The sequence below is a fragment of the Cervus canadensis genome, chromosome 2 (genome assembly GCF_019320065.1).
Source record: "Cervus canadensis isolate Bull #8, Minnesota chromosome 2, ASM1932006v1, whole genome shotgun sequence".
Lineage (NCBI taxonomy): Eukaryota > Metazoa > Chordata > Mammalia > Artiodactyla > Cervidae > Cervus > Cervus canadensis.
In genome coordinates this window covers 18,980,811-19,049,722 of record NC_057387.1, presented here as the reverse complement: position 1 = coordinate 19,049,722, position 68,912 = coordinate 18,980,811, and the positions used below count along the sequence as shown (strand labels likewise).

The window sequence follows — 68,912 nt, the reverse complement described above, 5'->3', positions numbered from 1 at the left end:
CCAAGGCCTCCCAACTCCCAGGCAAAAATAAAATTAAGAAAACAACCAACCAAATAACAGCAACAAAGAATTTTAGCTGGTAAATTCAGAAGGAGTGATAGAATCTGGATGTACCAATGTGTAACCTAATGACAACTGGATCCAGGCAATAATCATCAGTGACTGCTAAAACCATTCAATGAAAGACTGAAATGGGGTTTCATAATGGCTAGATCAGATGATGAAACCTGACTACATCATTCAATCTTTATATCACAAAAAGAGTACCTCCTAACCTGATGCAGTAGGGAGTACACAGCACCACGCATAAAGTATTCTTGCCAAAAAGTCAAAATTAAACTAATCAAGACTGAAGAGCTCGTGGTCAGTTTACAGGAAATACAGGAGACAGAGGAACAAGTTTTAAAAGGTTAAAAACAGGACTTCCATGGTGGTCCAGTGGTTAAGAATCCGCTTGCCAATGCAGGGGACATGGGCATGATCCCTGGTCTGGGAAGATCCCGCATTCTGTCAGGCAGTTAAGCCTGCACTCTGGAGTTGGTGAGCCCCAACTACTGAGCCTTCTTGCCTACAGCCCGTGCTCTGCAACAAGAGAGGCCACTGCAATGAGAAGGATTGCCCCTGGAGAAAGCTTGCACAGTAACAATAACTCAGGGCTGCCAAAAGTAAATAAATAAATACAAATAAATAAATAACTTTTAAATAATAAAAGGTTATTGCACAATAAAGGTGCAATTATAAAAATGGGGAATGTGGGAAATTCTATAGAGCAAACAACCAGTTTCCTCAACAAATAAACTAAGAGAATATAGATTAGAAAGATTTAAGAAACATCAACCAAAACCAAATGTAATGCAATGTGTGGACCTTGCTGTTATTGTGTTGAACATATCACAGAAAAATACATTTTCTTTCAGAAAATTGGAAAAATTTGGACACCCAGTGGATATTTGATGATAATAACAGATTATTTTTTAGGCGTGATTATGGCATTAGGACTGTGTTAAACAGAGTCCTTATTTTTAGTCATACTGAAGTATTTACATAAATCCTTAATTATTTGATATATATATAACAGCTATAATGATACAATGAATATCTATATTAAATAATCTAGAGTGAGTGAGTTGTAGAGTGGAGGAGGTCTAGATAAAACAAGATTGGCCAGATGTTGATAATTCTTAAAGCAGGATGATGGGTATGTGTGTATGGGGGTTATAGTTTTCCTTCCTTTTTTCTATATTTGAAATTTTTTTCATAATAAAAACTTTATTTTTTTAAAGAAACCTCTTCACCTGCATCCTAATCCTGGCCTCATCTCACTATTTCTGCCCCTACATCACTGGAACAGACACTCCAAATACAAGAGAGGCCCTCCTGTCACCAGCAATGTGTGACCCAGTCTCCCCTAATCCCTGATATATCCACCATGACAAGACTTCCCTCTGTTGTCTTCATGAGGATTCCACCCCATGGCCCACCACTGGGCTACTGAGCAATAGCAAAGCTGAGCTTGCTACATGAAAACTCTGGTATATCACACTGGGATCTCCTGCCAGCACCATGGTCAGCTCCACAAGTTGGCCTAGGAAACCATCTGGAAGGTTCTGGAGAGTTTGCTAAGCCCAGGGACACCCTTCCGCCCTGAGAAAACCCGTAGCTTCAGTCTACCATGATGAAAGATGTGAGAGTACTGGAAAGTGTCCACCCCACTGCCATTCCATTAAGCATGATCAGCCCTCCCACACACTGTGGTTGGCTCCCTAAAGGCACCTTCAGGCAACTGCACTCATCTCAGAGACTAATGAGGATAATCCTCCTTCTTGCATCTTCCATGTGTTTGATTGCCTGGCTCCATGCTCTAAATATCTGCTCTTGGCCATTCTCCAGCATGCTGTTAGGAGTCCCTTCCCTACCTTACTGGTTTTGATGCTTAGCAGGCTTTCTGCTCTAAACACTACCTGGCAGACGAATATGTACAATATTTTGTAAGGTTTAAAAAGTAAGTTGCAGAGATTTCCTGGTGTTCCAGTGGCTGAGACTCTGCGCTCCCCATGCAGGGGACCCAGGTTCAATTCCTGGTTGGGGAAATAGATCCCACGTATCGCAATTAAGAGTTCACATGCCGAAATGAAGATTGAAGATCCCGCGTGCCACAACTGAGATCTGGCTCAACCAAATAAAAAAAAATAAGTATTATTTTTAAAGTTAAGTTGCAGGTAGGTGTGTGCGTGTGTATATACTTTACATATATATAGTAAAATTCCCACTTTTAAGAAGAAATTCAACAAAAACTTCCATTTAGGTAGACTTGTGTTTGTAAGGACAGGGTAATGGATGTGGGATGATACTTAGCAGAACATGTTACCTCAGAGGAGTGAAGGTTTTGTAATGAAACTTGACAAGATGTTTCTAAAACGAATATAGAAATTTTAGTGCACTGTTCCAGGTATCTATTGCTGTGTAACAAATGACCTCCAAAACTTAGTGGATTAATATTTTTACTCACAAACCTGGAATTTAGAAAGGGCTCTATGGGAACAGCCTGTTTCTGTTCCACTCTGTGTCAATGGGAGCAAATTAAAGGCTAGAGGCTAGAGCCATTTGATGGCTCACTCACTCACATGTCTGATGGCTGATGTTGGGTGTCACCTGGGACCCCAGCTGGGGCTGTGACCTACACAGGGCCTTTCCATGGCTGCGTGGCTTCCTCACAACATGGTGGCTGGTTTCCAAGGGCATGTCCCAAGAGACAGGAAAGAAGAAACTCTATTACCTGTTCTAACCCAGACTTGGAAGTCATACAGTGTCACTTCCACCACATGCATTTATTGAGACACTCACAAAGGCTAAATTAAGGGGACAAGAAACAAATTCCACCTCTTGATGAGAGAGTGGCAAGGTTCTGGAATAGCATGTGGAACCAGAAATGTTATTGTGCCCATACTTGAAAAATATAATCTTCCCTAGGTAGGAATAATTTTTTTCAGTTAACAAAACTAATAATGGAAAACTTTCAGCATTAGACATCAAAACATACTGTTGCTGTTGTTGTTAAGTCACTAAGTCATGTCTGACTCTTTTTCAACCCCATGGATTATATAGCCCGTCAGGTTCCTCTGCCCATGGGGTTTTTCCAGACAAGAATACTAAAGTGGGTTGCCATTTCCTTCTCCAGGGGAGGGGGCTTCCCTGGTGGCTCAGACAGTAAAGAATCTGCCTGCAATGCAGGAGACCCAGGTTAGATCCCTGGGTCAGAAAGATCCCCTGGAGGAGAACCCAGGCTTCTCTTCATTCTTGCATCTCCTCATTCCCACTCCAGCATTCTTGCCTGGAGAATTCCATGGAAAGAGGAGGCTGGCGGGCTACAGTCCATGGAGTCACACAAAGAGTCACACATGACTCAGCAACTAACACTTTCACTTTCTCCAGGTGATCCTCCCAACCCAGGGATGAAACACATGTCTTTTGCATCTCCTGCACTGGCAGGTGAATTCTTTACCACTGAGTTACCAGGGAGGTCCCTAAACATACTATGTAATTACATTAATTAAAATAGAGTGTTATGGGTAGACTAATAGACAAACAGAATCAACAGAAGAGAAAAAGGCCCAGAAATAGGCCCAACTCTAAAAGGGAACTTAGCATAGGATAAAAGTATAAGATAACATTATAAAAGTAAGTAACTATAATAAGAAGGAAATGATAAATATTTTGAAATGACTGGCCATCCATTTGGGAAACAAACACATTAAATTAGATCCTATGGAAGACATTATTGATTGATTGGCTGCTGAACAATTATTCCCAAACCTTTTTTCCCTTGCTTACCAGAGGTAACTTATATCCTTAACTTTATGATAATGATACCGTTACTTTTCATTTTTTTTTTACCAGATATGTAAAAATCCATAAATAATACATTATTCAGTCTTGCCTGCCATTAAACAGCTATTCATTGCATTGTACTGCATATTTTCTTTTGTGTTCTTTCACTGTTTCTAAAATTCATCCGTGTGGATATGTGTAGTCATGGCTCATTCATTTATACTGCTCTCTGACATTCCATCATATGAATGTACAATTTATCATTCCACTGCAGGGGAACATTCCGGTTGTTTCCAGTTTTGCTAATGCAATCAATGGGACTATAAACCTTACTCCTGTCTTTAGGGCACATCTATAGGGATAGGATTGCAGAATTATATTAACACATTCAACATTACCAAGTAATACAAAATAGTTATACCAAAATATACGATTTCCCAAAATAGTTATACCAGGTTATACTTTTCACCAGCAGTGGATGAGAGCCCCTGTTGATCCACAGCCATGTCAAATCTCAATATTGCTAGACTTTTAAATTTTTGCCAGTTTATTGGTGAGTGTAAAATGATATCTTCATGTGGTTTTACTTTATATTTTCTTGATTACTATAGAGAATGAACAACTTTTCATATTTATGAGCCATTTCTGCTTCTTTTATAAAATTCCTGTTCATTTTCTCTGCCCCTTTAGTCTATTTAGTGTTTCATCTTTTTATTTGTAGGAGGTCTTTATAAATTCCAGATAACAATCCTTTTCAGTTATGTCTTGAAAACATCTCCAAGTTTGTAGCTTGACTTTGCATTCTTTTTACAGTAGTTTTTTTTTTTAATTAATTAATTTATTTATTTATTTATTTTTTCAGTGGTTTTGTCATACATTGACATGAATCAGCAATAGATTTATGCGTATTCCCCATCCCGATCCCCCCTCCCACCTCCCTCTCCACCCGATTCCTCTGGGTCTTCCCAGTGCACCAGGCCCGAGCACTTGTCTCATGCATCCCACCTGGGCTGGTGATCTGTTTCACCATAGATAATATACATGTTGTTCTTTCACAACATCCCACCCTCACCTTCTCCCACAGAGTTCAAAAGTCTGTTCTGTATTTCTGTGTCTCTTTTTCTGTTTTGCATATAGGGTTGTCGTTACCATCTTTCTAAATTCCATATATATGTGTTAGTATGCTGTAATGTTCTTTATCTTTCTGGCTTACTTCACTCTGTATAATGGGCTCCAGTTTCATCCATCTCATTAGAACTGGTTCAAATGAATTCTTTTTAACGGCTGAGTAATATTCCATGGTGTATATGTACCACAGCTTCCTTATCCATTCATCTGCTGATGGGCATCTAGGTTGCTTCCATGTCCTGGCTATTATAAACAGTGCTGCGATGAACATTGGGGTGCACGTGTCTCTTTCAGATCTGGTTTCCTCAGTGTGTATGCCCAGAAGTGGTATTGCTGGGTCATATGGCAGTTCTATTTCCAGTTTTTTAAGGAATCTCCACACTGTTCTCCATAGCGGCTGTACTAGTTTTACAGCAGTTTTTAAAACAAATTTATTTTTAATATTAATGTATCTAAATTTATCAGTATTTTCCTTTATGGTGTACATTCTTATGTTTGTTTAAGAAATTCCCTCCTAGGACTTCCCTGGTAATCCAGTGGCTGGGACTCCGAGCTCCCAATGTGGGGGCCCCAGGTTTGATCTCTGGTGGGGGAACTAGAGCCCAGGAGCCATGCAGGGAGCCGGCCTGAACGTACAGGCCCCTTACGGCCCTAAGAGAGAACAAAAGGTCTCTCTTTGTCCTGCCACTCCTTCTTGTTAAAGTATAGACTGGCATTTGTCTCCTTCAGGGAAAAAACACCCCGGTGACCTTTCGCCTGTTTTCCTGGTGCTGATAAACTCATCATGCTTGAAGCCTGTTTTCTATCTAGTTAATATTCTATTGATGAAGTCTGTTTTCTATCTAGTTAATGTTCTATTGATCTTAACCATGTTGGGCGCTAGGGTAATGCTTTACTGATCTTAAGTGTAGGAATTTAAGACATCTGTAGCTCTGCACATATGCAAACCCTCAATCTATTCTTAGTAACTCCTGTTAGCATATATATAGGCGTGGTATTCTTCAATAAAGTTGTCGGAATCAGACGCAAGTTGACTCCGTCCCTCTCAACCCCATCTTTCTGAATCTTATTTCCTAGGTACTCTGGTAATTGCGTTCTCGACCAGTTCATTTGCTGGCAGGCTCCGGCAGAGCCACAACTAGAGATCCTGCATGCCGAAACTAAAAAAAGATCACATGCAAGGAAGATTGAAGACTGTATGTGCCATACCCAAACACATACCTAAAAGTAAATATTAAAGAAGAAATTCCTTCCCAATTTTAGTAGGCAATGTATAATAGTGCCTAAGAGCAAATTCTGAATCCAGCCAGCCCAGTTCAGATCCTAGGTCCATCACTTACTGTGTAACCTTGGGCAAAGTATTAATCTCTCATTACCTCAGTCTCCTCGTCTGTAAAATAGGGATAATCATTGTACCTATCTGATAGAGTTGCTATGAGATTAAAAATGTAACACATATGAGGCCCTAGAACCACCCTCAGCACATATTGTTATGCCCGATGTCCGAATCCCCGAGCGTGAAGAGAGAAGGCTTCCAAGACAATGCAACTCGCAAAAAAGGGAAGTTTATTGCTGACTTGAGTCAGGGCTTACTGCCGCAACCAACGTAGTGGTGCAGGGTCAGAAAGCACTGAGCCCAAGCTGTTACACAAATTTGTAGGGTGAGCATAAGCAGTTGGTGGCTGGCTTAAGGGGATTGGTTACATGTTTGCAAAGTAATCTTATTGGCTCAAACCTTCGTGGGCTTTTCAAACTTGGGCGTTCGCGGGCTTTTCAGCTTTCCCCTGATAGGTTCCCTTTTTCTTACTGGGTGCATATTGATTGGCTGGCTCCACGTGGCCTGATGGGGGTAGGGAATCTTACCATTTCGGGGGAAATCTAAACTTAGGTCCGGGCCGCCTGTCATGGTGTTAGCCCTGGCAGCCTCACATTCCCCGCTGTCTTTGTTTCTATGGAAGGCCCAATCATGGGTCTTCTGTATCATCTGTGGGGACAGTTGAATATTGAGATCTGAGTAACATTAGGTGGACGGACAGGCAGTGTGTTTTCTCTAACAACTCCCCCTTGAGAGACTTCATAGTCAAGATGCTTTTTGGGAATTGGGGCATAGGTCTCTTTCTTCTGTAACTTCTTCCTGCTGTGCCTGGGCATAGGCCTGCCTAGCAGAGCAGAAGTCTCTTTATACCTGACCTAAGTTGGGGTGTTTTATATCTGAAACCAGCTTTTACTCTTGTAATAACAGCAACTTAGTTTGAAACTGTTGGTGCCTCTCAGAGATAAAATAGACAGGGGCCAAACAGGAGACCTAACAAGATGGTCATCACTGGTCCCCAGAAACAGGAGGCAACATTTGGGGTGATTGGCTGGTGGTCAAGCAACAGAGCTGTGTTCTAGGAATCTTGTGTTTAGTCTGAAGTTACCATCTTCCACCTGGGTGGGGGTTCCAGTTCTGTAGAAGAACTCAAAAGACTTTGTTATGCATATTTCTTTGAGTAGGAACCAGGACCCGTCTCAAGGCTGTACCACCATTTGATTGTTTCCCCTCTGTTTTTGTATTTCTTCCCTTCTCTGATTAGCAATTGTTTGAATCCACCCCTTGGAACTCAGGAATACTTCCAATTCAGTGTCTCTTCTCCAAGCTGAGGCAGTCCTATGCCCCATTTTGACAGAAAGTTATCACAGTCATAGTTGCCCTGTTCTCTAAATTAAAACTGAGCAGGACTCTGGGGGGTGGCGACTCTGGAGTACAGATCTGCTGTACTGTAAAATACAGGCTTTATTCAGCCTCTTTGACCTTCCCTGAGTTCCAAGTCCTAGATCTGAGCCTGTATGATTAAAATCTCAATCCCTTGGTCTGCCATTTTGTTGTAACATACCCAGTTAGTAGTAGCTGGAGGAGGGATAACTGGAATTTTAATAGACAAAATAAATCTCTTTCTTTTTAGAAGAATAGGCCTGAAACCCAGTCTGGACCTGGCACTTTGGGGAGACTTTTAGCCAGGTGGCCAGTTACCTAGTTTTATAAAAAGTAAGGTATAAGTTACTAGCTTTTAGCAGACATTGTTTTGAAAATGGTGGCATCTAAGCCTGACACGACTCAGAAAACTCAAGTGTTTAGCAATACAATGTCTAACCTGAAATTACACCCATAGTAACACCTGGTTATTTCCCAGGATGTCTGAACCATACCTGAGTACTCTATTTTGACTTTCAATTGTAAAATTTTTCCTTAATAGCCAAAGCAGATGGCACCATTAATGATGTCAGTGTTTCTCTAGGTATGAGAAGATGCAAGAATTGGGACTCATAAAATCTCCTGAAAAGATCTAACTATCTGAAGGCCTGTTCTGCCAGTTTTTCCCAGAGCACGGAGCTCCTCATTCCTGATCTTCACCCTGAACTCCTTTCAGGGCCGTTGAAAGTCAGCAGTTGCAGTGGCCATGATATAATCTCTGTAGATGTAGATGGCAAGTGTCAATCTTCAGTTGGCAGAGCCCCTTTTTGTTCATAAACTTGACCATGATTTTGAGGGGGGCATTTCATGACCATTTTATCCCACGGTGCTGAGAATGTCCATTCTCAGGTTTGGCAAAGATTTTGTTGACAGACCACTCAATGTGCTGTTACTGGACTAGCCCATAAAACAGTATCCAAAATTCTCTGGACCACCTGTCTTACTAGCCTCTTGGTCCAGGAAAACATTCCCTCTTGTTGCTTTTTCTCATATCTAGAGTTACACTGCCACCATCATCGATCTCATAGGGAACTATATATTATTTTATCAGAGGCCTCAGTCACACATTTGGCACTGTAAGAAATAGTAATTTTGTAAAACAGGTTAAATACAAAGAACATAGACAGCAGTACTAGTAAAGTCACAAGTAAGACTTAAGAGCTTCCATTAGATGTAGCCCAGTATATCCCAGGTCGTCTGACTTAGTCTACTCTGTACGAATCTTTATCTTTCAGGGAAATTATACATTGGCACCACCATCTATAAGGCACATAGCCCAGTTTTCTAGTGTTACTAGACTGATTACCTTTAGTATGATTTAATTGTTTTTAACACAGAGGAGACTTTAAACCTAAATTACCATAGCCTGGTGTTATCTATATAAATCTATCTCATAATTGTGGGAGATTTCTTTTTCTTTTGCTAAAACTTTTCTTTTTGCTCTGATTGAGCTTGAGGAATAGAAAAAGGCTCAAATTTATGGCCAGAGTCAGAGTAGGCATTATTAATTGGCCCAGTGAGGGGATCTCATCTGGTAGTATCACAGTGACCTGAATATGACTATAATTTTTTTTAAGTAAATTTCCTCAGGGCCAACCAGTTAGAGTCTTGTAGTAGAGAAATTTACCAAGGTAACCCAGAACTAGATACAGGTAATTGGCCACAAACCCAACAATTGGATGGATTTCTAAAACTGGCATAGAATCAGGCCTATGATAGAAAAGCATTTGATTTATATGCAAAGGTCTAAGAAGGCAAGAAAACATTATAAATGATCATACGAAGCAGATCCAGCATCTTGGGCAAGCTGTCTACCTCTGATGTTGCTGTCTTCTCATCCTGGTGTAGTGTAGTTTCTCCTGTTTGAGCATCATTTTAAGGTGAGATCAGGTCAGCTGTCTTCTCTATAGACCAATCCAGTGTAGGGGCCTTTGGAAGTGGGAATTAATCTAAAAGTTAATTTCTCTTCAGTTTCATTGTGCATGAACTAGTTAAGAGTACCTGATAAAAAGTCCTTCCATCCAGGTTGGAGACAGTCTCTTAAATTATGTCTTTTTCCAGTCCTGGTTGCAGGTCATGAGGCATCTGATCTTCATCCAAAGATAGATTACTGAGATAAGCTTCAGAAACAAACTTTCACATTAATATCACATAACAGTAAAGAACTATCTGAGAAATGAGTCTTACTACATGCAGACCTCCATTAACAAACCGGGATTTAACATTTTTTTGAAATATCTTTTTCTCCCTAAAGTTACCCTCATTTTTATCAAATACAACCAAATTAAGGCTAGTTTGCTTGCAAAATAGGTCTGTTTTCACTAATTTTGGTCTGATGATTTATATAACCATAATTGATCATAGACTTTTTATTTTGCTGAAACACTTATTGGATCTCAGACTGAACTTTTAATATAAAACAGGGCTGGGAAACTCACACCAAAGGCTTATCACAGATTTTGCCTAACAAATCTAGGTGAACTCTTTTCTTTTTAAGGTCTCAAAAATTCCTTGAGATTTTTGTACCTGTTAGTGAGATAACCTTTTTAGCTCATTTGGTAAGCTTACTGGAAACTTAAGAGTTTCAAATTTCTGGAGGAGTCAGATAGAGAGAAAATATAATTGTTTTGTTTACAACGTATAATTTTACCAAATTATTTTTATAATTAGTTTGAGAGGAAGGTTTTCCCTACTCCCGGAAAACACACGATTTAAACCTGTAATTTCTCAGATAGAAACCATAAAAATTATAAGCATATTCGCTGGTTCATTCAGTCCTTTGTTAACTTTTGTGAAGTCATCAGGTTTTTCATTAGAATCCCAAGACATATCAAAATGTTAAGAACTCCATATAATTTCTAGGATATCTGTATTAGTAATTTTTCATACATTATAACATGAGTGGATTTATTACTCATTTGATAATCTTTTTTATGTAATTTAACCAACCAAATAGTTTAATATCTCTCTTTGGGATGTTTCAGGGGCCCTCTGAAACACCCCAAAGTTAGCTAGATATCAAAGGAACTTCAAAAGAATTTGATTTAGGAAGTTTTATTGAAAAGATCAATTAAAAGCTTTAGAACATTTGGTCAGATTTAGTCAATGTTGATGGGTGTATCATTTAGCTTGTTGATATGTCACAATGGGCGCAAATACCAAGGCTCAAAGTCTAGTCAAAGTCAGTTTTGCCATCTTGGACCTAATTGGCTCTAACCAGTTTTCTTATGACCGTGTCATTTTTAACAAAATCCACTTATCTAACTAATTGTAATCTAATTTTAGAAAATCTTGATCATGCATAACTCTTTTTAGTATTTTTTTTTTTACACTTTTTTTACTGAAAGCACACTTCTTGCTTTCCTTTAGCAACCAAGAGCTAACTTTTATATTAGCATTTTATAGATTGGTGAGCATAAATACCAGTGATAATTTCTAAAACCCTTGCCTTTTTTAAAATATTTTAGGATGGCATCAAACATTATTCATTTATAGTCCCAAATCTCTTTAGTTTTTCTGTAAAAGGAAATCAGTGTTTAGTAGTAAATGTTTCAATATCTTATTTCATTTGGAAATGACCTAATTATTTAATAGGACTTACAATACTTAGTTTAGCACAACCCTTAGAAATTCAAGTTACACCAATCTGGAGAGACTATTTTAAACAGATATTTTTAAAGAACAATTATCTTTAATAGAGTTTATATACAAACTCATACCTCATCTACATTTTTTAGAAGTTTTTTTTTACTTGAGGTAATTTCCTTGTTGACAAACCTGTAACAGGTATAATATTTAACTTATATTAAACCTAGGTACAATGAAAATATTTCACTTGATGTTAATTACTCTAAGACATGTCTATATTAGATAGGTCAACAAACAAACACTAATATCAGGTATTTAATACTGAATATTTCCCAGTTCACCTAAACCTGGAATTTATTGCTTAATTTAGAATTATTTGATTTGTAAGCACTTACCCCTTTTTTTAAGCCAATTAAATAGAGCTCATTTACAAATTAACCTAAAAAATATTTTCCAGAGACAAAAACATACCAAAACATATTTAGACAGACACAGTGCAAGATCTAGCTTCATTTTCTAAGTTTGGTCATGAATTAGTTATTACAATATAAAATTTACTAGTTTATAAAAAAAGTTGAAATAAATAACATTTTTAAAGGCTTTTTTCCTTTTTCTCTCAGTCTCAGGAGTTAGAGATGGTCTAGATAAGTGTTCCTGAGAGCCGTGGTCTCACGGCACAGGAAAAGAAAATCAAGTTCTAACAAAATGGCGGCAAGTCTAAATGGTGGCCAGACAAAGCAAAATGGCCGTCACAAATCACAACACAGAACAGAGTTAAAACACACACATATAAACCTGGCAGTCCTCATCAGACACTCCCTTAAATACAAGAATACAGTCTCTCAGAAAACCTTCTATAGAGACACAAAACTTCAGATGTCTTCAAAGATTTCAAAAGGAGGAAAGGAAGCCACATTGAAAGAAGGAGGAGGAGGCGGGAAAGGGGGGCAAAAGGGGTGGACTTACAGATGTCTCCTGCCACCTACAGACACCCAGGCGTTACAGGACTTTTCCCTGGGCTTCCAGAAAAGGGGACCAGAGACAATGCCGGCACACACACAAACACGGAGAGCCGAAGACAAACACACGGACAAACGTCGGCTGACAACACAGCGCTGGGTTTTCGGGCTCCCTGAATTTTCTTGCCCCCTGGTACAAGGTTTACCTTACCAAATGGCGTCCACTGCTCACCAGACTCGGGATCAGGAGAGGAACTCTCCTTCCCGCAGAGCCAGCTGCCTTCCAGCGCGCTCGCTGGCCTCGGTTCTTGCGCCGGCTGGAACGTCCAATCCGTTCCCCCTTTATAGAAAGCTTTCTCCTGCGCCAGATACCTTCCTGCTTCTCAGCAGGGCCTTGGATTTACACTGGACTTTCCTGTCCTGCCTGAGCACTGGTGCTATTATTTATCCTTCCCCTCTGTCCTGGAAGTGTTCTCTTTCCCCGGTCAAGGGATCCGGGACGAGCCCCCAAATGTTATGCCCGATGTCCGAATCCCCGAGCGGGAAGAGAAGGCTTCCAAGACAATGCAACTCGCAAAAAAGGGAAGTTTATTGCTGACTTGAGTCAGGGCTTACTGCCGCAACCAACGCAATGGTGCAGGGTCAGAAAAAGCCCCGAGCCCCAGCTGTTACACAAATTTATAGGGTGAGCATAAGCAGTTGGTAGCGGGCTTAAGGGGATTGGTTACATGTTTGCAAAGTAATCTTATTGGCTCAAACCTTCGTGGGCTTTTCAAACTTGGGCGTTCGCGGGCTTTTCAGCTTTCCCTGATGGGTTCCCTTTTTCTTACTGGGTGCATATTGATTGGCTGGCTCCATGTGGCCTGATGGGGGTAGGGAATCTTACCATTTCGGGGGAAATCTAAACTTAGGTCCAGGCCGCCTGTCATGGTGTTAGCCCTGGCAGCCTCACAATATTAATGTTAATACATATTTGCGGTTATTATAATGATGCTTATCAGATGATTTTTATTGTTACTTCTCAGGGCAAGGACCATCATACTGTTACCAAGTCCAATCACACTCTGCTCACTGCACAATAGACCAATGAATCCAAGAGAGGTGTTGAGGCAAGGCTAGTGCCTCAAAATAACCATCTTATTGGGCTCTGGATGCCAGGTTGTTTTATAGATTAGAGAGAAAGAAGTAATGAGGAACTAAAGTCAAAAGGCAAAACAGAGAGGGAGATGCAGGGGGGAAATAAAGTGAAAGGGTCTTCAGTCTTGTAAAACATCTCCAAGGGAATGTTCAGCCTTCAGAAGGGGTGTGTTAGTCTCTTCTATTCACAGGTGGGCAAGGACAAACTATCTCTCCATGAGCCAAACAAAGGCACTTTAGTTTACAGTCAAGAAGAGGGGCAGGGTCCTCCAGGCAAGCCATTGAGTATGATTATAATAATAAAAGCAAGTCAAAGAAACAGTTTCCAACATGGCGTCAGAATTGGCTTCCTTCCTGCAACAATACCTTATTACACCTTATTCAGTTTTGTATCCTCAGATCTTAGGCAGAAATTTGGCATAAATATTTAGTTGCCTGTTTTTCCCATCTCTAACTTTCCCCACCTCCCAACTCAACCTGGCCTTTCTACAGTGCTGTCAAAATAATTTCCCTTTCACAGCGATGATACTTTTCCTCCCTTTGCTAAAGCTTCTGATTATTCTCTGCCACCTTCAAATCCCTAAGCCAGGGCTTCCGTGGTGGTTCAGTGATATAGAATCCACCTGCCAATGCAGGAGACACAGGTTCAATCCCTGATCTACATGCCTCAGAGCAACTAAGTCTGTGCACCTGAACGACTGAGCCTGTGCTCTAGAGCCTGGGAACCTCAGCCACTGAGCCCATGTGCCCTAGAGCCCCTGCTCAGCAACAAGAGAAGCCATGGCGATGAGAAGCCCATGCAGCAGCAAAGACCCAGCACGGCCAAAAATAAACAAACAAGATTTTTTTTTTAAAAAAAAGAATGAAATTGGTAAGCCAGCATAATTTACCCCCAATTCTTTTTCCATTTAAAGTGCTTTACATTCCCCTTTATACCAAACAGTGGTGTTTGGGGAATCTTTCCATCAGTCTATACCCATATTTGTACATGAGCACCTGAAAATCTGTATAAATGCAATCTAGGGCAGTATTCAAGAGAATGGGCTCCAAAGGCAGAGGGACTGACTTTGGATCCTGATTCCAGAACTTACTACAATGTAACTCTGGACAAGTCCCTTCACCTCTCAAAGTCTGCTTCTATGTCTGCAAAATGGAGGCAACAATAGTTCCTACTTCAAAATAAGGTATTTAACATTTGGTCTGGTGTCTGGCACGCAATAAACAAATTTTAACTGTTACTAGAAAACCTTCTTGCCAGTATATTTGAATTTCCCCAGCTCCACAATACCCTGGGTTTGTTCCCCCAGAACCTACCAAAGCTGGTAGTAGGGGAATGCAGACTGCAAAGGGTGATGATCATGAAATCAGGCTTCCCAGATGGTTCAGTGATAAAGAATTTGCCTGCCAATGCAGGAGACCCCAGAGACACGGGTTCCATCCCCTGGGTTGGGGAGATCCCAGGGAGAGGGACTGGCAACCAACTCCAGTATTCTTGCCTGGAAATTCCCTGGACAGAGGAGACTGGCGGGCTACCGTCCAGGGGGTCACAAAGAGTCAAAATGACTGAACTGCATGAACACATGAGGAGGCAACACTGCTCTCCTCTTTGCAAAAGCACAATGATGATGAGACTGGAGAACTGCAGGTCAGGACTACAAACATAGTTTTGGGTGTAACATATCTGCTGTGCAAAACAAAAAACTGTGCGTCCATTCAAAGGATGGTTAACCTTAAGTCCGTGACCTCTTAAACTAGATGCACCACTTGGCCTGTACCTGTATTTTCGATGCAGAAGGTTTATTGTTTTCATCAGACTCATGACCTTAAAAAGCCTTAACCAAAATGGAGAGGGACGCTTGACCCTTCAGCACAATGTTCTCTGAGGCGAAAATGTCCAGGTGGGAACTCAGCACCCCATGGGGGAGTCAGTCAAAATTCCATTGTTCACTGACTGCAGAACTTAAGGGGATGCAAAAGAAGCGGCGACTCTTTGGAAGGAAACGAGGTACTTTCGGGAATCCTAGGAAGACTAAAGGCACTTTAGCTTTATGTGATACAGCTGCTGAGGTTAAGAGGCCTCCATCAATTGAGGAATGTGAGCTTGTGCTTGCAGGTTTCTTCTGAGTGTCTGCAAGCACGTGGTGGAGACTACGGGGGAATAGTTCAACTTGTTTTTCATCAAAAGCTAGTAATGTGAGTTTCCAGCAACTTCCATCACTACTACCTATCATTTTCTAGCTATTTTATCGTCCATTGAATCTTTTCTTCCAGTAGCTCTGACGCCCGAAGGCAAAACTGAAACACGGAAGGAGAAAGCAAAGAAAGCTTCAAAAGGAGAGCGTCCGGCCTTTGGTCCTGCGGTCCCTTTAAGAGAAGAACCTCTTGGGACCGGCAGTCCCAACCGACCCCAGTTTTAACCGAAACCTAACCCGTACTTCCCCCTCTTGACTCAAATAAGACCAACTTTGGATTTTCCCTCCCCTATTGACCAATCAGATTCTGTTACCAGGCAGATTTTAGCGGCCGCCGGTGCGAGCCCGGCGCCTTCTGTCTCCGGGTGGCAGCAACGACCAATCATAGAGCAGGCCGTCCGAGTATCTAGGCAGATCGGGGCCGTTCCAGCCATTCAGAAAAAAGGAAATAAAGCAACGCACGAGCCCGCTGGGCCAGGATCGTGGGGCTGGGCTGGAGTGAAGGTGGCTACGAGGTAGTTTCTCTTTCTCCCTTACCTTTATTGTTGCTTGTTTTGGAAGGTGACTGTTCAAAGGTAGGGAGGGGGCAATATGAGTTGGGAGGAGAGCAGACAAGATTTTGGCTGTATTTTCAACTGCTTCTTCACCCATGTGCACGTGCCCCGAATCTAGGACCCCTTTCCCGCAACCGGGTTTCCTACGCCCAGCACAGGAGTTCCGCTACCCTGAACCCCCTACTTCGCAGCAACGCGGGATGGAAAGGAGGGGGAAGGGAGGGAGTGGGGGCGCGCGTCGGGAGGGGAGGTTGAGGGCGATGACGTAGGGGCCGGCGACGTGGGGAGGGGGAGCTGCGGGGGAAGCCGTGGCGAGATTAAGTAATGAGAAGTTGGGCCCAGATTTTTCCAAGCCTGGAAGAGCAGAAAATGTTCGTATCTTTTCTGACCTCCCAGGCAAATTCAGTGGTGAGGAGTATGTTAGAGAATTAAACAACTTTGTCTTGTGGTGGTTGTTGAGGGAAAGGAGGGCAGCGTGGGGTCAGAGGCAGAAATGAAAATTTCTCTCTAACGTGGATTCCCAATCCCCCGTATCTCTTCCTTTACAGTTTTCCACATTTAGGAGACCGCAGAAAGGTGGGGCAGATAGAATGGAGATGGCAAAGATCTCTTTGGGTATATATGGGCCTGGAGAAGTAATGGAATAATTTCTAATTTTTGGAGAAGGCAAGTTATAGAAAAAGACCACTGGGGAAATTCGGAGGCTTTCTTTCTGTCTTTCTGGGTAGAGAGGTGAGGAGTGCCCTGGGACCTCCAGCAGGGAAGGGAAATCTTGTTAAATCTTCTTGTCCTGTCTTCTCTTGACTCTAGCCCTCATGCCAGGATGGCAGAAGATGAACCTGATGCTAAGAGCCCAAAGACTGGGGGAAGGACTACCTCAGGTAGTGCTGAGGCAGGGGAACCCACCACCCTTCTTCAGAGGCTTCGAGGTACCATTTCGTAAGTACTCATCACCATCTCTAAACCTTGTTTCAGGCCTGGGAATAGATCCCTATAGCACTTCTCTTCCTCTGTATTAGATGACCTGCACCTCCCCAAGCGAGTGCATCCGACCAGGGGAGATTTTCATCATGGTAGCAGTTCTTGAGCACCTGCTAGGCTTTTCAGACCTCTTCCTCTCCCTGGCAGTCAGCCACAGGGATGGGGAGAAATCTTTTGTATGACCTCCAGCTTTTTCCTCTTCTCTACAGCAAGGCCGTGCAGAACAAAGTAGAGGGGATCCTGGTGAGTATTCTGGGAAAGAAGGCAAGAGAGATGGCATTGGTGGGGGGTGGGGTGGGGATGAAGATGGTGAGGATATGGGTTAGAAAGGTTTATGCAAGGGAGTCAGTGCTGTCTGCCCTGTCAGAAGATAATTGGCTTTACAACTCGTTATCGCTTGGACCTTGAGCATCTTCATCTCTGTGACCTCTTGTGTAGAAGCCCAGTAGAAATAAAATCAGAGCTGGTCCCCTCCACTCCCCTTCTCACCTTGGTAATCCTTAAGGGCTCCTCAGGGCACATTGAGCACCTAGCCTCAAATCATTTCTAAGGTCCTTTGTCAGCCTGACACTCACTCACTCAGCTAGACAGTTTAGTGAGGATCAGAGGGTCCTACCTTGGGTATTTCTTGGCCTTATAATTTTTCCTGCCTCTCTGGTCCTCCCTACTTCAGCAAGATGTACAGAAATTCTCAGACAATGACAAGCTGTATCTCTATCTTCAGCTCCCCTCGGGGCCCAGTACTGGAGACAAAAGGTAGGTTTGGTGCTGGAATTTTAGATATCAGAGGTGCTTATTTTTAAAGAAAGGCTCGCTAGGGGTGGTCCCTGGTGGTCTAGTGGTTACAACTTCACTTTCCAATGCAGGGGGTGCGGTTTCAATCCCTGGTTGGGGAGCTAAGATCCCACATGACTCCAGAACAAAAAGTAAACAACAGGAGCAGTATTGTAACAAATTCAATAAAAACTTTTAAAAAAAAAAAAAAGAAAGGCTCCCTTAAAAAGGGCTTGGTGAATAAGAATACTCATAACAGCTCTCCTTAGTCGGGAATAAAAGTTGTTGTCCTGCCTTGGTTTACCAGGGTAAGGTGAATTCTGGATGCGCTGATTCAGTCCAGCCCTACTGAGGTGATAATCTGGATGGAACCAGGGCAACTGTTGGGATGTTGGTAATACTTGTCTCTTTTATTTCTCTTGCAGCTCAGAGCCAAGTACACTCAGCAATGAGGAGTACATGTATGCTTACAGGTGGATCCGCAACCACCTAGAAGAGCATACTGACACCTGCCTGCCAAAACAAAGTGTTTATGATGCTTATCGGTGGGTGGATGGGAGTGGGGTGGGTGGTGGGGTGGGAAGGTGGGCCTATAACTACCCCCTCCTCCCTGGAGAGGCCCCTGCCTTGATGGAGCCTGACTTCAAGGGTTTCCCAACCTTAATTCCCAGGGACCCTCTGAACCCACCCACAAACCTCCTTCTCTGAGTATTCTTCCCACTCTGTCCCTGCCTCACTCAGGAAGTACTGCGAGAGCCTCGCGTGTTGCCGCCCGCTCAGCACAGCCAACTTTGGCAAAATCATCAGAGAGATCTTCCCTGATATCAAGGCCCGAAGGCTTGGTGGCCGGGGCCAGTCCAAGTATCCTTGACTGGTTAGGGTGGGCTGGAGGACCTGGGGAAAGAAACTTAGGATGAGGATGTGAAGAGCTGGAAGTGCAAACAGCCCAACCTTCCTACTTGGGGACCTCCAGTGTGTTGGTTACCCCTTAACTTATATCAGATATTGCTACAGTGGCATACGAAGGAAGACCTTGGTATCTATGCCGCCCTTGCCTGGACTTGACCTAAAGGGCTCTGAGAGTGTAAGTAACAACCCTCCGACTGCACTCTTCTCCCCAAGGTAGATGGCAGAGGACTTTGGGAAATGTTCTGAGGCCTAACACAGCCTAGGTCGTTCGGCACAGTTTCTCAGCCTATAGGATATGCCCTTTTGCCTACACTATGGCTGAGGCAGAGGAGGAAGAGAATTTGGGGGTTTCTGGGATGGAATGATAGAAGCTACTGCCATCCCTAGTCTGGCCTTACTTACCGTCAACATTGGTGCCTGAGAGGGGTGGAGGGGCCTTTGTTCACAGTGCAATTGGGCATGTCCTTCCCCTGTTTAGCCAGAAATGGGCCCAGAAGTAACCCCAGCACCTCGGGATGAGCTGGTGGAAGCAGCCTGTGCCTTGACCTGTGACTGGGCTGAGCGAATCCTGAAACGGTCCTTCAGTTCCATCGTTGAGGTTGCCCGCTTCCTGCTACAGCAGCATCTCATCTCTGCCCGATCTGCACACGCCCATGTGCTCAAAGCTATGGGACTCGCTGGTGGGTGGACCCTGTATTATGTTCTGAGAAACCTTCAACCACTTTCAACCTTAAAGGCTCTCCCACATACAAGGAGAGAGACACCTTCTGTTCCTAGAGACCCTTCCCAGACTTGCCTTGGCCCACCTCTTTCCCCTGCCTCTCTACCAGTCAGTCAATAAGAATCACCTCCCTCCTCCATTGTTTCTTCCTCACCTCTTTTCATTTTCTGGCACCTCCGCAGAAGAGGACGAACATGCCCCTCGGGAACGGTCATCTAAATCCAAGAATGGGGTAGAGAACCTGGAGGGCGGTTCTCATAAGAGACCAGAGAGACAGGCCCAGGTGAGGAAGCTGATGCCCTTGACCTTACTCCCCTGGGCTGGGGGTGTAGTATACCCTTCGCCCAGTGTGTTCAGTACTTTTCACGTCCTGTTCCTATATTCCCTCCATTGTCCAGTCTTCCCACTTACTGTGTTCTTCTCTTTACTTTTTAGCCTCCTAAAGAGCTAGACCCCCGGGCTGGGGCTGGCCCCTCTGCACGTGGAGAGCGAAAGAAGAGTGTAGTGGAGAGCCCAGCGCCAGTAGCCAATAACCCGCAGGTTAATGCCCTAGTGGCCCGGCTGCCTCTGCTCCTCCCCCGGGCCCCTCGCTCACTTATTCCGCCAATCCGAGTCTCTCCACCCATCTTGGCCCCCAAGCTTTCTTCAGGCACTCTGAAAATGGCTGCACTGCCTCTGCCCAGTAGGGCTGGGGGACCCCAAGCAGCTGTTCCCATCATTAACATGATCTTACCAACGGTTCCTGCTTTGCCTGGACCTGGACCTGGGCCTGGGCAAGCTCCCCCTGGGGGGCTCGCTCAGCCAAGGGGTGCAGAGAACAGGGAAGTGGGCATAGGTGGTGACCTGGGACCCCATGACAAGGGTGTCAAGAGGACAGCTGAAGTGCCTGTGAGTGAAGCCAGTGGGCAGGACCCACCAGCTAAAGCCACAAAACAGGATCTAGACGATACAGGAAGTGATGCCAAAAGAAAACGGGGGCGCCCTCGAAAAAAATCAGGTGGAAGTAGGGAAAGGAATTCTACCCCCGACAAGTCAGCAGCTGCTGTGGACTCAGCCCAGTCCTCAAGGTTACTACGGGAGACATGGGCCTCTGGAGGGGAGAGCAACTCAGCTGGAGGGTCAGGGGGGCCAGGGCCAGTGGGAGAGGCTGAGAAGGGGGTGCTTGCCCAAGGTCAGGAGGATGGCGCTGTTTCCAAAGGAGGAAGGGGCCCCAGTTCCCGTCATGCCAAAGAAGCAGAAGATAAAATTCCTCCTGTCACCCCCAAAGTGAGCGTCATCAGGGGCAGTAGAAGCCAAAAGGAGGCTCTTCATTTGGTCAGGGGAGAAGTAGACACCTCTGCACAGGGAAATAAAGACTTAAAAGGGCATGTGCTTCCGAGCTCCATGCCCCATGAGCGAAAAGACCCTAAAGCAGCACCCCCGTGATAGGTATGTGGGAAGGAGTGTTTATAGCCCTTTGTTAACTCTACCTGGCTGCCTAGAAGAGGCCCTTCTTTGCACTTGCTTCTCACTTGGCTCTTCATTCTCTTCTGTATAGACAGCTGAGGCACCCTGTCTTACATAGTGCCTGATTTTTGCCTCTCACTTTTCCAGCTCAGTCCCCTTGGCTTTAGAGTCACTAATCTGTAGTGACCCCTCTCCTGGATCCCTGCACTATCTTGTGGGAATATAGGGATGAAATACAATGAATGCCTCGGCTTGGAGTCTTTTAGTTTTAAATCACAGAAAACCTAACTCAGACTGGCTTAAAAACAAAGAGTTATTGGCTCATGTGACTGGCAAGTCCAGAGGTAGGCCCAGCTCCAGATGAAGCTGATCCAGTGACTCCATAAGTCTCTAAATACCTGATTGATTCCCCCCCCCACCATTCTACCTTCTGTAGGATCATCTTAAGCCTGGTCTGCCTCGTGGCTGCTAGCACTCCTAGGATTCCATATTTCCTCTCTCATGTCCAACCAGAAAGAGAGGGCATCTTTGTGCCAGGAATCTTAGCAATAGCCCTAAGATTCACTTTGGTGAGGTCAGCCTGGGTCACACACCCACTCCTAGCCAGTCACTGTGGGCAGGAGATTGGTATAATAAATGCTAATTTGCCTGTTTATGCTACATCATGGCGTGTACCTTTCGGAAAAAAAAAGGCAGGATCAGCCTCCTTAGAATCACATAGATTCCTCAGTGCGGGCTGGGAATGGGGAGTTCCCGGGGAGTCACCTGACACCTGGCCACTGCTATGAAGTAGGTTTGGTTTTAGCTTTTAGGCTGGGGCCAGTTATCTTCCTTCCTTTTTCTCCGAATAGTTTTGAATTTTCCTTACTGCAGCTGTAACCTCTTTCCTCTCATTCTGGTCTCAAGGAATGAGAGGGAAATCTTTCTCATTTGGAGACTATCTCTTTAGTCTCATTTGGATAACAATCCCCCTTTTTTTTCCACCTCCATCTCAGAGATGGCTATCCTTCATTCTCCTCTTTCTGAATTTTAGTTTTCTCCTCATTCCTGTTTCCCAGTGCTCCACTCTACTGCCTCTTTCACCAAGTAAAGTGAGATTTACTCCCTAGTCATTTTATTAAATTCACTCTGTATCCACCAGGTGTCAGTCTCTTATCATGTAAGTGTCAGGACTTAGCTGGACTGGGATTGTGGGTTTAGGCTGTGTGTATAGAAGGAGGTACCTTGCCTATCAGGGAGCACCAGTAGGAAGGGAATTCAGGTATATATTTGGGAAAAGCAGTAAACCAACCAACATTAATTAAGGACCTACTTTGTCTTCAGCATAGGGTAACTTCCATCAGGGATTCTCCATTTTCTTTCAGGGAGCCTTCATTCATTTGTTCATTTATTTCCACCATTGCAGCGTTTCTAAAATATGTAATGTTTGATAACTATAAAGAATATATTTAATGTGAATAAGTTATGAAGCATAATAATTAAATGACCCATCACCCAATTTATACATTAAAACATTAGAAATACTACTGAATTTCTTGTGTTCTTCCCCTAGCCTATCCTCATGGCTCTCCCTAGAGGTCACCACTATCTTTAATTTTGTGTTTATTAACTACCTGCAATATATACATATATATATAGCCTTTCCATTTATGTATATACCCTTTAAAAATGGTTTTGCTTTTTAGCTTTACAAAATTTTATTCTCTTAACATTCCCCTGTGGTTTGCTTTTTTTTCCCATGTAACATTATTTCTAAGATTCATCCATGTTGTAGATAGCTATTATTCGCTCATGTTTATCTATATAATACTTCAAGTGCATAAACCACAATTTATCCATCCATCTGTCAATGGACATTTGGGTTGTTCCCAGTTTTTTGCGGTTATAAATAATGCTGCTACTAACATTCTTGTACAGGTTAGTGCCTTTGTTTTTAGTAAGCTTTCTAAGGCTTCTGAGATGGTTCCTTTGGTCTGTATACCCTTTGAGTTGGAAACTGTTCCCTCTTGTCTCATTCTCTAAAAACGTGTATATTAGATTGAAATGAACCATCCTTTGATCATTTGATAAAACTTACTTGGTAAGCCATCTGAGCCTGGCATTTCTTTGTGGGAAACATCTTAACTATTAATTCAATTTCTTTAATAATTATAGGCTATTTGGGCCTTCTATTTCTTCTTGAGTCAATTTAGGTAAATGTTTTCCTAGAGTTTTGTGCATTTTACGTCATTTTTAAAAAATGAAATTCCTTCCATGTTTTTTTTTGCCGTTGCTCCCTGGGTGGTCGTGTCCTCCTTTTCATTTCTGCTGTTTACTTGTGCCTTCTTTTTTTCCCCTTTGACCAACTACACCAGAAATTTGTTTTACTTGTTTGATTTAGCTGCCTCTCTGGACTTTGTTGATCCTCTCCCTTAAATGTTTGTTTTCTATTTCATTAATTATGGATGTTATCTGGTATTTCCTTGTGCTTTCTTTAGATTTAATTTTATGTTCTTTTACATTGACTTTGCGACCCCATGAACTATACAATCCATGGAATTCTCCAGGCCAGAATACTGGAGTGGGTAGCCTTTCCCTTCTCCAGGGGATCTTCCAAACCCAGGGATCAAACCCAGGTCCCCCGCATTGCAGGTGGATTCTTTACCAGCTGAGCCACCAGGAAAGCCCAAGAATACTGGAGTGGGTAGCCTATCCCTTCTCCAGGGGATCTTCCCGACCCAGGGATTGAACCCAGGAGACCCAGGGGTCTCCTGCATTGCAGTCGGATTCTTGACCAACTGAGCTATAAGGGAAGCCACAAATATTTGTTTTCTACTTCATTAATTATGGATGTTATCTGTGGTATTTCCTTTTCTTTAATTTTATGTTCTTTTACATCTTAATTTTTATCTAATTTTCAAGCTGTCTTTTTTTCTATTATAAGTTTTCAAGGACCCACTTCCCTATATTCTCCACATTTTTCTGTTTAAAAGTATTTATTACTTAATTCTAAGAATATTTAAATTACCTTTATGACTTTTTTGATTCATGATTTAGAAAAGTTTTCTAAATTTCCAAAATCTTAGATATTTAAAATTTTGTCTTTTTGATACTGATTTTCAGTTTGATCATTTGTGCTCAGGAAATGTGGTCTCTGTGATAGCAGTCCTTTGAAGTTTGTCAGGATTGTTATTTCTATATTCTGGGGCTTCCCAGGTGGCTCAGTAGTAAAGAATCTGCCTGCCAGTACAGGAGATGCATGTTAGATCCCTGGGTTAGGAAGATCTCCTGGTGAAGAAAATGGCAACCCACTCCAGTATTCTTGCCTGGAAAATCCCATGGACAGAGGAGTCTGGCAGGCTACAGTCCATGGGTTCACAAAGAGTCAAACTCAACTTAGTAACTGAACAACAATTTTATATTCTGTAACTTACCTTGGATATCTGTTTTGTCATTTTCAGCTGATTTTCCCATAGCAGCTTGTTCCCTGGTATATTTTGTATTTTTGGATTTTGAGCTCCTATTTTGTTAACCTAAGGAAATCCAGTGGACCTAAATTGGGGGTACTTTCCTCCAGAGAGAATTTGCACTTGTTTCTGTCAGGTGACAAAGGGTGCTCCTTACCTGGGACTGTGTTAACCCTTCAGGAGTCCTGATTTAACTCAGGAGTCCCAAGTTTTCTCCCCTGCTTTGGCTGGGCCCAGGGTTTAGCCTCTGTTCATGATACTGATACTGGCATTAGTGCCCAGAGCAAACCTGCTTCTCCTGCTGCATGTTACTCATTCTGCATAAGGGTTCAGCTCAATGTTATTTTTTCCCCTTCCTTTAGTGATCTCTTCTACTTTCTGATGAGCATGACAAACATGTTTACTGTAATTTATCCAGGATCCAGTGGTATTCTAGTGAGAGAGCCCTTTCTCTCCTCCATGCTGCCAGAAATAGAAGTCCATTACTATAGTTTTGGCATTTTCCTTCTTGTTAAGAGCTCAGCACTTGTTGGAAGCTAGCTGACTTAGCACTATCCTTAAGTCAATAATGATCTCAGCACAGTTTGAGTTATGTTAGCAGTAAGCACAGAGAGTGGTGGGAGCCCAGAGAAATAGACAGGGATCAGAAATGACTTCCTAGTAGAAGTGAGTAGGACAAGGCCAACTCATAAAGCAAGGACAGAAAAACAGAAGACATGATACAAAGAATTGAATCATGATACCCATTCTGCTGCCTAAGTGCTGTAAATTCAAAGAGATTAATTTGGGAAGGCTTCATGGAAAAGGTAGCTTTGAGTTAAACCTTTAAGTAGAGCTTAAGCGGATAAAAAAAAAAAAGAGGAAGTCTTTCCAGGAAAAGCAGGAGTTTGGGGATATGGGATGTGAGTAAAGACATGGCAGTCTAACCCAGTAAAAAGACCTGTTTGGCAGAAAGGTTATGTATGAACAAGAGAGAGAAATCAACTGGAAGAAGAACACACAACAGTTGAATGAATGGGTAAAAGTTATCCAGTGATGAAATTGAAAGTAATCCATTGATTGAATGAATGAAAGGTATGAAGTTTGCATTAGAGGATGGAGGAACTGAAGTCAAAAAGAACCCTCCAGACAGCTGTTGCCATTATCCATGTGGGAGGAGATGAGGGACTGGACCAGGTTGCTAACAAGTTGGAGGTGATAGGCATACGGAAAAGTAAACCACTGGTGATAGGATAGAAGCTTCCAAGGGAATAGTGCCCTCACCACGATTGGGTTTGGGGATATATCCATTCACTTTAGGAGACCAGACCCCTGGGTGATTTTAAAATGTACATGAATGTTCTGGGGGTTTTAAGTAGCCTATTTTATATTCTTATCCTAATATTTTAAAAATCTTAACATGAAACAAGTTATTCTTCTCTTGGTTAGGCAGTCTTCAGTTGGTTAGATGAAGGGCTAAACGAAGGTTTTGGGGAGTGTCTACTGCTTGCTCGCTACCATTCCTTATTCTCTCCCCAATACCCTGTTCCCCAGTCCCATTGTTGTCTTTTTGCATTTTAGCCCTAGCATAAAGTAAGTCAGAAATAAAAATTTGTTACTTACTAAAACTTGAAATAATCTTTTGCTATTAAACCAAGGCAAACTCTATATGTCTAGTCTGTGGCCTCAAATAAATGAATGTATTGTTTATTTTTGTAGGCAACAGTCAATTTTCTTTAAAAAAAATCAAAGCAAATACCACATTGACTCACATGCTAAACGGGGGGATTAATATCATTATATATTTGTCTGTGTGTTTTGTCTCATAGTTCATCAGTAGGCCTATTCCTGCTTTGTCTAGGATCATTCTGCTGGTTCCATCTTATGAGGTAAAGCTAATTATATATATATACATATATATATATATATATATATATAATTATTGCATATATATATATATGCAATATTTCTTAAGACATGTTCATGAAGAGGCATTTTACCAGAAAGAGCATGAGTTCAGTTCTAATCTTAGCTTCACCACTTTCTATAGGATTTTGAGCATTATTTAGTCCAGTTTTTTTAAACCAGGTTCAAAAACAGATGGCAACTCTGTATTGGGTTGAGAAACCAATTTAGCAGTATGCAAAGCTAAATGTTTTTAAAAAGTGAAATAGGGACTTCCCTAGTGGTTCAGTAGTTGAAACTCCATGCTGCCAATGCAGGATGGGTGGGTTCAATCCCTGGTCATGGAACTAAGATTCCATATGCCTTGTGCCACAACCGAAAGATAAAATAACTTTTAAAAAGTGAAATAGAGTAGAAAGTATCAATGTGCATTGCATATAGTAGGGTAATTGCATATCACTTCCTGAAACTTATTTCAGTGAAGACCATGTCTATGTGCTCTTCAATGGTCATGATTTAAAAATTGATTTCTTATTGTGGGTTGAAGTAAAACAATTTCAAAAACCAATGACTTAGCCCTTCTGAAGCTCAGTTTCCATAAAATAACATCTGTTTCACACAGATGTACTGAGGAATAAATGAGGTAGCATTAGTATTTATACACAGTAGGAGGCCAACCAATAATTGCTAGTAGCTTCTTTTTCTTTTCTCTGGGGGGGAAAATAACATTATCTATAGCTCAGGAAAAAAAATTACTCTTTATAGTTTATTTAACCATAGGGGTGTTTAATATATAATTGGAGCTGTATTATGACTTGGGTCCTCTAGTTTTACCAACTTTTGATGAATAAGCCAACTTCTTTCCTCAATTTGATGATATTTAAATAAATAAATGAAATCAACAAAGCTAAAAGCTGATGCTTTGAGAAGATAAATAAAATAGACAAACCATAAGCCAGACTCATCGAGAAAAAAGGGAGAAGAATCAAATCAACAAAATTAGAAATGAAAATGGAGAAATCACAATAGACAACACAGAAATACAGAGGCTCATAAGACTACTATCAGCAACTATAGGCCAATAAAATGGACAACTTGGAAGAAATGGACAAATTCTTAGGACAGTATAACTTTCCAAAACTAAACCAGGAAGAAATAGAAAATTTTTACAGACCTATCACAAGCACGGGAATTGAAACTGTGATCAGAAATCTTCCAACAAACAAAAGCCCAGGACCAGACAGCTTCATCGCTCAATTCTACCAAAAATTTAAAGAAGAGCTAACACCTATCCTACTCAAACTCTTCCAGAAAATTGCAGAGGAAGGTAAACTTCCAAACTCATTCTATGAGGCCACCATCACCCTAATACCAAACCAGACAAAGACACCACAAAAAAAGAAAACTACAGGCCAATATCACTGATGAACATAGATGCAAAAATCCTTAACAAAAAAATTCTAGCAAACAGAATCCAACAACATATTAAAAAGATCATACATCATGACCAAGTGGACTTTATCCCAGGGAAGCAAGGATTCTTTAATATCTGCAAATCAATCAATGTGACACACCACATTAACAAATTGAAAGATAAAAACCATATGATTATCTCAATAGATGCAGAGAAAGCCTTTGACAAAATTCAACATCCATTTATGATAAAAACCCTCCAGAAAGCAGGAATAGAAGAAACATACCTCAACATAATAAAAGCCATATATGATAAACCCACAGCAAACATTATCCTCAGTGGTGAAAAATTGAAAGCATTTCCCTAAAGTCAGGAACAAGCCAAGGGTGCCCACTCTCACCACTGCTATTCAGCATAGTTTTTGGAAGTTTTAGTCACAGCAATCAGAGAAGAAAAAGAAAAGGAATCCAGATTCGAAAAGAATAAAACTCTCACTGTTTGCAGATGATATGTCCTCTACATAGAAAACCCTAAAGACTCCATCAGAAAATCACTAGAGCTAATCAATGAACATAGTAAAGTTGCAGACTATAAAATTAACACAGAAATCCCTTGCATTCCTATACACTAACAATGAGAAAACAGAAATTAAGGAAACAATTCCATTCACCATTGTAACAAAAAGAATAAAATACTTAGAAATAAACCTACCTAGAGAAACAAAAGACCTATATATAGAAAACTATAAAACATTGATGAAATACAGATGGCTAACAAACACATGAAAAGATGCTCAACATCACTCATTATCAGAGAAATGCAAATCAAAACCACAATGAGGTACCATTACACGCCAGTCAGGATGGCTGCTATCCAAAAGTCTACAAGCAATAAATGCTGGAGAGGGTGTGGAGAAAAGGGAACCCTCTTACACTGTTGGTGGGAATGCAAACTAGTACAGCCGCTATGGAGAACAGTGTGGAGATTTCTTAAAAAACTGGAAATAGAACTGCCATATGACCCAGCAATACCACTTCTGGGCATACACACCGAGGAAACCAGATCTGAAAGAGAAACGTGCATCCCAATGTTCATCGCAGCACTATTTATAATAGCCAGGACATGGAAGCAACCTAGACGCCCATCAGCAGATGGATGGATAAGGAAGCTGTGGTATATATACACCATGGAATATTACTCAGCCATTAAAAAAATTCATTTGAATCAGTTCTAATGAGATGGATGAAACTGGAGCCCATTATACAGAGTGAAGTAAGCCAGAAAGATAAAGACCAATACAGTATACTAACGCATATATATGAAATTTAGAAAGATGGTAACGATATCCCTATATGCAAAACAGAAAAAGAGACACAGATGTACAGAACAGAATTTTGACTCTGTGGGAGAAGGCGAGGGTGGGATGTTTCAAGAGAACAGCATCGAAACATGTATATTATCTAGGGTGAAACAGATCACCAGCCCAGGCTGGATGCATGAGACAAGTGCTTGGGCCTGGTGCACTGGGAAGACCCATAGGAATCGGGTGGAGAGGGAGGTTGGAGGGGGGATCAGGATGGGGAATACATGTAAATCCATGCTGATTCATGTCAATGTATGACAAAAACCACTACAATATTGTAAAATAATTAGCCTCCAACTAATAAAAATAAATGAAACAAACAAACAAACAAACAAACACTGATGAAAGAAATCAAAGATGACACAAATAGATGGAGAAATATACCGTGTTCATGGATCAGAAGAATCAATATAGTGAAAATGAGTATACTACCCAAAGCAATCTATAGATTCAATGCAATCCCTGTCAAGCTACCAATGGTATTTTTCAAAGAACTAGAACAAATAATTTCACAATTTGTATGGAAATACAAAAAACCTTGAATAGCCAAAGCAATCTTGAGAAAGAAGAATGGAACTGGAGGAATCAACCTGCCTGACTTCAGGCTATACTACAAAGCTACAGTCATCAAGACAGTATGGTACTGGCACAAAGACAGAAGTATAGATCAATGGAACAAAATAGAAAGCCCAGAGATAAATCCACGCACCTATGGACACCTTATCATTGACAAAGGAGGCAAAAATATACAATGGAGAAAAGACAATCTCTTTAACAAGTGGTGCTGGGAAAACTGGTCAACCACTTGTAAAAGAATGAAACTAGAACACTTTCTAACACCATACACAAAAATAAACTCAAAATGGATTAAAGATCTAAACATAAGACCAGAAACTATAAAACTCCTATAGGAAAACATAGGCAAAACACTCTCTGACATAAATCACAGCAGGATCCTCTATGACCCACCTTCCAGAGTAATGGAAATAAAAGCAAAAATAAACAAATGGGACCTAATTAAACTTAAAAGTTTTTGTACAACGAAGGAAACTATAAGCAAGGTGAAAAGACAAGCTGCAGAATGGGAGAAAATAATAGCAAATGAAGCAACTAACAGTTAAACTCAAAAATATACAAGCAGCTCCTGCAGCTCAATTCCAGAAAAATAAATGATCCAATAAAAAAATGGGCCAAAGAACTAAACAGACATTTCTCCAAAGACATACAGATGGCTAACAAATAGGAAGCAGGGGAATAATTTAGTCAAAATATTTATAAATATTTTTATTTTTTCATTTATGAAAAATGACTATTTTACCAAAACAATAAATCTGACAATTGGCACTGTTACATATTTTTGGAAATCTGCTTAATGCTTGACTGGATTCTCATATCTGCTTCTGCATTCAATTTGTTGCTACATAAACAAATATAAACATTTTTTTCCTGTGGTGGAAACTAAGGATACGGCTAGAATACAAAAATAAATCCATTCTTGCCTTGAGGAGCTCAGATTAGAGGGAGCTGGAGATCCAGAAACAGAAGGAACCAAAGAAAACTCCAAAAGAAGGCAGAAAGACAAAGTCATAGAGGCAAAGAAACACACAAAGGCCCTTAGAACTATAAACACAGAAAAGTTGAAATAAACAATAGTGTGTGTGTGTGTGTTTGTGTGTGTGTGTGTGTGTGAGGTTGAGGTGGGTCTCAGTTAATAAAGGACTTACAACTGCTATACCTACAAAAAGTTCCTACTTTAAAGTTTGAACAGAGATGTTACTGGAAAGTAGAAAAACTTCCTCCAATAAAAAGTAAAATGTACCTCTCTTTTTACAATGTTTCAAAAAAGTTAGTCCTTCAGACCTTGGAATCCCTATCCTTTGAGGGGATGGACATGTGACATTTTAAACTCTAGGCAAAGCAGGGTCATCACCTCTCCATTCCTGCTCCATGGCTGACTAGGAGCTGGCCAAGAGCTGCTGGGCCTGACAGGTGGACTGGTGATTCCCCACTCCAGACCAGTGGTGACAAATTTAAACTATCTTTGGCACTCTTGGCCTCTTTCTCTGCTCATCTTTCATTACTGTACTCCTGCTTTAACCTAGCTTATCAGCTTGTCTTCTCATGAGCAAATTCCCTTCAGAATGCTCCCTCTTCTTTCTTGTTCCACTGGATCATTTCCAGTATCCCTTCTATGACCTGACTCACAATACTGAGAAACTTTCATGCATTATTTATCATGTACAGAGCAGCCTTCTGTATTAACCATATGTTCCTTTAGTAATCAGGTACCCTATTGGTTCTTTTATACATACTGCACGTTTTACATAGGTATTTTAACATAGGTATTTTCAAGCTATTAATCTTTATTGTGCCATCCAAACACTGAAGCAATGACCCTCTTTCATTTATATTATTTATTGTCCCTGTGCTGGCATCACCAAGGTGATGGACATGAGTTTGTAGGCTCCGGGAGTTGGTGATGGACAGGAGAGCCTGGCATGCTGCAGTCCATGGGGTCGCAAAGAGTCAGACACGACTGAGCAACTGAACTGAGCTGTGCTAAGTCATTTCAGTCATGTCCAACTCTTTGCGACCCCATGGACTGTATGTAGCCTGCCAGGCTCCTCTGTCCATGGGATACTCCAGGCAAGAAAACTGGGGTTGGTTGCCATTCTCTCCTCATATTATTGTCCAGATAATAGTCGTAATCTGTGCTCTCTTTTAGTCCTCACAAAACTCTGCAGGGTGTTAATATACCTGGATCTACTTTGCAGACATAGAAACAGAGGTTCACAGAGGATAAATCAGTCATTCAAATAAAACAGCCTTCAAGTGGCAGGGAGGGTGGCGTCCAGGATCTGGGCTCAAATAACTAGCCTCAATGTAGACTATTAAGTAAGGTCCTATGAGGGGCAGAGGTTATGTCGGGACAGAGGTTCTGATGGAAAGGGTTCCCAGTCAGAAAGCTAACTGACAAATAGAATTACACAAGACAACAACAGAAGTCCATTTGCAGGCCGAATTTTTATTTGTTTAGATTTTTCATAGTTTGGTTTTGTTCAGAAGGCGTGATTATGCCCTCCAAGCTTTTGTCATTTCACTCACCTTTCCCAACCTGGCCCAGTTCAGCCCCTCCCAGGCTGGATCGAGGTCCGGAGGCTGAAGGCCAAAGGCTGCCCAGGCAGGCGGTGACCTCGGAGGCAGAACCGCGGCCTCGAGTCGCGCCGCTAACGGCGAAAGATTGACGCGGTTGGACCGCGCCATTCCCCAAGCGATAAGGGGCGTAACCTTGGCGTCGTCCTTAAACATGAGTAAGAATAGGATAGTGAAGGTGACTATCTTCCCCGCCTGCCCTTTCTTTCTCTTTCTGCTGTCCAGCTTGGCCCCCAGCGCCCGTCCCCCGACCTGATTTACTAAAGGAGTCGTGTGGAATAGGGGAAAGTCACTAATGGCCATTACGGTAACTCGGTTGCTAACTCGAACGGGCTCATTTACGTATAATTTGCACGTTCCAGTGTTTACTGAAGTACGCAGCAAGCCTGTACTCCTCCTCTAGCAGGGGGCCCACGCCCGCCCGCTACACCGCCGCCGTCTGCTCTAAGCCGAGAGCCCCTGCCCCTTTATCCAGAAAATTTTACTTCCCTTTCAGCTTCCTTAGCTTCGCAAACGCTGCCTCTTAGGTCCGCTTCCCAAGGTTTGGCCCCTCCTCCCACCCGTAAGCTCCTCCCCTGGTCCTCTCCGCCTCCCAGGCTTCCAAATCTCTCTTCCCGCCCCCTTCTCTATTTCTGAACAGGCATGTTTCAGGCAGCTCACCCGACTCCTTAGATTACTATGGGATCCGTAGGGTCCTGAGCGTCGGCGTAGCAAGAAAGCATAGCCCACGAAGGGCTTGAATTCAGAAGAAAACTCGAGATCTGCTGAGGAATTTATTTTATTTTTTTTAATCCTGGTGGTGCGAGGGAGGAAGAGAAGGTTGTGAGGCCCGGTCGAACGCGCGGCAGCGCGAAGGCCCCCTCAGGCGGCGCCGAGGGCAGCCCCGCAGCCGGGGCCTGGTGCAGCCGCCGCGGCCGCTGTCAGGGAAGCGCAGGCGGCCAATGGAACCCGGGAGCGGCCGCTGCTGCTGAGGCGGCGGTGTCGGCAACCCGACCCCGACCGCCCGCACCCCCTCCGCCGGGGTCCCCCGGAGGTAAGCGACTCCTACCCCGTGAGTGCCCCTTGCCCTGTGTGTGAAGGGGTCCCTCTCCCACCCTGTCCAGCACAGCCTCCCCCGCCCCCACACCGGGGTTCGACTACAAAACTGTCCTCCCGGTGGCAGCTGCACCCCGGGTTCCTTCTCCACCCTTTCTTCCCGAGCCTGGGGTCCTCCTCTGCTTTTTGGCTTCCTCTTCTGTTTAGCTCCTCCCTCTGCCGGGGATTCCCCCCTCCCTCACGCTTATCCCTGTTGCCTCCGTCCCGAATTATCTTCTCTTAAGTCGTCAAGCCTTTCCACATCACGATGTCTTTTATAGGGTCCATCCTTGTTTGTCTTTCCTCATTGTCTGTGCCTCAGCCTCTTTTCCCACGGCCTCCGCCTGTATCCCTTTTCCTGTTTTGCCCCTTAACTCCGATGTCTCTGCATCCCCAGCCCTTGGTTCCCGATCCTCTGTGGCCGTCTCTTCCTCTGCTGCTTCTGATTCCATTACCTCACTGCCACCCACCCACCCAGCTCCTGGCTTCCAAGAACTATCTATTCCTTCTCCTTAAGGGATCTCAGGCACTCACCATCATTCCCAAAGTACTGTTTACATTCTGCTTTGACCTTAATCCTTTCTTCTCTAGAGTACTTTAATGATTCCTGTAACTTTCTTTAGCTTTTCTCGACCCTTCCTCAGATCTCCCAACCTCTGGAGGTTTGTTCCTGTAGAAGAGAGATCTGACAGTGCTCCTTCCCATTCAGGATTTCCAGCTTTGACACCTCCCTCGAGTTTCAGGGGTTTTGCTGATCCTTGTGATACTGTTTTCCCTGTGGTCCTTATGTGTTCTCTGTCACTCTACCTTTACATACCACTTATTTCAGGATCAACTAAACCTTGAGCTAAGAAGATGTGTTGGGAGGAGGGGGAGCCTCAGCTGTCACAGGCTTTTCTCTGAACAGAGGGTGTTTCAGAAGGATGGAGCAAGTTTGAAGCAGTTCCTATCAGATTACACTTTGCTGGAGGAATGAACAGGCCTGCGTGGAAACTGAATGAGGTTGTGAGAAATTTTGTTTTGGATAATTTAATTTTAGGCTTGTCTTAGGGGGATCACAGAATATAGTGTCTTCCCACCCCTAAGAGGAATCGGTTTACTCTCTGTGGCTTTACTAGAATGGTTTTGGTTGATTCCGTAAGAGCTTAGGCCTGGAGTGGAATTGGTCAGGGGGTAACTGGGAAAAGGAACATGAGCCAATGGAAAAAGCTTGTATATTGAGAATCGGGACTCCTGGGTTCAGGATGTGACTTCTTCTCTTGACCTTTAGCCTGACTTTTTTTGGGAAAATAGTCCACTCTATAGGCATAGGTACAGTAATAGGCACTATGTGGGGGGAAAAATTTGACCTCATTATTTGTTTACAAAACACTGGGTTCCTCAGACACAAAGTATTTATTAGTAGTGATTCAGTTGTTCTGAGAATTTTCCTTCATTCTGGTCTCTCTGTTGAACTTTCTAGTCTCCAACCATGGGAGTAAGTCAGTTTGAAAGGCAAGCTCCAGGCCTGATTCTTTCATCTGCCTTGATTTGGTTCCCCACTGCTTTAAGTTGCTGACCAGCTTTGCTGTTCCTCTTGTACTTGAGCCATAACTCCAGATTCTATAGGCGTAAAGTACGTTTGTGGAAAATCCTTTGAGGAAACTGGCTAGAAAAGAACACTTGGAGTGAGTTGGGACTTAGGAAGCTAGGAACTTAGCAACTAGGAAGCTAGTTGCTCACCTGTATGCCATGTCTCTCTCTTGGCCTCCAGTAGTGAAAAGGACACGTGAAGTTCCCTTCATCTTCCTACTCTAAACCTGTTTGAAAGTAATCATGCTGCCTTGTCCCGGTTCCCCCTTTGTCTGCCTCCTCATTAGCCAGCCAGTGTCCGATCTCATAATTCCCCTTTTTAGGAGCAGCTTTGCTCCTTGGGAGCACCCCTAAAGAGAAGTCATATTCCTTCTAGTTTCTCTGCTTCCTTCTCAGAGCTGGGTCCACACTACGTGAGAACACATTTGCTGAACACTATCCAAAGCAGCAAATTGAGATTGTCTAATTTGGGGAAGAAGCTTGAGAGGGACCTTTCAGTAAGTGGCATGAGACCGGAGAGAGCCTAGTTCAAGTGCATTTGGAGCTTCTGGTGGGGAGGAACAGTTCAGAGAGAAGTGAGTGTACAGGTTGCTTTCTTTGCCATCTGTTTGTTTCAGCAGGGGCTCCCAGAGCTGGCTTGGGCTGTCTGGCTGGTATCTGCTTATACCAGCTCTAGAGCTCTGAACAGATTTCTGCACCTCAATCAATATTGACTTAACTTCCCTGAGACCACTGCTCTCCCTACCCTATCCCCTGATGCCACTCTGCCTTGGGGCCTTGGGTAAGCATTTACCTAGTTCCTGGTAGGGCTTGAGCCTGTTTGAAGGCTTGGTTCTGTGTTTCTACAAGGGAAAGGTTGTACTCAAACTCCATTTTTACCATTGAGGTTAAGAGGGAAGGATGAGCTAAGACCTCCTTAAAGAAAGGTTTGAGTTAGACTTTGAGACATGAGGAGGGAGTCCTCAGGAGCAGAACAGGCAGCTTAGGATGATTAGGAGTCCCTTTTGAAGAGCAGCTTCTTTTTAAAAAATTATTATTAAAGACATATGTGCATTTGTTAACAAATCCAATGGTACTTAAAGGATTTATGATGAAAATCAATAGTCCCTTTCCCTTCATCCCTACTCCTAGAGATAACCTCTTAGTTATTTTAGTGTTTCCCTCTGATAGTTATTGCCAGAGCTTTAGATAAAATTTTTGTTCCTCTGTTTTTTGGTTTATTAATCATTACAAAAGAAGACTGTTTTAGAAGATTCATACCTCTTCTTGTTTATATGTTGTTTTTGTTTCTACTGGAAGCCTGAGTACCTTTAAATGACATTTGAACCTTCTTTCTGTTAACTTTTTAAAAAATTATTTATTTTTAATTAGAGGATAATTGCTTTACAATGTTGTGTTGGTTTCTGCCATACATCAGTGTGAATCAGCCATAGGTATACATATGTCCTCTCCCTCCCACCTCCCACCCTATCCATTAACTTTTAATAGCCTCTCTTAACTACCTACCTTGTAGGATGAAGATATTGGCTCCACTACTCTTTTTTCCGGTTCACATGATCCATCTCTCCATCTCAAAGGGATCTTTCTTTTTTTTTTTCCAGAGGGATCTTTTAAAAGGCAATGGAAAATTGAGCTCACCTTTCTGTTTGGAGGTAGAGCAATAAATAAGATGGTCTCTTAAGGGTCATTCTATGAAAATACAGGAACATATTAAAAACATGAGGATTGATCTGAAGCAGTCATGTTTATCTAGTTCGTGGAAAAAGATTTCAAGAAGGCGATGGTGATTAACTATGTGAGGAAATTGATTTGGGGCTCTTTACATCTTGTCCTAGCAGAGACCAATCCACCAAGTCGTTTCATGGAGGCCAGTGGAGAGTTGTTTGTCTAGAATCTTTTGAGGTGATGAGAAGCAAGAAGCCAGGTTAAGTGATAGCATTCCCTACCCCCAAAATCTGCAGACTTTGATGCTTAGTCACAGAAGACATGCACATGTCCCTCTCTGGCCTCCTTCACTGCTGTTCTCTGCTCTGCCCAGAAGAACCCTCTGATGCTCACCTGAGGAGTCCCTTCTTTGCCCAGACATAAGGTGTGGAGCCAGTTGGTTGTCAACATTCCCTGTCCCCCTCCCACACACACCCCTTTCCGAGAAACTAGCTGCTAGTCTGGGTCATGGCAACCTCTTCAGTTCCCTTCTAGCCTCACCGGAAGGCACTTTAGGCTCCCAGTGTGAAATGTGGAGCCTCAGTTGTCTGTGTCCTTGAGAGCCATAGGAGTCTTTTGATAGTAAAGGTTTGGATTTTCTTCTCTGGGGTTTTTCTTGTTCTCTGACTTAAAAGGGGAAAGGTGGTGAATACAGAAACTGTTTCTTCCTTTTTTGCTTTCTAGTCCTTTCACTCTCTTTAGAATAGTTACTTATCAAAGCTATATTTTCTTTGTATTTCAGAATGAATTAACTGATGTTAAAGACCATATCTGGAGTTAGGTTTTGAGAAATCCATTTCTTTTTTCTTATTGCCTAAATTGCCAAAACAACCTACATTTCCTTCAGCTGCTGCTTCTCCCCATGACTTGCTTCAGAGGCAGGCAGTTCCTGAGACTCAGGAGGGCCAGGAGGGAGACCAGGCTCCAGTCTGGTGGTTTCCAGTGGCAGAGCTGCCCTTTCCAGGAGAGGAGTTTGCTTTTCCTCCTCCTCTTGACATTATCTGTTCCCTGGGGAGTAAAGGCTGTCAAGTGGGGGACCTGTTCTGTTCAGTGGGCAAGTCCCCTAAATACTGTGATGTGGGATTTCTAGCTCAACCCTGGGATAAAAGAAATGATGGCCTCCTTGGCTTCCTCCCTGGTGCCAGTAGTAATCCCACTTGTGACCGTTTCCAGATCGTCTGCATTTCCTAGTAGAATCTGAAATGCTGTATGTGGGAGAATGTCTGAACTTCTTTTCCCTTGAAAGTTTTGAAAAGTGGTCTTTTAGAAACTTTTGGTGTCTTGAAAATCTCTGGAGTAGAGGAAAAGAGAATCATGTGCCAAGCATAGAGAGATTGAAAAAAAAAGAGTTGGTTATATAGAGTGATTTGAGTCTGTTGTGTGAGTGTCTAAGCAGACCTAAAGGGTAGTAGTGGTCCCAGTTGAATTTGAGGAATTTGAGAACCCTCTGGTGCAGTGTGCTACAGAGTTGCAGTAGGTACTGACTAACACTTCCCTCTTATTATTCCTGTGCAACCCACAGTTGCCAGTAGAGACAGATCCGCATGGGCAGAGGCAGCCATGCTGGTTCTACTGCTCAGAGGTCACTGCCTCATTTGGGAAAGAGCATAGTGAAAGAGTTGCCACTTTCTTGCCAGTTCCAGTCTCAGACTGCATCAGAGAAATTTAATTGGGGGATGAACTTCTTGCTTGACAGAATTAGGAGAAAAATAAACTGAAGTCGCCTTTTTTTTTCTTTTTAATACTCCTTGAGAACTTAAGAGTTCTCCATCCATCTTCCTGCACAATGTTAGTGGTTGACTGCTGGGGGAGAGCAAGCTGGACTATATATGTTGGGCAGATGAAGGTAACCTTGAGTCTTAACATTTCAGAGGTTCAAGAGGCACTGAAAGAATAGCAGTGGAAACTTGGGCTTTGCAGAGTGACTAGAGAATCTGTATCTTGAGCCTCCTTCCACTTACTTGGGTTCACTAGGGTCAAACCCCACTTATCAGGTTCATTGATGTCACTATCAGTTGGAAATTACCTGCCTTCCAGCTCCACAACTGCTTCTGCCTTCCTCTTGCTCATGCTCTTGAGTGTGACGTAGCCTCACGCTATTTGTATTTTTGTGACGAGGCCTCTTGAGTCCTTTGCTACCTACAGCCAGACTCTGGAGCTGCGTCAATCTGACATTAGTATAGTGTGCCTCTCCCAGTCCTTGCTTTGAGATTTCCTCCTGTTCTGCACTGATTCTCCTGATCTGGATTTGGTGAGTCTCTGAAGAATCATTCTAGGAAGGCAGTGGCTTTTATCAACAGTGTCCTCTCACTGACTTTCCTTCTGATCCCTCCAGAGAGGGATCCTTGGTCGTATGTTTTCTTCTCCTTTGGACATTCTGGACACGTGGCCTCCAGCCTGATACCTTTTTGTCTTCTCACAGCCCCTCCAGTTCTTGGAGTGTGTGTATGAGAATGGGGGAAACTAGAGTTGGGATAGGAGAGGACTCACATAAATGTTTTGGAAGAGTCTTGAGTAACAAGTATTAAATAAGTCACTCCCCTTATAAACAACATAGGTATGTGCACGTGAATTGTTTATTAACCTTTTAGGTGATAAGGATTTAACTAGCATTTGTAGCGGAGAAGGCAATGGCACCCCACTCCAGTACTCTTGCCTAGAAAATCCCATGCGTGGAGGAGCCTGGTAGGCTGCAGTCCATGGGGTCGCTAAGAGTCAGACACGACTGAGCAACTTCACTTTCACTTTTCACTTTCATGCATTGGAGAAGGAAATGGCAACCCACTCCAGTGTTCTTGCCTGGAGAATCCCAGGGATGGGGGAGCGTGGTGGGCTGCCATCTATGGGGTCGCACAGAGTCAGATACGACTGAAGTGACTTAGCAGCAGCAGCAGCATTTGTAGAGTACTACTGTGTGCCTATACTAGACTTCCTTGTAGTTCAAACAGTAAAGAATCTGCCTGCAAGGCAGGAGACCAGGGTTTAATCCCTGGGTTGGGAAGTTCCTCTGAGGAAGGGAATGGCAAACCACTCCACTATTCTTGCCTGGAGAATTCCATGGACGGAGAAAGCTGGTGGGCTACAGTCCATAGAGTCGCAAAGAGTCGGACACGAATGAGTCACACACACACACACACACAGACACACACACACACAGACACACACACACACAGACACACACACACACACACACACTGTGTGCCAGGGACAGACACGTTAGTTCCTTTTACACACGTAAAGTTACTCATTCTGTTAATACACAGTAACATTAAGAAATAGACACGTTTCCTCCCATTTTACCGTTGAGGAAACAAACTCAGAAGATAGGTGGTTTGCACAAGTTTACACACGTACTGGCAGAGCCAGGATTGTGAATCTCAGCCTGTTTGACTCCACGTTCAGGAGTTTTTCCACCATCCTTCAGCTGCCACAGCACTGGAGGAAGGGAGCACGATGTCATGTGCTCAGGTAAGCAGAGAGATGGCCCACCTCAGCAGGGTTGACAATGGTTGTTTCTGAGCTATTTTCTTCACGGTAAAGCCTGGTGTGGTGTTTGCTGGCCATTATTTTTTGGGTGCTTTGAGTCTAAAAGGGAAAGTAAGAAAAGTATCTGTAACTGGAAAAACACATAAAGATTTTAGCGCTAAATAAAGGTGAGATGTTCAGGACCTGTGTATGGAGTGTTATATGAGGAAGAAAATAACAGTTTAAAGAGGCAAAAATAAAGGTTACTGGCAAGGCATTTGAGGGAGATATGGGAAGAGCATGGAGGGAGAAAAGCATTTGAAGAGTTGGGGACAAGAGAATTAAGACCAGAACTGCTTCCCAGCCTATCTGAAGAATTTGTAAACCTATATAAACGTAACATACATAAAGCAACATTTTGCAAATACAAGTTAAGAACAGAGGCTAAGCTGAGTAACTGAGCCCAGAAGGAGTGAAGAGTAATGTAGGGGTGGGAGGTGGAAGGAGGGAGTCAGGGTAAGCTTCCTGGGAGGGGGTGACTTTTCATCTGAGTTTGAATGAGTCCCAGAAGACATACAGAGAGGGGATGCCTGGGAAGGTTTCCTGGCGAGGGCCAGACCTGAGGTCGGCACCACTAATGGTGTGTGTATGTGTGTCTCCCTTTCTCTTCCTTTCTCCCTCCTTCCTTCTCCAGCTTGGAAGCTCAGAGTCTGGCTGTGGCCATGGGAGACACGGTAGTGGAGCCTGCCCCCCTGAAGCCAACTTCCGAGCCCACTCCTGGCCCACCAGGGAATAATGGGGGCTCCTTGCTAAGTGTCATCACGGAGGGGGTCGGGGAGCTCTCGGTGATTGACCCTGAGGTGGCCCAGAAGGCCTGCCAAGAGGTGCTGGAGAAAGTCAAGCTCTTGCATGGAGGCGTGGCCATCTCTAGCAGAGGCACCCCACTGGAGCTGGTCAATGGGGATGGTGTGGACAGCGAGATCCGTTGCCTGGACGACCCACCTGCCCAGATAAGGGAGGAGGAAGATGAGATGGGGGCCACAGTGGCCTCAGGCACAGCCAAGGGAGCAAGAAAGCGGCGGCAGAACAACTCGGCCAAACAGTCTTGGCTGCTGAGGCTGTTTGAGTCAAAACTGTTTGACATCTCTATGGCCATTTCATACCTGTATAACTCCAAGGAGCCTGGGGTGCAGGCCTACATCGGCAACCGGCTCTTCTGCTTTCGTAATGAGGATGTGGACTTCTATCTGCCCCAGTTGCTTAACATGTACATTCACATGGATGAGGACGTGGGTGATGCCATCAAGCCCTACATAGTCCACCGCTGCCGCCAGAGCATTAACTTTTCCCTCCAGTGTGCTCTGTTGCTGGGGGCCTACTCTTCAGACATGCACATTTCCACTCAGCGACACTCCCGTGGGACCAAGCTGCGGAAGCTGATCCTTTCAGATGAGCTGAAGCCCGCTCACCGAAAGAGGGAGCTGCCCTCCTTGAGCCCAGCCCCCGATACAGGGCTGTCTCCCTCTAAAAGGACTCACCAGCGCTCTAAGTCAGATGCCACCGCCAGCATAAGTCTCAGCAGCAACCTGAAACGAACAGCCAGCAACCCTAAAGTGGAGAATGAGGATGAGGTAAAATTCCCGGGCGGGACGGAGGGGCAAGCCAGGTGGCTTGGAGACAGGATGTCTGGTTCAGGGTTACTCTGTCCGTTTCACTCCTTCCCTGTGTTTCATTTCACCAGTTAAAGATGGAATGTTAGAATGGAAAAAGACCTTAGGATTCATGTATTCCAGCTGCCTCATTTTACAGAGAACTCAGAGACCCAGGGAGATAAAGTGACTTGCCTCAGGTCGTATAGCTTAATAGCAAGGCTGATACTCCTGACTGTCCTGTGGGTTTTCACTAAATTGCACTGCCATCCTCTTACTTCCTGAGAACTGTGGCAGAGACCCTCACCAGCCTGACTTGAACCCTGGGATATCTACCAGGACCTCTCAGAGCAGCAACCATGGCGGGGAGGAAGAGGGGTTCTGTGTGTGAATTCTGTGTGTTCTGGGGGAGGGGAGATGATAAGTAGAACCTCAGCTTCATTCTCCTGCCCACTGCTCTTCATAATCCCTCTCCCTCACTCCCTGGAGATCCTGCTCCTTGTTGACATAAGGGTAAGGTTCATTCCCTATCACTGAGGCATCTGCAGAATGCCTTCCCACCTCCCTTTCCTTGGGGGAAGGGCTGTCTTGCTTGTCTCTTTCCCATGTCATTTGGGAGAAGCACAGAAAGAAGAGGGAAGCAGTCCTGATACAGAGTAAATCTTGGGCACACCCAGTGTCGAGTCAAGGGCCTGAAGCCTAAGAAGAGAAAGCAGCAGTGGGGTGTCCCATTTAGGATAGGGTGGGGGTGAGATAAGCCATCAGTTGGTCATATTGTTGTTCAGTCTCTTAAGTCGTGTCTGACTCTTGGCGACCCCATGGATGCAGCACTCCAGGCTTCATACACACCAGTTATTCCACATCTGGACAGAGAGCAGGGAAACTTGCCCAGTGAATAGCCAAGTATTAGTGACTTACCTAATGTCCCAGCCAGAAAATGGTCCCCTGGTCCCCACCCCACCCCTGACTCCCCACCAGCCAGGCTCCCATCTGGCTGCCAGCCTAGCCTTAGGGAAGAAGGAAGAAAAGACCAAGGAATTTGCACTTGCTGGAGAATGTGTATAGCCACCGTGCTGGCATCTGCCTCTCTGGGGCCCACAACCCACCCACATTTTTGATACAATGAGACTTCTTTCAAGTAAAGAGGTCAGAGTGACTAGGGCAGGGAAAGGCAGGAGGGAAAGAGAGTACAGAGCCTGGTCTGTCTGCAAATTTGGTATTTTATTATGATAATAGTGAAACTAAAGGAGCTAACATTTATTGAGCACTTAGTACGTGCCAAGCATCAAGTCAAATATTTTACATTTAATCCTCACAACAACCTTAAGAGACAGGTATTATTTTACCACTGAGGAAACAGGTTAGATGATTTGGCTCAAGTTTCTCAACCAGTGTCTGTCACACCCAGCCTCAGCTGTCAGAGTCCATACGGGGAAGAACAGCCTAGGCCTTAGCCATGAAGGTTTCCACGCCCATGCACAGGCAGGGCCCAGCTGTTCTCAGAACCAGAATGGACCATTTTCATTTCTGGTTGAGCTTGGCAGGAAGCCCAGGGTCATGAAGGGAGGCTGTTGCAGAGCAAGAAGAATCATCCAGAGCTGGTGGGACTAAGGTCGTGAAGGGTTTGGGAGCTCCTCTGGGGGTCAAGCCTGTAGTGATAGGAGTGTGAGCAGCTGTAAGTGAATCCCGTGGTGCCTGGTGTCAGGCGCCACTTGGCTTTACTCCACGGGCGTTTTGTAGTACTCATCTTAGGACCGGAAAAACTGAGGCCTCGAGCTTTTTGTACTGTGTTGATCCTTAGTCCCTCTTGCAGCTCACTCCTGCCTAGGATGGGATTTGGGGTGATGCTGAGACACAGGTATTCTGTGAATGCTTAAATCCTCTAGATTGGCTTCTCCAGCTGCCATTCTTCCCAACCTGGCTCCTTTTTCTTGGGTCAGTAGATCCAGGGACGAAAGGAGACACCACTCCCAGGTTATATGGTGCTAGCAGAGAGAGACACCAGAATCCACTGTGGCTCCCCAGGAGATGTGAGAGAGTCACCAGGAGTCTAAGCATTGAAGTCTTCAGCACAGAGGTCTCTCCAAACCCCTGTGACTTTTCGGAGATACATCTTTCAAGGCCTTTGTCTCCCAAGTATTGGCTTGCTTTCTTCTAATCCTCCATCTCCCCTGTCATGCAACATTAATTCACTCAGCCTATAGTTCTTGAGCTTGTTCACTGCAGAGCCCTGTGCTGGAGGCAGTGGGGGATGTAGAATAAAATGCTGTCCTTTCCTCCAGGAACTTACAAGGTAATAGGGAGATCCCATTATCTAGGAAGTTGTTTGGTTTGTAACTCTTCAATTTTATATCCTGAAACTTAACTGAATTTATTAGTTCTAGCAGTTTTCTGGTGGAGTTTGTGACGCTCCTGAAATGTTGATTCCTGCATGTGAGGAGGAAGTATACAGCTCACTAAAACAAAGCACATAATTATCTAAGGTCTGAACAGAGACTCTCAAAGGAGAAACACCTTGCTCGCCCTCTCTGGCTTTCCCCATGGGTTCTGAGTTTAATACTGTGCTTCCACCACCAGCAGGGAACCTCTGGAGGGTGAAGGGAGGCCTCCAAGAAGAATCTCAGGTGCTTGTGCAGTCTCTTCCTGCCTAGGGTCTCCCAGCAGAGTTCTTCTCTGCCCACATCTCACAGAGGGTTCTATTTTTTAATGAGGAATCCTTTACACTCTCCCCTACAATTAAAGGGCTCTAGCACTGATTTCTCCCATCTCCTACTATTCCTCTTCCCACTCCCCCACCCCAGCCCAACCCTTCAGAGCAGTTTTTCTCAACTTAGGGAACTCTTAAGTTGTTCAGGTAGTTTTCCTTTCCAGTTGTAACCACATGGCAATTATTTTGGCCTAGGGTGGGGGCTCAAGGAGCAGTGATTTAGATCGTACCCCCACCCCACATGATTCCCAACTTAATGTAGATCAGCCTTGTCTTCTCAGGGCTATAACCTTTGTACAGAGAAATGTGCATATCACACTGGAAGCCCAGGAAGCCTTCCAGCCCAATAGACTGTGATGTCAGCTTCTTGGCCTCAAGCTTCTCTCCTTAGAGCTGACTCAGTTTGAGTGACTCAAGTCTCCAGAGGAGGAGAGAGGAGCAGTTCATGATGTATCTCCCTGCCCCCAAGGCTGTTAATGAGTCAGACAGGACTGTCCTGTCTGTAGAAGCAGCTGGAGTGGGGCTTGTGGAACCCATATCCTGCCTACTATTCCTTCCCCACCCAGCTCCTGGGTAGAGATTGAGCTAGCAGGTCATCATCAACTTGAGCACCCTTGCTGCCTTGGTGCTCCCTCCCACCACCTCTCCCCCCCAAATAGAAGAGCTGTGGCCTTGGGAGAGTGTTCAGCTTGACTTCTCCCTCAAAGTGCCACTCTCCCCAGATTCTTTAAAGAAAGACCCGACAAGAGGGCCTCCAGCTGGAATAGAACGTAAACCGTGGAATCGAATTAAGTAGATGCTTGAAATTCTGATTGCAGAGTAGCTCAGTGACCACTGCCCTCCTGCGTTGGGAGCTGCTTCGACTTTGTCTCTCGAGTCCAGGACCTCCCTTCCTGTGCACTGTGTACGCATGTTGCCCGTTCTCCCTGTCCTGGGAGACCTTGGACAGAAGCCAGGGTGGGCCGGTGCACGAGTGCCGCAGAGCCGCTCAGTGACGCTCAGCACCAGTCCTTGTCCCTGTTTTGCTCACAGACACTAGTAAGACATAGGAACAGGGTGAGTTTTAGCTAACTCCCCTGAACTGGGTGGGACTAGGAGCCGCTGTGGAGCAGCCAGCCACTCCGCTTTCTCAGATGGATTCAGTTGGGACCTGGCTTCTCAACTTACATCCAAAAATTGTAGTTTATTGAGTGTCACATGAGACACCCTGATCGGAAGCCTACAGAAGTGTGGTAGGTAAGGGAGTTACTCGTCCTTAACTCCCGGTAGCACCTAGCGCAGATGTTTCATGCTCCTGGGTCCCTGCTAGCCCTCATCACACGATTCAGGAGTGGGATTGGGTTTCCCAGGGTGATAATGAGGCTGATTAGAGAGGAGATGTACCTGACACTAAAAGGTTAGCTCTTCTGCTTCCTCCTTGATGTCTCCAAGAAGCTGGAGGAACATGGGATTTCTGGTACGGGGGCCATGCAGCTTGTTAAATTCAGTCTCAATGGTGGTCTCCATGGAGAAGAGGTTGGTTGAGAGCATGTGAATGAATAAAGAGGAATCAGGAAAGCTTTGCAGCACTGAGGTACCTGCCTCCCTCAGGGATCCAGCTGTAGGATTTTTTCCTAGAAGGAAGACTTGTGCAGGCAAGAACAGAAGGGCAGGAAATGAAAAGCAGAGGCCACTACCTCTTCAGCCCTTCTGACCTCAAGGTCTACGCTAGCCTTCTAGCATCTTCCACAATGTCAAGAATCTGGGCAAGTGGCATTTGTGGGCTGACTTTCTTTCATTAAAGCAGAAAGGTAGAGCTACATAAGAGAAACAGTTATGATCCAGGTTGGAGCTAAATTCTTTGCCTTTGTCTCTCTCCCTTCCCTCCCTGCCCCCTTCTTCTCCCCTTGCCCTCCGGCCCTTTCCCAGGAGCTCTCCTCCAGCACCGAGAGTATTGATAATTCATTCAGTTCCGTAAGTGGGGCCAGGCTGGGACTGGGTGGCAGGCTCCCCCATGGCCGCATTTCCTCTCCGTCCCCAGGTCTCCTGAGTCCTCAGGTCAAGGCTGGATTTAAAAGTTGCCATTTCTTCCTGGGACTTCAGCCCCTCACTCCCAGGCCTCCGAGACCTGGAGGAGCCCCTGCTCTTCATTGCCAGTGCTCTGAGCCCAGGCTGAGGAGGCTCTGTTGATCCTTCTCCCAGGACAGCTGGGATGCAGTGCAACTCAGCCCCCAGCTCCTGGTTCTCCAGAGCAAACAGCTGGGAGAGAGGTAGAATTTACCCCTGGATTGAAGCCAAGAACTGCTTGGCAGAAACCCCCAGGATCCTGTTTCTCCCACCCAGCACCCTTTCCCTGTGGCTTCTGCCGTCAGACCATCAAATGCTTGTTCAGTGTCTTCCAAATGCCAGGCCCCATGTTGGGTGAGCTGACTGGAAAAGCAAACAGGATTTGGCCTGAAGGAAAGTTGTATGTCCCCACAGCCAGTGTCCTTTTTAACTTCACATTTCTTCCAGGTCCGAGTTCTTCCCTTTCCCAGCTCCCTGCCCGGTATGTTTCTTAACCCTCATTCTCCTTTCTTGTTCCCCCTGAACTAACCCCTGACCCTCCGGTCCCACAGGGTCTCGGACCTTGTTGCTGGGCAGAGACGTGAGAGGAAATGCTGGACCCTCTGGGAGTTTGGATGATTCTTTTACATTTTACTTTTGATTTGTCTTCCCAATCAGTTTTCTCTGTTCTGTGCTGATCCCCTTTTGAGTCATGACTCCTCTCTCCTCACATGTGGCAGCGCCTCTCTCTATGAGGCCTGGGGTCATATTTCCAACATGCTGACGTAACTTAGGGGCTCCCAGCCCAAAGGCTGAATTGAGGATGGGAAGGAATTGTGTTGTTTCTAATCTGAAATAACTATGAATTGGTTGGGGTGGAGGGTCTTTGGGAACATGACCGTTTGCCACCTGAGTGGATGGATTAGGGGATCAGGATGAATGAAGGAGTGAGTCTCCAGATTTCCTCTTCCTTTCTCTCTCTCTCTCTCTGAAGCCCCTAGGATATTTCCAGGGACCAGAGGTCTAGTTCTGTTGTCTTCCTGTCTTTATCTTGTTTTCAACCCTGCCTCCCAAAGCATTCCTGACTGATTCAGACACCCCGGTCTTCATTACTGTGTGGGGCCCTGGGCCAGCCCCCTGTGGGTAGAGCCTGAGAGCTGAGCTGTCCCTCGGAACCCTGGCTCTGAGCACACGCAGAGGTGGGCCTGGTACTGCCCGGCTTTCCAAAGAAGCTCTTTATGGCAATGTGAGGGAGTGAGGGTAGAAATTCTCACTCGGGAAACTGAGCATGACATACAAAGAGGGAGAGAAGCCTGGTGAGTGGGATATTCCTGTTTCTGTTTGAGGAAGAGGTATTGTTCTTGCCTAGCTGAGGAGAGATGGGCCGGGGAGCTGGGTGGCCATCTTGATAAAATGCCCCTTAAGGTGGAAGGACTTAGGCTGGCAATGGAGCCCTTCTCCATGTCTAGCTGAGCCCATCTCTTTCCCCATCCCTGCCTGACTCCCAACACTGACTTTGCCCTTTCTGAGAATGAAGTACCCAGCGTGAGCAGCCAAGCCCACAGGAGGGAGCGAATGTGGGTAGCCTAGTCCCTGAGAGGTGGGGGAAGAGGATCCAAGGAGGAATCACTGAAAAAGACCGGCCTTCAGGGCCGGCACCAGGGCCCGAAAGGAGCTGTCTTCTCCATCCACCTCCACACACCTCCCAACCTCCATCTGCTTTTTCTCTCCCCGTTGATTGTTCCCTCATTAGTGCAAAGTCTGCTCATCCTGCCTCATACCCTGCATGTGCACTGACCCTCGGTGAGAGATTGTGGGGTGGACAGGTGGAATGCCGTGGAAGCAGCAAAAGTCACTTAAATGGACTGAATCCTCCTTTGAAAGGGGAGGTACTGATTCACAGCTCCCCTCTGGAGCTCTGTGGACCTGGTGGAGACCCAGCCTAGGGATCCTGGTGGGGAGAGGGATGGCCTCGTTCCTGAGATGGGTGAAGCGCTTCGGTGTGAGCAGCATTTCCGCCTGGGCCTCTGGCTGACCTCTCTGGATGTCACCCTCCCATCCGTCTGGGAGCCTTGGGACAGTTCCTCGGGAACTCAAGTCCAGGAGCAGTGGGGTGCACCGAGTGACCCGGAGTCACATACCCCCTTCCCGTCAAGAAGCAGCCTGTGAGGGAGGGCAGTACTGGCTTTTCTGCCTGTTCCCAGTTCAGGTTGATAGCCATGGGTGGGATCTCCTGACAGGGCCGGAAGGTATCCCTTCCCTGGAGTACTGGAGACACTGGGACCCCTGGCCTGCGGGGCTAGTCGTGACTAAGTGGGAGGACCACTTTTTTCTATGGTTTCTTCACCATCTTTTACTTCACCCCACCCCCCTGTAGCCCGTCAGACTGGCTCCTGAGCGAGAATTCATCAAGTCCCTGATGGCGATTGGCAAGCGGCTGGCCACGCTCCCCACCAAGGAGCAGAAGACACAGCGGCTGATCTCAGAGCTCTCCCTGCTCAACCACAAGCTCCCCGCCCGAGTCTGGCTGCCCACTGCCGGCTTTGACCACCACGTGGTCCGCGTGCCCCACACCCAGGCTGTCGTCCTCAACTCTAAGGACAAGGTAGGTGGGCTCTGGCCTCAACCAGACCTCTCATCTGACTCTCCTCCCATGCTTGTGTACGGGCCCAGGGAAGCCGCCCGACACCCTGAACTCCTCCATAGCTCATGTACACCTGTCAGCCTTGACTTCACCTCTGCTCTGCTGTGATTCTGAGGGCCCGCCTGTCCCTGTTCTTGGGCTTTCTTTTTCTGGACCAAAGCAGCCTAACGTGTTCAGCTTGCCTCCTGCTCTTGTCTCAGAGGAGAGCTGCTCTCCTCACCTCCTCTAGTCCTTCTGGGAGCTCTTCTCCAGCCCTTCCATAACTCTTGGGCTTTCCAGGTACAGCAACAATAAAAGTAGAGAAATGTTTGTTTCTAAGACCTTTTCTGATCACAGTGGGCAGGGAGAAGGAGAGAAAGGTGCCCAGGTCACATTGGAGAGAATTAGCTAAAGCAGTATACTGGTTGAAATGAGTATTAATGGTTCAGATGTTTGTTTGTTTGTTTTTTCCAGAAGACGTATTGAAGATTAGAATCCTGTTTGACACAGTGCCCAGCTTTTTCCTAGTCTTTCTGTTTTGAGGACAAGCCCACAGAGGCATTCAGGCCTCTCTGATGGGTGGTAATTGATAGTTTGGGGTGGTTTTGGTCAGGTGCACCCTCTATACATTTTGAAGCTCAGCTGAACATTTGTTAGACCTATATACTCTCAGCTAGATTCTTACATATGTATTCATAGGATCAGTTCCTGCCCTAAGTAGGGCATTCCTGGTGTCTGGGTTCTGATGGAGGCCGGCTGGCGCAGGGGTGGGTAGCAGGACAAACTGTGTTACCAGGGTTGAGTTTTGGGGGGAACAGTGGTGGAGGTATATTACAAATACTGTTTTCACTATCCCCCCAGGCTCCCTACCTGATCTATGTGGAAGTCCTCGAATGTGAAAACTTCGACACCACTAGTGTCCCTGCCCGGATCCCCGAGAACCGAATTCGGAGCACCCGGTCTGTAGAGAACCTGCCCGAATGCGGCATCACCCATGAGCAGCGGGCAGGCAGCTTCAGCACTGTGCCCAACTATGACAATGATGACGAGGCCTGGTCGGTGGATGACATAGGCGAGCTGCAGGTGGAGGTGAGGGAGCTCCAAGGAAGTAGTACTGGGCATAGGACCTGTTCGCCAGGCGCTTTCATTGTATTTGAGACAACACAACACTCTCTGAGGCAGGCTGGAGCAAATGCCCAAATGAGTGGGTTAGTTAGTGACAGGGGTGAGAGGGGAAGCACTGAACAGGTCTAGTCTGGAATAGATTCAGGTGGAGCTTGTTTTCCTGCAAGAAGAATTTAGGCTTAACGTAAGGAAGAACTTCTAAGCCCAGGGGAGAGTGGAAAATTTAATCAAAATGTATATTGAACACCTGCTATATAAAGCAAAGAAGAATAAGTCATGTTTGTTCATTCAAGCAATATTTATGGAGGGCCTTCTTTTTGCCCACTCTGAGTGTTGTGTGCTAGTAAACAAGGCTTGGCCCCTGCCTGCAAGGAGTTTGTGACCTAATAGGAGAGAGAACAAAGCCAGTCAGCAGGGAGATGTAGTGTGGTGTGATCCAGGTTGTGCTGGAGAGAATTCGGTGTCAGGGGAGCATTTGCAGGTGGGCGTGGTGCTTATTCCAGACTTGGGGTTGGACACACCCCAGATGATTTTCTGGAGGAAGTAATATCTCAGCTGAGGCCTGGAGGTAGGTAGGAATTAGCTGGACAGAGTATTCCAGGCAGAGGGGACAGCTCATGCAGAGACCAGAAGACACAAGGGAGCTTGGTCCATTTTAAGAATAGAAAGAAATTTTGTGTGGCTCTGAGGTGTGGTCATGAGATGAAGAGTGGTAAAGAATGAGGCTGGAGAGGCCAAAATGGGCCAGACAGAAGAAGGATCCTGTAAGTGCAGAAAGAAACTGGGACTTCGTTCTGGGGTTGTAGGGATCCAGAACAGGATTCTGTTAGAGCTATGACCCAATCACATTCCACTTTGTGAAAAGGCAGACTTGAGCTGGCAGTCCAACTGGAGAGACCAGATGCAGACATTTAAGAGAAAAAAAACAAAAAATCTATGTATAAGGTAAACAACAAAGCACTGTGCAGTAATGGCGAATGGGGTTAAGGAGAAATGCACTGGTACAAAGGAAGGAGAAAAGACGGGACTTGATATGGGCCTTGGCGTCTGTTATTTTATAGTTAGAGAGAGATGAGGAGATAAGATTGAATGGCTTAGGGCTTCCCTGATGGCTCTGTGCTAAAAAAAATCCACCTGCCAGTGCAGGAGACACAGGTTCAATCCCTGGCCAGGGAAGGTCCCACACGATGCGAAGCAACTAAGCCCATGTTCCACGACCATTGAACCTGTTCTCTAGAGCCCAGGAGCCACAGCAAGAGAAGCCACCGCAGTAAGAAGCCCAAGCACCGCAGCTGGAGAGCAGCCTCTGCTCGCAGCAACAAGAGGAAGCCTGCACAGCAACAGAGACCCAGCACAACCCAAAGAAATAAAAGATCAGATGGCTTAGTTTAAAGAAATACTCAGAGGAACCCAGCCTGGAGAGGGTCTGTTCTGGACCCTAAGATTGCATTCCTGGCCTTGGGGAGCTCTCAGCATAAAGCTGAAAGTTCAGCTTTCTGTGATGGTCCTGGCAGTGGTTTGCAAACTCGAATGCATTGGAAGTCTTCTGGAGGCTTTGTTAGGAATTCATTATTCCAGATCCCATTCCCAGTCATTTAAATTCAGGTTGATGGTGGCCTGGGATCTGTGTTTTAGCAGCATTCCAGGTCATTCTGATGCAGCTATAGTTGACACATTGAAAAACACTGCTAGAGGGTCTGGGGGCGGGGTGGGGAACCTAAATAGTGTGGGGTCCAGAAAATGCATGACCTGGGGAGGCTTCTTGGAGCAGAGTTTGAAAAGGAGGACTGGTCATGCTGTGGAGAGTGCAGCATGAAGGGTGATCTGAAGAGAAGGTGGAAGAGGCGCCCCTGTGCTCAGCGCTTCTGACCGGCAGTGCCCTGCTCTCCCCAGCTCCCTGAAGTGCACACCAACAGCTGTGACAACATCTCCCAGTTCTCCGTGGACAGCATCACCAGCCAGGAAAGCAAGGAGCCTGTGTTCATTGCAGCAGGGGACATCCGGTATGGCCAGACCGTGTGGCCCCTCCTTTTTCACCCCTCTCTTAGGCGCCACCTGTCTCTGTTCCCTTCCTTTTTGTCAGCCTGTAGCTTCCCTCTTCTCCCTCCTTACTCTGTCCTTGTCCTGATGCCACCAAACTAGAGGGAGTGAAGATGTGGGCTGGGAAGTTACTGGGCTACTACAGAAAGTAAATTTTAAAAGGACTCCAAAGGAATGAAAGCACCAGAGGAAGGTCTGAGCGTTTCCCAGAGTGGGTCTAGGAAGACAGAGGACACGCGTGTCAGACACATTGCTCAGAGAAGGAGGAGATGGTGTGGGAAATGCAGATACTGGAGCTGTGTCTGTTCTGATGCAGAATCTTGGTAGGAAAATGGCGAGGGGCTGCTAATCTGCATTAGCATGATTACAAACCACCAGGTGAGCAGAGAGGTATCAGTGGTGTGTTTCCTTCCATGAGTCTCTCTCAGCCCAGGTTTCTATCTCTGTGTGCCCAGAGTCAAGGAAACAGTGCAGGAAATGCCGGCATAGACAGGGAGACAGGAGGATCTGGGGTAACTCCTCCAAGCAAATGATACAGTTTCTTCCTGCTAGACGGCGCCTTTCGGAGCAGCTGGCTCACACCCCCACAGCCTTCAAACGAGACCCAGAAGACCCTTCTGCAGTTGCTCTCAAAGAGCCCTGGCAGGAGAAAGTGCGGTGAGTTGGGTGGGGATTCACCTTCCATATTCTGTCAGTCTCCTCTGAAAAATCCATCAGGCCTTAGGCAGTCTGAGTCCTTACCTTGAGGGGGGTTTGATATGAATTTTTTATAGAAATTGTGTGTCTGTCCTCAACCTGGCATCACCCCCTGCTCTTTTTTTTTTTTTTTAATAGTTTTTATTTTATTTATCTTTGGCTGTGCTGGGTACTCATTGCTGCACACGGGCTTTCTCTGGTTGCAGAGAGCAGGGGCCACTCTAGTTGTGGTGCGCGGGCTTCTCATTGCAGTGCCTTCTCTTGTGGAACACAGGCTTTAGGGTGTGTGGGGTTCAGTAGTTGCTGCACATGGGCTCAGCAGTTGTGACATGGGGCTTAGTTGCAAGATCCCACATGGGATCTTCCTGGACCAGGAACCAAACTGATGTCCAATGCATTGCAAGGCAGATTCTTAACCACTGGACCACCAGGGAAGCCTGGCATCACCCTTGACACTTTTTGCTTCTCTTCACAGGCGCATTAGAGAGGGTTCCCCCTATGGCCATCTCCCCAATTGGCGGCTCCTGTCAGTCATTGTCAAGTGTGGGGATGACCTTCGGCAGGAGCTGTTGGCCTTCCAGGTGTTAAAGCAACTGCAGGTAAGACAAGGGAGGGAGAAAGGAAACTCAGCCCATCTGTAGCCCACCTGAGGTGATCACACAGGTCCTTCTGCAGGGAACTCTGCTGGGGACCAACTTCCTGCCTAGGCCAAAGTTGGATTTTCATTGAACTAAGCCGGTGCTTCTCCCCAGAAGTGAAGTCCCAGGAGCAGCTCCACAGCGATCTCTTGTGGCCCTTTTGTGACTGACACCTGTTCTGATCACAGATCAAAAAACTCCCAACTGATTTGTAGCAAGTGATTTTTGCGGTGGGCTGAGATGTCAATCCCTGACCCCCCAGGGTGGTTGCCTACAAGCAAATTCACCTGTTTAGTCAGTTGTTGATATAAGTATTTTCATTTTCTGGAGGTTTCTCTGAACCTAAATCTCTTGGTCTTTTTCCCAGTTTTTTGAACTTGGATTAATAGCTCCCACTTGCCCTGCCTGGGATGTGACAGTTAGGTCTCCTCTCCTCTCCCTCTTTTGAACTTCTCTCTATAAGATGCCTTTTCCTACATGCCACCCTGTGTCTTGTCAGACCCTGGATTTCCTTTCAAAACTTCCTGGTCCTCAGTGGGATTACAGGGTTTTACTTACTTGATGGCCTAGAATCCAAGGCCACCAAGGATGGGAACTGTCTGAGGTTGGGAACAGAAGGGATTTTAGCCTCCTCCTCTCATTTAGAGTCTTAATGCCACTGTGTGTTTCCTCACAGTCCATTTGGGAACAGGAGCGAGTACCCCTGTGGATCAAGCCATATAAGATTCTTGTGATTTCGGCCGACAGTGGCATGATTGAACCAGTGGTCAACGCTGTATCCATACACCAGGTGAAGAAGCAGTCTCAGCTCTCCCTGCTCGATTACTTCCTACAGGAACATGGCAGTTACACCACTGAGGCATTCCTCAGTGCCCAGCGCAATTTTGTGCAGAGTTGTGCTGGCTACTGCTTGGTCTGCTACCTGCTACAGGTCAAGGACAGGTAGGTGAATTCCTGTCCCTCATCCTTAGCTTTTCTCCAGGGTTGCCTCTGTTTCCTCATTTATTCATCACCACCTTCCACTGCCAAGATGTAAAGATGAAACAAACAACATATTATAGGCGGAGACAGATGTATTCCTGTTCTGTTAAGGCAAGGAGGCAGACTGACAAGTACCAGGGCAAGGGGCAAAGAAGTGAAGTATTTATGGGAGGAGCAAGGGTCTGAGCATGCAGTCTTGAAAGACAAAGGAGAATGAGGACAGAGAAAACTGTGGATGGAAAGGAAGGATGTTCCAGGCAGAGGAAACAATTCGAGGTCATTTAAGCATGGGCCACACTGCATGGCACGTAGTAGCGGTAATGTCAGCTAAGTTGAGGCTGGATTAGTAGGGCCTTCATGAGGCTCAGGGGGTTTATTCTGCAGGCAGAGGAAATACCGTGAGCTGGTCTGTGTTGAGTGAGTGTGCCCTGTGGCACTGTGGGCAAGGGTGGATCAATGGCCCTTCAGCTGTCAAACAAGAGGTGATGAGGCCTGGTGTGAGGGCAGTGGTAGAGACTAAGAGCAGAAAGGAGCAGATGAATGTGAAAGACATGGTGAACACAAAGTTGAAACTCCCAGCTCTGAATTCTCCTCGTTCCAGCATATGATTTCCGAAACTCAAGTATCTGTTGTTTTGCCTAGAGCTGCCATTTCTGCCAGTATCATGTGACCTTTAGGAAGCTCATCTTTGCACATAGGTGAACAACATACCATACAAAGGTTATTACACCCTCGAGGCCCTGTTTTTTAAGACTGTCTCCAGACAGTGACTCGGGCTCAGTGCTCGGAATGCACCTGTGAGTTGTGCCTCTTAGTGGGCTTAGGGCAGCTGCCTGGGAAAGCACTAGGTCAGTGGCCTGTGCTTCCAGGGTCCCCGGTGGTATGGCAGCACATTAAGGTTCACCGACAGAGCCGCTTGTGTGTGTGTGTGTGTTGATTAGTCGTGTCCAACTCTTTGCAACCCCATGGACTGTAGCTCACCAGGCTCCTCTCTATGGAATTCTCCAGGCAAGACTACTAGAGTGAGTTGCCATTCCCTTCTCTAGGGGATCTTCCCAATCCAGGGATTGAACCCAGGTCTCCCACATTGCAGGCAGATTCTTTACCATCCGAGTCACAGGGATATATGTACACAGACACACATATATATTCTTTATCAGACTCTTTTCCATTATAAGTTAATACAAGATATTGAATATACTTCCCTGTGCTATACAATAAATTTTTGTTTATATCAGTAGTGTGTATCTGTTAATCCCATACTCCTAATTTATCCTCCCTCTTCCCCTTTGGTAACTGTAAGTTTATTTTCTGTGTCTGTGAGTCTGTTTCTGTTTTGTAAATAAGTTCACTTATTACTCCACCTAGACGTGATATCGTATAATATTTATCTTTTTGTCTGACTGACTTCACTTAATGTGATGATTTCTAGGTCCATGCATGTTGCTGCTAATGGCATTATTTCATTCCTTTTTTATGGCTGAGTAAAGCTTGGTTGCAAGCTTTAGACTGTCCCTCAAGAGTCAGGATTTGGAATCCAGGGCCCAGAGAGCCTAGAGCCTGAGCCCCTGCGTTGAGTAAGTGGGGGCAGGGAAGCAGGTGATACTCAGGCCTCTGGGCTATTCTTTAGGAAACTAATATATTTGAAAGATGAAAGTCCATCCTTTAAAAGTAGAGGAAGAGACGGGCAGCTGGTAAACCTTTCATAATAACTCAAAAAAGAATAGATGTAGTTAAGTCCTGAATGGACTCATCCACTGGAGAGAAGTGTCAGCAGTGAAGGGGGCCCCGAACTGGAAGCAGCTGAAGGTCCCCTTAAGTGCTTCAGAATGAGGCCCCTGCAGCAGTGCAGCTGGAGTTCGCTCCAGTGGTTAAGGAGAGAAGAGGAACTGCCCTTCATTCACTGGCTTGGGACCTGGGACAAGTCGGTCATTTCTTCTCTCAGCTTGTTTCCTCACCTGTAAAATGAGAGGCTGGACTAGGACACCTGGGGCTTTCTGGTTCTCAAGATTAAGTGTTGCTGAATTTGTTACGCTTCCCCAGAGGGGTAAGGACTCAGGTGGGACTGGGTTCTCCTCTGTCCCTCTTCTTTAGGCCAGTCAAACCAACCCCAGAGAAGGTGGCCTCAGACTGTGAGCTCTTAGCCTAACAAAGCCTCTTTTGACTCTGAGGAGGTCCCTTATGGGCCAGGCCTCACATGCTTAGCATGTTAATTGTTCCCCTCCGACTGGCCATTCCTGTGGGAATCACAAAGACCTGGGATTTCTCTCTCTCTCTTCTTCATGGAGAAGGAAATGGCAACCCACTCCAGTGTTCTTGCCTGGAGAATCCCAGGGAGGAGCCTGATGGGCTGCCGTCTATGGGGTCGCACAGAGTCGGACACGACTGACATGACTTAGCAGCTTCTTCATGCAGCTAGCCTGTAGGAATTGCCTCCTGGGAATTTTTTTACATAAATGGTTTTACCAAACAGTTAAAGCTGACTCTTTGAAGCCCACACACTATTTTACATTTAAACTCCACTCAGCCTGGGATTGCTGTTCCCTTCCAATGGGGTTTCTGATTTGCAGTGGGCCAATGGGAATTACAAACAAAACACAGGTAATTAGGTTGTAACTGGCTGCCTCCCACTAAGCCAAGTGCTTGGCCTCTGTGACAGCTGGACAGAGTGCAGAGGCTGTCTCTTGTAGCTTCCCAGTTCTCTACCCGATTGGGATTGGGTGCTTAGAAGCGCGATTATTGGGAAATGGGGATAATCTTAAAGCTATTTTATTAAGTTGTTAATGATAGCAAGTCAGACCCCATTGCCTTTGTTAGCAGTGTACTTTTCTAATTTCCTTTCTTCCTACTGCCAGCTTTGGGTTCTAGGGGTTGGACCCAGAGTTCTAGGCAAAGTGGCAGGGCCCTTGCCTGGTGTCACGTGGCCAGTGTGTTGCAGCTTAAGCTCCCACCTCAATCGGACTTACTACTGTCTCTTCCTCTCATCTGCCCTCTCCTCAGACACAATGGAAACATCCTGTTGGACGCAGAAGGCCACATCATCCACATCGACTTTGGCTTCATCCTATCCAGCTCACCCCGAAACCTGGGCTTTGAGACATCAGCCTTTAAGCTGACCACAGAGTTTGTGGACGTGAGTCAGGAAGGAGAGGTGCCTCACTGTGGTGTCATGGGAGGGGGAGCTGGTAGTCTCCCCGCAAGTGGGAACAAACAGATCAGAAATGGGAATAAGTCAGGGTGAGGTTGGATGTCCTGGGAGGCTTCCTGCCTGATAAGAGGTGGGCAAGTAACACAGTTCAGCACGTTTACCTAAGGGAGGAAGTTGTGAGCTCCCTTGCACACACAACTCTCTCCTCGCAGGTGATGGGCGGCCTGGATGGCGACATGTTCAACTATTACAAGATGTTGATGCTGCAGGGGCTGATCGCTGCTCGGAAACACATGGATAAGGTGGTGCAGATCGTAGAGATCATGCAGCAAGGTGGGCTGGGGAGAAGCCTATGTTTGGGGATAGGGTGGGACCCGTAGTGCTTCAGAATTCCTGCTATGTTGGGGCCCTGGGGCGTGGAGCCTCCAGAGTTGAGTCCACCTCAAGACTGGGGGTGGGGTTCCCAACTCTGATCCAGTGCCCTGCTCCTCCTTCCACATACTCCTCCCGATTCCTGACCGCTAGCCCTGGAGGGCGGGAGGGCCGAAGCAACAGAAACTACCTCCTGTGTGCACTAAGGGGGAAAAAAAAGGAGTCCCATCTCCTGCCTCCTGGTCTCTTCCTGTCTCCCCATCCTTTGTCCAGCTCTGAGTTTGTCTCCTTCCATTGCTTGGCTCTTCAGCAACTCAGGTGTTTTCAAAAGTCACCACCTTGCTCCCCGATGGCCCTATCCTCAGACCCCTTCCCTGGGCCATACTCACCCCTTCTGCTCAGAGCCAAGCCGTGTTCTTCTGTCCTCTTTATCTGCTCTCACTGCTGTTTCCTCACGGCCTTGCCATCTATAGTCTTTTGTCCAGGATCCCTCCTCTCCCATCTTCTCTGGGCCCTCATCCCCATTTCCTCCTCAGGGCTTTGGTGTCCACCCACTCTAAGCTGCCAGTCTCCTCCTCCCCATCCCTGCTCCCACCCCACAGGTTGTCGCCGTTGCTCAGGAGCATCCCCGTCTGGCCCCGTGATGACGGTGGCCCAGGTCATCTGTGAGTGTCAGACGTAGCATAGGCAGAGGCCTGCAACCAGATAAGTGCCCAGCTCAGGGCCCACTCCCCAGACTCTTCCCAGCCTTCCCTCTGGGTCCTAAGACTGCTCCCTCCACCCTTCCCTGGAGGAGATGCGGTGCTGACCCCCTGCCCTCCTCTGCCCCTGTGCCCTTACCTAGAGGCAGTTAGGTATGTGGGATGAAAAGGGGCTCAAAACAGGGCCTCCCGCCAATTCTCCCTTCTCTGCCCAAGCAGACCTGCATCCACTGTCAGGGATCTCTTGAGGTGGGAGGGCAGGGGCACCAGGCAGCCTGGCTCTCTACTGTTACACTGCCCCTCCCTCCTTTCCGTTTGTGACCCTGTTCCTCGCTGCTGCCCCCAGGTTCTCAGCTTCCTTGCTTCCATGGCTCCAGCACCATCCGCAACCTCAAGGAGAGGTTCCACATGAGCATGACTGAGGAGCAGCTCCAGCTGCTGGTGGAGCAGATGGTGGACGGCAGCATGCGGTCTATCACCACCAAACTCTATGACGGCTTCCAGTACCTCACCAACGGCATCATGTGACACCCTCCTCCTCAGGCCCCAGCGCGATGGGGGGTTCAGGGGACCCTCCCTGGGAAGGCCCTTGGAGAAACCCTAAGCCAGGAAGCCCCACCCACCCAGCCATCCACCAAGGGAAATGGAAGGCAAGAAATACAAAGGATCATGTGGTAACCGTAGAACTTGCCAGGGCAGGTGGGGAGAGCCAGCTGTGGGGCCCAGGCTGACTGGGGCTCCCTTGCCGCCACCCCAGCTGTGTCAGTATTACCACCTGATGGACTCCAGGACTCACTGCCCTCCAGAGAACAGAAGTGATAAATGTGGGGGGCGCTGGGGCCTCGCTTCTCCTCACCAGGGTCCGAGAGGTTCTTTCCACAGGCCATCCTCTTCATGTATTCTGGGTCCCAGGAAGGAGAAGAGAGTAGGTTCTTGGTACTTAGGACTTAATCCTGTGGTTGGCCTTTGGCCATGCTGCTGCCTGACTGCCCCCTCCCAGGGACTGAGCCCTAGCCCGAGTTCCCCTGGGTAGGTGGGCTTTGGCATAGGGTCCTGCACTTGCTGAGGTCCCCCATCCCAGAAGTGAGGAAGGGGGTGATCACGGCCCCTCCAGTCTGAGGGTACTGGCCTAGCCTCGGGGAATTCCTTGCCCTGATCCCTTCCCCACACCCAGGGAGATAGCTCTCAATTTTTTAATTTTTGTTTGAAATAAAGTCCTTAGTTAGCCATCTGTGTCATTTCTGAGATGTATTTTTTTCAGGGGTGGGGAGTGAACATGCCTGTGCAGGTTACAAAAGGAACCACACAGAACAGCGGGAGGAAGACTGCGTTTTCCCTGCCTGTCTTGGTCAATAACTACCTCATCCCTCAAGAAGGGCCTTCCCAGCTTTGTCACTCACCTCCCTCCCAGACCCGTCCACACTGTCACATAAAAAGAGGAGCTTGAATGGGGATTAAACCACGAGCAGTTTTAATGGTCTGGTTTTCTCCCTCCCATTTCCCCCACTGTTAGTATTATTACTACAAGAATAAAGGATTCCTGAGAGCCTGTCCCCTCCTCTCCCTGGGACCCCCTTGACAGGACTCACCCCACCAACCCCCCTCCCCCCCTGGATTTCTGGGGAAAAAAAAAGTGAAAGGCACTGCAGGGGTGGGGGGCTGGAGTGCCAGTGAGTCTGAAGGGCATGCTGGGACACAGATGGGGCCGCCATCCGTGCCCACAGAGGTGAGGAGTGTCCCTGACCACCCCAGTATCAGGCCTTCCCATCCTCCCCCCCACCACCCCCCGTCCCACATGGGGGGGCTGCAGCAAGAAAATAATTAGTGTTGGGCTCAGAAAGAAGGAATGGAGGACCCACTCTACTAGGACCCAAGGAGGGACCGAAAGTAACTACCATCCTCAAAAGCTGGTTGTCCTTGGGGGTTAGCGGAAGAGGAGGTGAACAAAACGTGAATTATAATGGAGCTCCCCAGCCCAGGGACCAGGCAGCAGCAGTGACCCAGGGCTCCCAAGGAAGAGGGAGGGGCTCAGTCCAGGCCTGGGCCCTAGTTGTCCCCGCTGCCCCCTTGCCGAGCCCTGATGAACGCCATGCCATGGGTGCGGAAATGGGTCTTGAGGTTGAGAGGGCTATCGCAGCTCTTGCCACAGACCTTACAGGTCAGCGGGCCTCCTGAACCAGGCAAGGGTGACTCTCCACCATCTGGGTCGGACCTGGAAGGAGGAGGGGCCTCTTCCTCCCCATCCCCCAGGCCTAGGGCACTGGCACTCCCCACACCCCGTTTCTTCTTGTGGCTGATGAAACGGTGACGGCTCAGGGAGCCAGGCGAGGCAAAGCACAAGCCACAGTCGAGGCACTGCTGGGCACCACCGTCCACCCTCAAGCCCACCACGAGGCTCTGTTCTGCCGAGCCGCCGCTCCGGTAGCGCAGGGGGCCGTGGCCACCCGACCCGGGTACGCCCCTGGGGGACTTGGCTGGAGGTGTCGTGCTGTCAGGCTCCTCACTGCAGGAGTCTGAGGACTGGCGGCGCTTCCGTCCCGGGCCCTGGAGAAGAGAGGAAAGGAACTGGGTGTCCAGGTCCCACGGCCCCGGCACCCCCACCCCGCGCCCTGAGGCCGCGTCCACGTCCCGCAGGCTCCCGCTCCCACCGTCCTCGCTCGGCAGCTTGGGCCTCCGCCTACCTGGGCTCTGGCACCAGGGCCCCGAGCCAGGGCACTCCCCCGGCCAGGGGACTGGGCCCCGAGCGGCAAGCCGTGCCGGACCTGGACGTGTTTCTCCAGGATCAGGCGGCTGCTGAAGGTGCGCTTTCCCTCTGTGCAATACCTAAAGAGGAGAGCGGGCGGGGTGGGCGCCGGGGCACAGCCCAAAGACCAAGGCTCGTGGCTTGAGCAGAGGGAGGCCTCAACCGTCAGTCCACTCAGACCTAAGAGGCAGGTGGGAAGGTGTTTTGGGGAACCAGGGTCAGGGGCACCCTGCTGGACAGAGAAGAGGACAGGGGCACAGGGTGAAGGTTACCTGCAAGGGTAAACTCGCTTGATACCCTCGTGGTTGACCCTGACGTGGCGCCTCAGGCTGGGGGCCGAGCAGAAGGAGCGCTCACACAGGCGGCAGGGGAACTTTTTCACTGACTAAGAAAGCAGGCAGTGGGGGATCTCAGAGCCAGGCTCCCACCTGGAACCCCGTCCCCACGGCCACACAGGCCAGCCCAGCGCAGCCCCTCACCTTGCCGTGCTCCTTCTTCATGTGACCCACATACTCGTCACGCTCAGGAAACCAGGAGTGACAGAGGCCGCAGGTCCAGCCTCCCGGGCCGCCCCCCCCGCCCTTGATGCCTTTGCTCCCCAGTTCTCGCCGGGGCCGTTTGCTTGGGCGAGGGGGCTCGGGGGAGCTGGGCGGCTCCTCCTCTTCTGAGGTGGAAGAAGATTCCTCAGTAGGGGCAGCGGTCCCTGCCCGAGACACAGCCAGCTCCTCGGGCTCCGTCTTGGGGGTCAGAAGGGCACCCCCAGCTCCTTTCCCAGCGGTCTCCTCCCCCGGGCGCCCAGACTGATGGGTGTTCTGTGAGAGGGAGACAAGGCGTGTGGCTGTTGGGGGGGGGGGGAGGGCCTGGCTTTGCCCAAGTCCTGGCTTCTCCCCTGCTCCCACTTCCAGAGGGGTGTGTGATCTTAACCCCGGATTGATACAGCTGAGCACCCCACCTCCGTCCCTTGACTCCTGTACCTTGAGATGTTCCAGCATGGTCCTTTTTTGGGCAAAAAGGAGAGGACAAGATGGGCACTTGAAGACGCTGACACGCTGGGGCAACAAGTGCTGGTCGAAGTGTGAGGAGAGGAGGGGTTTGTGAGTGAAGACTGTGTCACACATGGCGCACTTGTAGATCATCCTGCATGGAAGGAGGGGACAATGCCAACATCCTGCCCCATCAAGGCCCAATCCCCACTCCTCCCACGCCACCCCTATGCGCCCTCCCCAGGTCTCACTTGGCCTGCTGCGTGTGGAAGCTGGGATGCTGGGTGTAGAGGTGGGCGTGGGCGCTGGGTGCAGACTTGAAGGCCATGGGGCAGATGGGGCACTTGTGGAAAACCTCGCAGTGTGACGTCTGGATGTGGGACTTGATGGAGTTCACACCCCCAAATACCACTGCACAGCTGGGGCACCTTGGGGAGAAAGTCGGAGGCACAGCGGTGAGTAGGGGGCATCCCTACAGCCACCCCCAATCCCATACTCATTCTCAGGGACCGGGTGGCCTGAGAAGTTAATCAGCAGTGGACCATGAGCAAGTGGAGGAAGGAGCCACAGAACCCAGTCCGGGAGGGGAGGCCTGTGGAGGTGGAGCTGGTGTTCCAGAGGTGGCCCTGCTCGCTCCTCTCTGTGGGGAGCGACGGAAAGGCAGAGAGCTCAGGCTGCACTCGTCAACACAGCACGGCTGAGTGATTCAGCAGGAGAGACGGGCCCGCCTTCTAAAAGGCTGGTCCCAGGAGCCACGAGACCATCAAGTACAGGAGGAAAAGTGTCGACATATGGGGAGGAGGTGTGGGAGGCACCTGTATCCTACGCGGCGAGAGAAATGTAGGCAGGCCTCCCGGAGATGGGTCTGAAAATTGGCTTGCAGAAAGTTGCCCCCACACTCAGGACAAACGTGGGGAGGTCGGTTCTTATGCATGCGCTGGTGGGCGCTGAAGCTGCAGCGGTTGGGGAGCATCATGGGGCAGGTTGGGCACACCTGTCGAGGGGGTCAAAACAAGGTGAGTCTGTGAGGAGGGGCCTGTCCCCCATTCCTTCTAACCAAGCCCCCAGACCTTCCTAGACCCTGTCCCCATGGCACCTGGCTGTCCCCTTCCCAGGGAGGGGCTGTGAAAGGTAACTCACGTTGCTGGTGGCCCCAGGGGCGGGGGGCCCGAGCTGCTGGAAGTGGGCAGCCATGCCAGCCTTGTCGCGGCACTGCTCCTTGCACTCCAGGCAGCGGAAGCACGTGTAAGTAGAGGTGGCAGGCGTGGTAGGTGGCTCCGTTGAGAGCGGCAGCACGGGGGCCTCGGCGGCAACTGCAGTAATGGCGGATGTGGTGACAGCCCCTTCACCCTTGCCCAAGGTGGGCAAGGCTGGAGGTCCGAGGGCAGGTGGGACAGCCAGCAGGGGCGTGATGTCCGGCTGCCCCACCATCTGGTCCAGGGCCACCGGCCTCATGACCAGATGTGAGCACTGCATGACGAGCCCCTTGTCCTTGTGCTCGCGGGCATGCAGAAGCAGGCTGCACTTGTTGAAGAAGACCAGGCGGCGGGCGCAGTGATTGCAGGTGACCTCAATGCGCATGCTCCGGCGGTCATAGTGTCTCGCCAGGCTCTTCTCCAATGAGAAGGCATCCCCACACTCGAGGCAGCGGTAGCCCGTGGGTGGCAGGGCCAGCCCGGCCTCAGCCGGCGGACTCAGGTTCGGCCGGTAGGCAGGCAGCAGGTTCTTGCTGTTGAGGATCTTGTTGAAGGCCTCCACCAGGCTGGACTGGGTCCGTGAGATCACCGTGCCACCCGCTGCCCCTGGCCCAGTGGCCGGCTTAGAAGGCTGCACCATTACCACCGAGGCGCCATTCACCTTCTGCCCCCCTGTCCCCAGCCCTGTCCTCCCCTCAGCCTTGGGCAGAGCTTGGGGCACCAGACCCAGCACATTCTTAGGCATCGTCTTAGGGCTGGTGGCAGTGCCCCCAGGCAGAACCACCGCTTTGCGGGCCACGCTGGCCGCCATCAGCATGGCAGTACTTGCATTCTGAATGGTGGCCACGGGCAACACCGTGCCCTTGAGCCTTGTGCCGTCACCCAGTTGGACACTCACCACCTTCGGACCCTCAGGGGCTGGGGTTGCCGGGGACAACTTCAGGAGGTTAGCCTCTGCCAGGAAACCCCCCTCAGCCAAGGGGGCAGGGGGATCAGGGTCTGAGGGGACCCGGGTTACAGTCCTTGTGATATTTCCACAGGATGTTTTAATAGTCTTGATCCGCACCTTGAGGGGCCGAGAGGAGCTGGAGGCGGGGGAGTCATTGCTGTCCTCGTCCGCAGCCTCAGCTCCACTGGAGGGACTCTGGGGACTTCCCGGGGAAGACTTGTCTCCTGGTCCCTCATCCTCCTCCTCCTTCAGGGGCTGACAGCTGGGCCCTTTAGGGGAGGCAAGCGGGCTCTGGTGCCCCGGAGACTTCTTGAAGAAGGACACCCCTGCCGCCTGGGAGGGGGAGGCACTGGCAGGGACTCCCGTGGCCTCAAGACTAGTGCCTGAGCCTGGCTGGGCAAGGCTCTGGGGATGAAGGGGGCTGCAGCTTTCCTGCTTCAAGGACCCCAGCAGTGGGGGAGAAGTGGGGGGCAGCAGGGCTGGGCCATTCTCCCGGGTCAGCTCAAAGGGAGAGGGGAAAGCAGGTGGGGTCAGGGCCCCTTCCCGAGGTGGGGAGGGTGCAGAGGGAGGAAGGGGATCAGGGTGCTCCCCTGGCTCAGGCCCAAAATGAGTAAACAGATCCAGCGGAGCTTTACTTTCCAGGGATTTTTCTTTCCAGGTACCCCCACTGGGAGGAGCTGGAGAGCGTGGGGTTCCTGGAAGGGATGGCTCAGGGCCCCCAAAACCATTCTGCATCAGACGAGGTCCCAGAGGGCCTTCCTTCGTCACTCCCCCGACCCGGGCCCCTTCCCCTCCTGAACTCCCAGCCAGGGACTCTGATTGCTCAGGACACACAGTGTTCTTGACGATGACGCTGACTGCTGAGACGTCCGGCGGTGGCAGGCTATGGTCAGAGGCCTGGGCGGGCCCCCCAGGGCCATCCCCGGCAGGAGTTGCTGTTGCTTCTCCAGATTCACCTCCTACACTGGGTTCAGGCTTCCCGGAGCCTCCTGGCCCCTCATTTTCTTCTGGCCCAGAGTGGATGGCTTCATTTGCGTCAATGTCAGGGATGTCAAAGGCAGCAAGGAGGTCATCAAAATCAGGGGTCTTCATGTCCCCCATGGCAGTCGGTCCCAGACCTAAGAATAGGGGAAAAAGTGAGAAACTGAGATGTCTGAAAGCAGGAACTCTGGATCTCCTCCCTCAGGATCTCCATATACATTCCCTCTCAGAAGCCCATGCACACTGACTTAGGTACACCTCCATCATAGTGCAAATCCTAGAGAGCTGATGGAGGCACCTGTTTTGCCAAACCCTAAAACTGGAAAGGAAGGTAGCATGCACATTCCAGAGAGAGATCCAGAGAAGATCCAGAGAAAGCAAAGGAAAAGAGACGTCTCAGAAACACAGCTGAGAGATAAGACAGTAGAGATGGAGGGAGCTCTGCGAGCGTCCTGGTTGAAACCACCACAACCCCTCCTGTTACTCAACTGCCTTATTCCTGCCGTCTGAAACAGCGGGCAAGCAACTTGTTTAACACAGGGTTGTTCTGAGCATGATATGAACCCTAAACCTGAGAGTCAGAACCCACAGAATAATTGATTATTACAGCTAGGACAAGGACATGCCAGGCCGAGAAGGCGCTGGGAGAGAATAAGCACTGGAAATCTAGGGCTGGGGTCAGAGACGAGAGTCAGGGGTCAGGGAAGGTCAAGTCTGGGCCACTTGGGGTCATTACTGGCACTTGGAGATCTAGCTGGGTGAACAGGGAGAAGTGGGTTCAGGGAAGTTGCCCAAGAGACCCAAATGGAAAGAATAAGACACAGGAACAGAAAGAGACAAAGAGAAGAAGCAGCGGAAAACCGTGCCGGCAGCCTGGTCACAAGGGCCCAGCCTAGGCCTCTGCTGTCACAAACACCTGCTGCTCCCTCACCTGCCTTCCCAGGAGTGCCTGGCCCTCCCCTCGCCAACCCCGCCCCCGCCTCCCCATCTTGCTCTCTCAGGACTAAAACTCCAGGGTATGAGCTTATCCAGCACAGCTGCCACAATGGGGAAAAGTCAGGCCCCTCACTCCTGACATTTCTCCTCTGAGCGCCTCGCCTCAGGTTATCCCCAACTCACACTCCTCACCCTTTTCATTTTCCCTTGGCTTTTTTCCCATTACAGTGGCCCCGGAAGGCTCAGCCCCCACCTGTCCCAGTACAAGAAAAAAAAAAAAAAATCCCAAGAGACTAAAGCAGTACCAAACCAACAGGGTCAGCCGAGAGCCTGTGGGGGACCCAGGTCTGTTCCCTACCTCTCTCTCCCCACAGTGTTTCTATATCTAGGAAGAAGCAACTGAAGAAGTCTCTTTCCTGCCACATTCCCTGCCCAGGATGCAAGCCGTTTCCCAGGCCAATTCTCTCACCTCCTTCCAGCCTTTAGACTGTAACTGGAGAGAGTCCCAGCAGGTGGCAGCTGGCATTGCTGGGACCAAGGTGGGGGTGGAGGGAGAGGGTACCAACTAGAGGAAGAAAGGGGAGTCCTCCCTTCATCCCCCTCTACTTAATTCTGCAGGTTCTGGGTTTAAACAAAGCCCTCTACCCTTGCGTCTGCCCTGCTGGATGGCTGCAGCCCTCCCCTGCCCCGGCGCCCTTCCCACCCTGAGAGGCCAGAGCCGCCTTCCGCTTCGGCCCTCAGAAAAGTGGGCTGGTGGAGCACAGATCAATGGGGACTATGAGAATACACCTACGAACTTGCCTCCCCCAAGCAACTCCCTCTTTGACGTCCAAGTGACTTAGAGGTCATCGGATAGTCAGGAACAGGCAGTAGATCAAGCAGCGGAGCTCAAGGCCGTAGAGGCTTCCCCCGCCCCACAGTCCAGGCCTTTCTGCGGCTGCTGCGCCCTGTCTCTTGGGCTCCAGCCCCCCTCCTTCCCTCCGTTCTTCCCCAAAAGCCAAAGGAAGGGGTTGAACAGGAAGAGGGTGAACTGGCTTGGGTCGGGTGGGGGCCCCGCGTCCCCTTCCCTGGCCCGGGGCCTGCTGCGCAGAGGAGGGCGAGGGGCCGGCGGCCGGGGGCGATTAGGCTGCCGCCAAGCTGGGCAGCGGGCTGAATTAAGTCTCTGCCATCTGCCGAGGACCTGCGCGGGGTGCATGTCCAGGGTTGCGGGGAGGGGGCGGAGTGTACATGGGAGAAGTCAGAGGGGAAACTGAGGCGCGCCGCCGTTCTCTAGTTCTCACCCGCGTGCGAAGGGAAGGACGGGCCTCCGCCAGGCCAGGCCCTTAGGGAGCTGCCGCGCCGCACCTCCCGGCCCAGGACTATACCGGAGTAGGGGAGGCGTGGAAAGATAGTGGGGAGGGGACAGTCTCTGCCTGACTCGCAGCTCTCCAGCCGGGGTCCGTCCCAACTCCGACCTCCTTCCCTCCCTCCCTGCGCAGCGCAGCCTCGTCCCCGCGCGGACTCCTGAGGCTCTCTCGAGACCAGAGAGGAATCGGAAGGCGCGCCGCGGCCCGGGGCTCGAGGTTGAGTCCCGTCCGGGCCCGGACGCTGACCCGCGCCCAGGCGGGGTGCAGGCTCCGCTCCGGCCTGGCCCAGTTCCCCCGCCCCCACCCCCACCCCCAGCCCCGGACACGGACACCATTTTAGGTCGCGACATCCCGCGGCTTCCAGTCCCCGGGCCGCGCTTCGGACACCTCTTGGGCCGGGGGCGCCAGGAGTTGGGGACCCCGACCCTCCCTCCACGTTTACCCTGCTAGGGGTTGTGCTTTCAACAGGCTGGGAGTTTCGCCCACCGGCCCCAAGGAACGGGGGCGGCATCGGGGCCACAGTAGAAGCCATCCCGGGGGGCGGCGCGGAGGTGGGGGGGGTAGTTGACCAAGTGGGGGAGGGGCGGGGGTATTTACCCGCCCCCCCAGGGGGCGGGGCCAAAGGCGGGTATTTACCCCAGACACGCTTTCTTGTTCCGCTCCCAGTGCGGGCTGAGACCCGGCGGTCTCACCACGGCTCCGGCCGCTACCGCCGCCGCCGCCGCCGCCCTCTCCACGACCGCCGCTACTTCCTGCTTCTCTCCGGTTCAGCCTCCCCCTCCCTCAGCTCCCTTCGCGTTCCAGGTCTGGGCTGCCCGCTTTCGCACTCGCCATTGGTCAATGCCCCCGTCGTTCAGTACTGCGCCCCGCCCAGCTCCACACTGGGTTGGCCTTAAGTGCTGCCGCTCCGAACCAGCTCCGTACAGCCTTCCCGGCATCATTGGGCAAGAAGCTTGGTCCTTCTGGAGATGCTTCTCCTCATTGGTTGCGCCGGGGCCTACCTGCCCCCATCTGTGCGTCTCAAAAATGATTGACCTCCGCTACTGT

At 47.6% G+C, this 68,912-nt stretch overlaps 3 protein-coding genes across 11 annotated transcripts; 2 read left to right on the top strand and 1 right to left on the bottom strand.

Moving 5' to 3' along the window:
- The first annotated feature begins 16,004 nt into the window (after positions 1-16,004).
- On the top strand, positions 16,005-22,482 carry RFX5 (regulatory factor X5). 4 transcript variants are annotated; one of them, XM_043458194.1, is made up of 11 exons: positions 16,019-16,081; positions 16,669-16,786; positions 16,931-17,059; positions 17,311-17,344; positions 17,775-17,857; positions 18,301-18,420; positions 18,617-18,736; positions 18,878-18,959; positions 19,263-19,464; positions 19,688-19,788; positions 19,941-22,482. In XM_043458194.1, exons 3-11 carry the CDS (start codon positions 16,944-16,946, stop codon positions 20,928-20,930), a joined length of 1,848 nt encoding a protein of 615 aa, XP_043314129.1. In that variant the 5' UTR covers positions 16,019-16,081; positions 16,669-16,786; positions 16,931-16,943; the 3' UTR covers positions 20,931-22,482. The 4 variants fall into 4 exon arrangements, with proteins under 4 accessions (XP_043314122.1, XP_043314129.1, XP_043314113.1 ...); XM_043458187.1 differs by lacking the exon at positions 16,669-16,786 and having other exon boundaries at positions 16,005-16,081; XM_043458178.1 differs by lacking the exons at positions 16,019-16,081; positions 16,669-16,786 and adding an exon at positions 16,391-16,491.
- Positions 22,483-32,848: 10,366 nt separating this feature from the next.
- PI4KB (phosphatidylinositol 4-kinase beta) lies at positions 32,849-59,962 on the top strand. Of its 4 annotated transcripts, none has more exons than XM_043458151.1 (13): positions 32,849-33,244; positions 34,193-34,287; positions 40,721-41,657; positions 46,291-46,335; positions 48,785-49,012; positions 49,892-50,119; positions 52,049-52,158; positions 52,748-52,852; positions 53,367-53,490; positions 54,206-54,471; positions 57,511-57,643; positions 57,871-57,991; positions 59,078-59,962. In XM_043458151.1, exons 2-13 carry the CDS (start codon positions 34,283-34,285, stop codon positions 59,257-59,259), a joined length of 2,484 nt encoding a protein of 827 aa, XP_043314086.1. In that variant the 5' UTR covers positions 32,849-33,244; positions 34,193-34,282; the 3' UTR covers positions 59,260-59,962. The 4 variants fall into 4 exon arrangements, with proteins under 4 accessions (XP_043314086.1, XP_043314080.1, XP_043314093.1 ...); XM_043458145.1 differs by having other exon boundaries at positions 34,115-34,287; XM_043458158.1 differs by lacking the exon at positions 46,291-46,335 and having other exon boundaries at positions 32,852-33,244; positions 34,115-34,287.
- A 217-nt stretch (positions 59,963-60,179) lies between these two features.
- ZNF687 (zinc finger protein 687) lies at positions 60,180-68,658 on the bottom strand. 3 transcript variants are annotated; one of them, XM_043458126.1, is made up of 9 exons: positions 68,502-68,658; positions 63,598-65,720; positions 63,273-63,451; positions 62,709-62,885; positions 62,449-62,611; positions 61,954-62,286; positions 61,747-61,859; positions 61,413-61,554; positions 60,180-61,275 (listed from the first exon to the last, which is right to left on the bottom strand). In XM_043458126.1, exons 2-9 carry the CDS (start codon positions 65,701-65,703, stop codon positions 60,778-60,780), a joined length of 3,711 nt encoding a protein of 1,236 aa, XP_043314061.1. In that variant the 5' UTR covers positions 65,704-65,720; positions 68,502-68,658; the 3' UTR covers positions 60,180-60,777. The 3 variants fall into 3 exon arrangements, with proteins under 3 accessions (XP_043314061.1, XP_043314052.1, XP_043314071.1); XM_043458117.1 differs by lacking the exon at positions 68,502-68,658 and adding an exon at positions 67,800-68,000; XM_043458136.1 differs by lacking the exons at positions 60,180-61,275; positions 68,502-68,658 and adding an exon at positions 67,800-68,006 and having other exon boundaries at positions 61,513-61,654.
- Between the last annotated feature and the right edge of the window lie 254 nt (positions 68,659-68,912).

Bases quoted from the DNA above. Each gene is read 5' to 3' on its own strand.
- RFX5 (XM_043458178.1), top strand. From the start codon at position 16,445: ATGAGAAGTTGGGCCCAGATTTTTCCAAGCCTGGAAGAGCAGAAAAT. The intron at 17,858-18,300 runs GTAGGTTTGGTG...TTTCTCTTGCAG, and splicing joins CCCAGTACTGGAGACAAAAG to CTCAGAGCCAAGTACACTCA. The intron at 19,465-19,687 runs GTGGGTGGACCC...GCACCTCCGCAG, and splicing joins CAAAGCTATGGGACTCGCTG to AAGAGGACGAACATGCCCCT.
- PI4KB (XM_043458151.1), top strand. The intron at 41,658-46,290 runs GTAAAATTCCCG...GCCCTTTCCCAG, and splicing joins AAGTGGAGAATGAGGATGAG to GAGCTCTCCTCCAGCACCGA. The intron at 54,472-57,510 runs GTAGGTGAATTC...CCCTCTCCTCAG, and splicing joins CTGCTACAGGTCAAGGACAG to ACACAATGGAAACATCCTGT.
- ZNF687 (XM_043458126.1), bottom strand. From the start codon at position 65,703: ATGGGGGACATGAAGACCCCTGATTTTGATGACCTCCTTGCTGCCTTT. The intron at 63,452-63,597 runs GTGAGTTACCTT...CCCCCTCGACAG, and splicing joins CCCCTGGGGCCACCAGCAAC to GTGTGCCCAACCTGCCCCAT. The intron at 62,886-63,272 runs GTGCCTCCCACA...TTTCTCCCCAAG, and splicing joins TCTCGCCGCGTAGGATACAG to GTGCCCCAGCTGTGCAGTGG.